Source organism: Triticum aestivum, chromosome 3A, assembly GCF_018294505.1.
Source record: "Triticum aestivum cultivar Chinese Spring chromosome 3A, IWGSC CS RefSeq v2.1, whole genome shotgun sequence".
NCBI classification, from domain to species: domain Eukaryota; kingdom Viridiplantae; phylum Streptophyta; class Magnoliopsida; order Poales; family Poaceae; genus Triticum; species Triticum aestivum.
This window is the reverse complement of record NC_057800.1, coordinates 182452534-182524622: the sequence shown is the minus strand read 5'-3', so window position 1 is coordinate 182524622 and position 72089 is coordinate 182452534. Positions and strand designations below refer to the sequence as shown.

At 44.8% G+C, this 72089-nt stretch overlaps 1 protein-coding gene and 1 long non-coding RNA gene across 24 annotated transcripts; both read right to left on the bottom strand.

Annotated features, from left to right (window-relative positions):
- Positions 1-35220: 35220 nt before the first annotated feature.
- On the bottom strand, positions 35221-36507 carry LOC123058210 (expansin-A8). The gene is made up of 2 exons (XM_044481009.1): positions 36261-36507; positions 35221-36156 (listed from the first exon to the last, which is right to left on the bottom strand). Exons 1-2 carry the CDS (start codon positions 36385-36387, stop codon positions 35525-35527), a joined length of 759 nt encoding a protein of 252 aa, XP_044336944.1. The 5' UTR covers positions 36388-36507; the 3' UTR covers positions 35221-35524.
- A 20182-nt stretch (positions 36508-56689) lies between these two features.
- LOC123060890 (uncharacterized) lies at positions 56690-65363 on the bottom strand. Of its 23 annotated transcripts, none has more exons than XR_006428231.1 (6): positions 61514-65363; positions 60582-61140; positions 60123-60304; positions 59769-60020; positions 59359-59559; positions 56690-56990 (listed from the first exon to the last, which is right to left on the bottom strand). It is a non-coding gene; the product is annotated as an uncharacterized lncRNA (long non-coding RNA). The 23 variants fall into 23 exon arrangements; XR_006428229.1 differs by having other exon boundaries at positions 56690-59559; positions 59769-59795; positions 59927-60020; positions 61514-65356; XR_006428226.1 differs by lacking the exon at positions 59359-59559 and having other exon boundaries at positions 59769-59795; positions 59927-60020; positions 61514-65356.
- Positions 65364-72089: the final 6726 nt, after the last annotated feature.

Sequence of the window (72089 nt, the reverse complement as noted above, 5' to 3'; positions counted from 1 at the left end):
CTCTTCCACTCGGTCTGGGCGGACCCTGTCGAGTGGAATCCAAACCAGTGGGGGCACGCTAAGTGCACCCACTGGGTGTAGTCCCCGAGACCACGATCGACTACGGGCAGTCGGTTGGGGTCTGAGAATGTATTTTTTTTACTCTTCCACTCGGTCTGGGCGGACCCTGTCGAGTGGAATCCGAACCAGTGGGGGCACGCTAAGTGCACCCATTGGGTGTAGTCCCCGAGACTACTGTAGAAATTTTGATTCTGCAGTAGTCTTAGAGCTCTATTCACTCGGAAGCGACTGATCCTTGATCTTGTCTACTGATGTATCTTTTTGCCGATTATAGAAATCATGTGAGCTTATCTCCAAGTTTGCCAATTTCGAGGAAAAGCAGAGACAACTCAACCTTGACTTGGAGCTGGCCAATCAGAACTTGAAAAAGGCTAAAGACGAAGTAGCTGGTACAGAAGGTAACGACCTATCGATTGTTTATCTTGACCATCTCTCAAGTTATCTCTTCGTTCGTCTCTTTGACTCGAGTGCACATTCTTCAGAGAAAATGAAGCAAGCCCTAGTACAGAAGGATCTCGACCTTGCAGCTGCGTAGAAGGAGGCTAAGGAGAAGACCGCACTTGCTGACAAGAAGCTGGCTTCAGTCGGAGCACTGTAGGAAGACAATGCCAAGCTAAAGGCAGCCCTCACCGAGGCCAACAAAGAAGTGACTCGTCTGAAGAAATACAAAGTTGCTTTGAATGAGAAGATTGAAGGTATTTCTTGTAAGTGAAATGACCTGGAGGCTTATCTGAGGGCACTCGCCAAGAAGTTGTTCCTTCTGCTCGAAGGTATTTTTCCTTTGTCCGACTGATCTGTTATTTGCAAGTCATCATGAACAGGTCGACTCATTAACTCCTTGAATCTACAGAATTCTGCCAAAACTTTGAAGAAGAAACTAGACGAATCGAGACAGGCTTGGACCCCGTCCTTTCTCCTGTTGGTGATGAAGCTGCCATGAACGTGCTCCGACTGGAGTCCCACGTCGCCAACGTCACGGACTACCCTGCACGCCTGAAGGTTGCGGTGTCGCGGATTGAGTCAGCACTTTGGCCACGAGAGACGCTCCAGAATGACCTCGAGTCCTTGATGACTCGACTCAGTGAGGTCCCTGGCCGAGTGTAGGAGTGGAAGAAGTCATCTGCTCGCTGCAGTGCTGACGTAGCTCTATCACTAGTCCGAATCCACTACAAGGAAGCCAAGGCGGAGAAGCTAGCAGCGGTCATGGTTGCCAATACCAGAAAACACGACTTCCAGTCCTTCATGGAGACTTTTATCGCTGCCGCCACTCGAATTGCAGATGGGATCAACCTGGATGAATTCCTCGAGCCTTCCAGTCCTCCTCCCGCGGACTGAACAAACTTCTTATGATCCAATTAAATTTTCCTCGGTATGTCGAGTGGTTTTTGTAACCGTTTAAACTTCTTCGAGCCCGATGCCCGAGTGCCTTGAACTACGATCTGGAACCTTGACGGATTTATCTGAACTTGGCTGCTTTTGGATCTTTTGACTCTTTGTGTAGAACTTGTTTCTTCAGTTTGAGTTGCTACTGACTTTGTGATGCAGCTCAGTCGAGTGAATCATGGGCAAAGGTACTTGGTGTTGCCCAGGGCCCGCACCTCGTCGTCCTTGCAAATTGGGATGGAGAGGACATTGTATTTGTGTCGAAGCTCCGAGGACAGATCATGGTCGACATGCGCCTCACCGCCCTTGCGGATAAGGATGGAGCAGGCGTTGTATTTGTGTTGAAGCTCTGAGGACAGATCGTGGTCGACCTGCACCTCGCCGCCCTTGTAGATAAGAATGGAGCGAGTTTTAAAACTTAGGCGAGTACTAGACTGCAGCTAAGCCTCCGAGTGGGAGGATTGCTCACCACTCGGTAGGATTTTTTAAACTTAGGCGAGTATTGGACTGCAGCTAAGCCACTGAGTGAAAGACTTGCTCACCACTTGGTAGGAATTTTTTAAAACTTAGGCGAGTACTGGACTGCAGCTAAGCCCCTGAGTGGGAGGGTTGCACACCACTCGGTAGGATTTTTTTAAACTTAGGCGAGTACTGGACTGAAGCTAAGCCCCCGAGTGGGAGGGTTGCTCACCACTCGGTAGGATTTTTTTAAACTTAGGCGAGTACTGGATTGTAGCTAAGCCCCCGAGTGGGAGGGTTGCTCACCACTCGGTAGGATTTTTTTAAACTTAGGCAAGTACTGGACTGCAGCTAAGCCCCCAAGTGGGAGGGTTGCTCACCACTCGGTAGGATTTTTAAAAACTTAGGCGAGTACTGGACTGCAGCTAAGCCCCCGAGTGGGAGGGTTGCTCACCACTATGTAGGATTTGATTTTTTGGAACTTAGGCGAAGCGGATTCACAGCTAAGGCACCCACTGGGGGATTTAGAACATTTAAAAAGGACCAACAATCATCTAGGAGACTTGTGAAACCGTGTCTTTGGTAATCGAACTAGAATGTATTTCTTATTACATCTCAACAATCTGAATGCTTAAGTATAAAAGGGGCGGGGCAGCTCCGCATTCCAAGCGCGTGGCTCGTCATTATTGTGCTCCACATTGTAGAGGCAATAAGCCCCATTGTGAAGCACTTTGGTGATGATGAAGGGGCCTTCCCAAGCAGGAGCGAGCTTGTGTGGTTTCTGCTGGTCCACTCGAAGAACCAAGTCTCCCTCTTGAAATGCTCGACCTCTCACGTTTCTGGCGTGGAATCGACGCAGGTCTTGTTGATAGATAGTTGACCGGATCAGGGCCATCTCCCTTTCCTCTTCCAGAAGATCAACAGCGTCCTGACGGGCTTGCTCTGCCTCGGCTTCAGAGAAGAGTTCTACTCGCGGGGCATTATGAAGCAAGTCACTCGAAAGCACAGCTTCAGCCCCATAGACTAAGAAGAATGGAGTTTGGCCAGTCGACCGATTAGGAGTTGTCCTCAATCCCCAACGCACTGATGGAAGTTCATCGACCCAGGCGCCCGCTGCATGCTTGAGGTCACGCATTAATCGGGGTTTCAGTCCTTTGAGAATCAATCTGTTTGCTCTTTCAGCTTTTCCATTCGATTGCGGATGGGCGACTGAAGCATAGTCGACCCGAGTGCCTTGGGAAGCGCAAAAGGTTCTAAACTCATCAGAGTCGAAGTTCGACCCATTATCTGTGATGATGTTGTGCGGGGCATCATATCTGAATGTTAACTCACTGATGAAGCTGACAGGACTACTTGCTTCGAGGTTTTTGATAGGCTTGGCTTCAATCCATTTGGTGAACTTGTCGACTGCTACGAGCACATGGGTGAAGCCACTTCTACCAATCCTTAGAGGTCCAACCATATCTAATCCCCAAACAACAAAGGGCCGGACGAGTGGAATAGTCTTCAGGGCTGATGCAGGCTTGTGAGACATGTTGGAGTAGAACTGACAACCTTCACATCTGTCGACTATGTCTTTTGCCATTTCATTTGCTCGTGGCCAATGAAATCCCACTCGGTATGATTTGGCACAATGGTCCGAGAGGACGCATGGTGACCATAGGTCCCCGAGTGGATGTCGTTGAGGATCACTCGACCTTCTTCCGGTGTTATGCACTTCTGAGCAACTCTGGTAACACTTTCTCTGTAAAGCTGTCCACCCATTACTGTGAAAGCTTTAGATCGACGGACCATCTAATGGGCCTCTTCTTCATTCTCTGGGAGCTCTTTCCAGAGAATATACACGATGTACGACACTGTCCAATCGGGTACGACGACCAAAACTTCCATGACCAAGTCGACCATGACTGGGATTTCAACTTCAGTCGGATCAGTAGGGCTCTTAGGTTGTGGGGGCTCCTTTGTGAAGGGATCCTCTTGGACGGATGGCATGTGAAGATGCTCCAAGAACACATTACTAGGAATAGGCTCATGCTTGGACCCTATCTTTGCCAAATCATCAGCTGCTTGATTTTCAGTCGGGGTATATGATGGAGCTCTAACCCCTCAAACTTCTTCTCTAAATTTCTCACTGCAATACAATAGACAGTCATAGCCGGGCTTCTGACGTCCCACTCCTTCATTACTTGATTAACCACCAAATCTGAGTTGCCGTAGACCATTAGGCGACGGACGCCGAGTGAAAGGGCCATACGCAACCCGTACAAAAGTGCTTCATATTCAGCTTCGTTGTTGGAGGAATCAAAATGGATCTGAAGAACATAGCTGAGTCTGTCTCCTCGAGGGGATACCAATACCACCCCAGCACCAGAACCATTCAGCATCTTGGATCCATCAAAGAACATGGTCCAATGCTCCGAGTGAATCTGCTATTGCCTGGGACTTGATAGCTTTCTCTGCCTCAAACTTGATATCCAAGGGAAGGAGTTCAATCGCCCACTTTGCCACTCGACCAGTTGCATCTCTGTTGTTCAGAATTTCCGACAATGGTGCGTCCCTAACGACTGTAATGGAGTGATCAGAGAAATAATTGTTGGGGAACGTAGTAATTTCAAAAAAATTCCTATGCACACGCAAGATCATGGTGATGCATAACAGCGAGAGGGGAGAGTGTTGTCTACGTACCCTCGTAGACCGAAAGCGTAAGCATTAGCACAACGCGGTTGATGTAGTCGTACGTCTTCACGATCCGACCGATCAAGTACCGAACGCACGGCACCTCCGAGTTCAGCACACGTTCAGCCCGATGACGTCCCTCGATCTCTGATCCAGCCAAGTGTTGAGGGAGAGTTTCGTCAGCACGACGGCGTGGTGACGATGTTGATGTTCTACCAACGCAGGGCTTCGCCTAAGCACTGCTATAGTATTGTCGAGGTGGACTATGGTGGAGGGGGGCACCGCACACAGCTAAAAGATCAACTTGATCAATTTTTGTGTCTATGGGGTTCCCCCCTCCTCCGTATATAAAGGGGGGAGGAGGAGGGGGCCGGCCAAGAGGAGGAGGGGCGCCCAAGGGGGGGGGGGCAATCCTACTCCAAGTAGGTTTTGCCCCCCTTTCCTATTCCAACTAGGAGAAGGGGAAGGAGGAGGTGGAGAGAAGGAAGGAGAAGGGGGGCCGCGCTCCCTCCCCTTTCCCAATTCAGATTGGGGCAAGGGGGGGCGCGCGCCACCTCATGCTGCCTCCCCTCTTCCACCACTTTGGGCCCATGAGGCCCAATAACCCCCGGGGGGTTCCGGTAACCCCCCGGTACTCCGGTATATATACGATAACCCCCGGAACCATTCCGGTGTCCGAATATAGTCGTCCAGTATATCAATCTTCATGTCTCGACCATTTCGAGACTCCTCGTCATGTCCGTGATCACATCCGGGACTCCGAACAACCTTCGGTACATCAAAACTCATAAACTCATAATATAACCGTCATCGAAACGTTAAGCGTGCGGACCCTACGGGTTCGAGAACTATGTAGACATGACTGACACACGTCTCCGGTCAATAACCAATAGAGGAACCTGGATGATCATATTGGCTCCTACATATTCTACGAAGATCTTTATCGATCAAACCGCATAACAACATACGTTGTTCCCTTTGTCATCGGTATGTTACTTGCCCGAGATTGGATCGTCGGTATCTCAATACCTAGTTCAACCTCGTTATCGGCAAGTCTCTTTACTCGTTCCGTAATACATCATCCCGCAACTAACTCATTAGTTGCAATGCTTGCAAGGCTTAAGTGATGTGCATTACCGAGAGGGCCCAGAGATACCTCTCCGACAATCGGAGTGACAAATCCTAATCTCGAAATACGCCAACCCAACAAGTACCTTTGGAGACACCTGTAGAGCACCTTTATAATCACCCAGTTACGTTGTGATGTTTGGTAGCACACAAAGTGTTCCTCCGGTAAACGGGAATTGCATAATCTCATAGTCATAGGAACATGTATAAGTCATGAAGAAAGCAATAGCAATAAACTAAACGATCAAGTGCTAAGCTAACGGAATGGGTCAAGTCAATCACATCATTCTCCTAATGATGTGACCCCGTTAATCAAATGACAACCCATGTCAATGGTTAGGAAACTTAATCATCTTTGATCAACGAGCTAGTCAAGTAGAGGCATACTAGTGACACTCTGTTTGTCTATGTATTCACACATGTATTATGTTTCCGGTTAATACAATTCTAGCATGAATAATAAACATTTCTCATGATATAAGGAAATAAATAATAACTTTATTATTGCCTCTAGGGCATATTTCCTTCAGTCTCCCACTTGCACTAGAGTCAATAATCTGGATTACACAGTAATGATTCTAACACCCATGGAGCCTTGGTGCTGATCATGTTTTGCTCGTGGAAGAGGCTTAGTCAACGGGTCTGCAACATTCAGATCCGTATGTATCTTGCAAATTTCTATGTCTCCCACCTGGACTAAATCCCGGATGGAATTGAAGCGTCTCTTGATGTGCTTGGTTCTCTTGTGAAATCTGGATTCCTTCACGAAGGCAATTGCACCAATATTGTCACAAAAGATTTTCATTGGACCCGATGCACTAGGTATGACACCTGGATCGGATATGAACTCCTTCATCCAGACTCCTTCATTTGCTGCTTCCGAAGCAGCTATGTACTCCACTTCACACGTAGATCCCGCCACGACGCTTTGTTTAGAACTTCACAAACTGACAGCTCCACCGTTTAATATAAACACGTATCTGGTTTGTGATTTAGAATCGTCCGGATCAGTGTCAAAGCTTGCGTCAACGTAACCATTTACGATGAGCTCTTTGTCACCTCCATAAACGAGAAACATATCCTTAGTCCTTTTCAGGTATTTCAGGATGTTCTTGACCGCTGTCCAGTGATCCACTCCTGGATTACTTTGGTACTTCCCTGCTAGACTTATAGCAAGGCACACATCAGGTCTAGTACACAACATTGCATACATGATAGATCCTATGGCTGAAGCATAGGGAACATCTTTCATATTCTCTCTATCTTCTGAAGTGGTCGGGCATTGAGTCTTACTCAACTTCACACCTTGTAACACAGGCAAGAACCATTTCTTTGCTTGATCCATTTTGAACTTTTTCAAAACTTTGTCAAGCTATGTGCTTTGTGAAAGTCCAATTAAGCGTCTTGATCTATCTCTATAGATCTTGATGCCCAATATGTAAGCAGCTTCACTAAGGTCTTTCATAGAAAAACACTTATTCAAGTATCCCTTTATGCTATCCAGAAATTCTATATCATTTCCAATAAGCAATATGTCATCCACATATAATATAAGAAATGCTACCGAGCTCCCACTCACTTTCTTGTAAATACAGGCTTCTCCAAAAGTCTGTATAAAACCAAATGCTTTGATCACACTATCAAAGCGTTTATTCCAACTCCGAGAGGCTTGCACCAGTCCATAAATGGATCGCTGGAGCTTGCACACTTTGTTACCTCCCTTTGGATCGACAAAACCTTCTGGTTGCATCATATACAACTCTTCTTCCAGAAATCCATTCAGGAATGCAGTTTTGACATTCAGTTGCCAAATTTCATAATCATAAAATGCGGCAATTGCTAACATGATTTGGACAGACTTAAGCATCGCTATGGGTGAGAAGGTCTCATCGTAGTCAATCCCTTAAAATTGTCAAAAAACCTTTTGGAACAAGTCGAGCTTTATAGACAGTAACATTACCGCCAGCGTCAGTCTTCTTCTTGAAGATCCATTTATTCTCAATTGCTTGCCGATCAACGGGCAAGTCAACCAAAGTCCACACTTTGTTCTCATACATGGATCCCATTTCCGATTTCATGGCCTCAAGTCATTTTGCGGAATCTGGGCTCACCATCGCTTCTTCATAGTTCGTAGGTTCATAATGGTCTAGTAACATAACTTCCAGAACAGGATTACCATACCACTCTGGTGCAGATCTTACTCTGGTTGACCTACGAGGTTCAATAACAATTGGATCAAAAGTTTCATGATCATCATCATTAACTTGCTCACTAATTGGTGTAGGTGTCGCAGAAACCGTTTTCTGTGACGAACTACTTTCCAATACGGGAGCGAGTACAGTTACCTCATCAAGTTCTACTTTCCTCCCACTCACTTCTTTCGAGAGAAACTCCTTCTCTAAAAAAACTCCGAATTTAGCAACAAAAGTCTTGCCTTCGGATCTGTGATAGAAGGTGTACCCAACAGTCTCCTTTGGGTATCCTATGAAGACACATTTCTCTGATTTGGTTCAAGCTTATCAGGTTGAATCTTTTTCACATAAGCATCGCAGCCCCAAACTTTCAGAAATGACAACTTTGGTTTCTTACCAAACCATAGTTCATAAGGCGTCGTCTCAACGGATTTCGATGGTGCCCTATTTAAGGTGAATGCGGCTGTCTCTAAAGCATAACTCCAAAACGATAGCGGTAAATCAGTAAGAGACATCATAGATCGCACCATATCTAGTAAAGTACGATTAAGACGTTCGGACACACCATTACGTTGTGGTGTTCCGGGTGGCATGAGTTGCGAAACCATTCCGCATTGTTTCAAATGAAGACCAAACTCATAACTCAAATATTCTCCTCCACGATCAGATCGTAGATACTTTATTTTCTTGTTACAATGATTTTCAACTTCACTCTGAAATTCTTTGAACTTTTCAAATGTTTCATACTTATGTTTCATTAAGTAGATATACCCATATCTGCTTAAATCATCTGTGAAGGTGAGAAAATAACGATATCCGCCACGATCCTCAACATTCATTGGACCACATACATCTGTATGTATGATCTCCAACAAATCCATTGCTCTCTCCATAGTTTCAGAGAACGGCGTTTTAGTCATCTTTCCCATGAGGCACGGTTCGCAAGTACCAAGTGGTTCCAAAAGTCCATCAGTATGGAGTTTCTTCATGCGCTTTACTCCGATATGACCTAAACGGCAGTGCCACAAATAAGTTGCACTATCATTATCAACTCTGCATCTTTTGGCTTCAATATTATGAATATGTGTATCACCAATATCAACATTTAGTAAAAATAGACCACTCTTCAAGGGTGCATGACCATAAAAGATATTACTCATATAAATAGAACAACCATTATTATCTGATTTAAATGAATAACCGTCTAGCATCAAAAAAGATCCAGATATAATGTTGATGCTCAACGCTGGCACCAAATAACAATTATTTAGGTCTAATACTAATCCCGAAGGTAGATGTAGAGGTAGCGTGCCGACCGCGATCACATCGACTTTGGAACCATTTCCCACGCGCATCGTCACCTCGTCCTTAGCCAATCTTCGCTTAATCCATAGCCCCTGTTTCGAGTTGCAAATGTTAGCAACAGAACCAGTATCAAACACCCAGGTGCTACTGCGAGCATTAGTAAGGTACACATCAATAACATGTATATCACATATACCTTTGTTCACATTGCCATCCTTCTTATCCGCCAAATACTTGGGGCAGTTCCGCTTCTAGTGACCAGTCTGTTTGCAGTAGAAGCACTCAGTCTCAGGCTTAGGTCCAGACTTGGGTTTCTTCTCCTGAGCAGCAACTTGTTTGTTGTTCTTCTTGAAGTTCCCCTTCTTCTTCCCTTTGCCTTTTTTCTTGAAACTGGTGGTCTTATTGACCATCAACACTTGATGCTCCTTCTTGATTTCTACCTCCGCGACCTTTAGCATCGCGAAGAGCTCGGGAATAGTCTTATTCATCCCTTGCATATTATAGTTCATCATGAAGCTTTTGTAGCTTGGTGGCAGTGATTGAAGAACTCTGTCAATGACACTATAAATAGGAAGATTAACTCCCAGTTGAGTCAAGTGATTATGATACCCAGACATTTTGAGTATATGTTCACTGACAGAACTATTCTCCTCCATCTTGCAGCTATAGAACTTATTGGAGACTTCATATCTCTCAATTCGGGCATTTGCTTGAAATATTAACTTCAACTCCTGGAACATCTCATATGCTCCATCACGTTCAAAACATCGTTGAAGACCCGGTTCTAAGCCGTAAAGCATGGCACACTGAACTATCGAGTAGTCATCAGCTTTGCTCTGCCAGATGTTCATAACATCTGGTGTTGCTCCTGTAGCAGGCTTGGCACTTAGCGGTGCTTCCAGGACGTAATTCTTCTGTGCAACAATGAGGATAATCCTCAAGTTACGGACCCAGTCCGTGTAATTGCTGCCATCATCTTTCAACTTTGCTTTCTCAAGGAACGCATTAAAATTCAACGGAACAACATCACGGGCCATCTATCTACAATCAACATAGACAAGAAAGATACTACCAGGTACTAAGTTCATGATAAATTTAAGTTCAATTAATCATATTATTTAAGAACTCCCACTTAGATAGACTTCCCTCTAATCCTCTAAGTGATCACGTGATCCATATCAACTAAACCATGTCCGATCATCACATGAGATGGAGTAGTATCAACGGTGAACATCACTATGTTGATCATATCTACTATATGATTCATGCTCGACCTTTCGGTCTCCGTGTTCCGAGGCCATATCTGTTATATGCTAGGCTCATCAAGTTTAACCTGAGTATTCCGTGTGTGCAACTGTTTTGCACCCGTTGTATTTGAACGTAGAGCCTATCACACTCGATCATCACGTGGTGTCTCAGCACGAAGAACTTTCACAACGGTGCATACTCAGGGAGAACACTTATACTTTGATAATTTAGTGAGGGATCATCTTATAATGCTACCGTCAATCAAAGCAAGATAAGATGCATAAAAGATAAACATCACATGCAATCAATATAAGTGATATGATATGGCCATCATCATCTTGTGCTTGTGATCTCCATATCCGAAGCACCTTCATGATCACCATCGTCACCGGTGCGACACCTTGATCTCCATCGTAGCATCGTTGTCATCTCGCCAATCTTATGCTTCCACGACTATCGCTACCGCTTAGTGATAAAGTAAAGCATTACTGGGCGATTGCATTGCATACAATAAAGCGACAACCATATGGCTCCTGCCAGTTGTCGATAACTCGGTTACAAAACATGATCATCTCATACAATAAAATTTAACATCATGTTTTGACCATATCACATCACAACATGCCCTGCAAAAACAAGTTAGACGTCCTCTACTTTGTTGTTGCAAATTTTACGTGGCTGCTACGGGCTTAGCAAGAACCGTTCTTACCTACGCATCAAAACCACAACGATAGTTTGTCAAGTTGGTGTTGTTTTAACCTTCGCAAGGACCGGGCGTAGCCACACTCGGTTCAACTAAAGTTGGAGAAACTGACACCCGCCAGCCACCTATGTGCAAAGCACGTCGGTAGAACCAGTCTCGCGTAAGCGTACGCGTAATGTCGGTCTGGGCCACTTCATCCAACAATACCGTTGAACCAAAGTATGACATGCTGGTAAGCAGTATGACTTATATCGCCCACAACTCACTTGTGTTCTACTCGTGCATATGACATCTGCGCATAAAACCTGGCTCGGATGCCACTGTTGGGGAACATAGTAATTTCAAAAAAATTCCTACGCACACGCAAGATCATGGTGATGCATAACAACAAGAAGGGAGAGTGTTGTCTACATACCCTCGTAGACCAAAAGCGAAAGCGTTAGCACAACGCGGTTGATGTAGTCGTACGTCTTCACGATCCGGCCGATCAAGTACCGAACGCACGACACCTCCGAGTTCAGCACATGTTCAGCCCGATGACGTCCCTTGAACTCCGACTCAGCCAAGTGTTGAGGGAGAGTTTCTTCAGCACGATGGTGTGGTGATGATGTTGATGTTCTACCAACGCAGGGCTTCGCCTAAGCACTGCTATAGTATTGTCGAGGTGGACTATGGTGGAGGGGGGCACCGCACACGGCTAAAAGATCAACTTGATCAATTATTGTGTCTATGGGGTGCCCCCCCTCCTCCGTATATAAAGGGGGGAGGAGGAGGGGGCCGGCCAAGAGGAGGAGGCACGCCCAATGGGGCAATCCTACTCCAAGTAGGTTTTGCCCCCCTTTCCTATTCCAACTAGGAGAAGGGGGAAGGAGGAGGTGGAGAGAAGGAAGGAGAAGGGGGGCCATGCCCCTCCCCTTTCCCAATTCGGATTGGGGCAAGCGGGGCCGCGCGCCACCTCTTGCTGCCTCTCCTCTTCCACCACTTTGGGCCCATGAGGCCCTATAACCCCCCAGGGGTTCCGGTAACCCCCCAGTACTTCGGTATATATCTGATAACCCCCGGAACCATTCCGGTGTCCGAATATAGTCGTCCAATATATCAATATTCATGTCTCGACCATTTCGAGACTCCCCGTCATGTCCGTGATCACATCCGGGACTCCGAACAACCTTCGGTACATCAAAACTCATAAACTCATAATATAACCGTCATCGAAACGTTAAGTGTGCGGACCCTACTGGTTCGAGAACTATGTAGACATGACCGAGACACGTCTCCGGTCAATAACCAATAGCGGAACTTGGATGCTCATATTGGCTCCTACATATTCTACGAAGGTCTTTATCGGTCAAACCGCATAACAACATATGTTGGTCCCTTTGTCATCGGTATGTTACTTGCCCGAGATTCGATTGTCGGTATCTCAATACCTAGTTCAATCTTGTTACCGGCAAGTCTCTTTACTCGTTCCGTAATACATCATCCCACAACTAACTCATTAGTTGCAATGCTTGCAAGGCTTAAGTGATGTGCATTACCGAGAGGGCCCATAGATACCTCTCCGACAATCAGAGTGACAAATCCTAATCTCGAAATACGCCAACCCAACAAGTACCTTTGGAGACACCTGTAGAGCACCTTTATAATCACCCAGTTACGTTGTGACGTTTGGTAGCACACAAAGTGTTCCTCCGGTAAACGGGAGTTGCATAATCTCATAGTCATAGAAACATGTATAAGTCATGAAGAAAGCAATAGCAACAAACTAAACGATCAAGTGCTAAGCTAACGGAATGGATCAAGTCAATCACATCATTCTCCTAATGATGTGATCCCATTAATCAAATGACAACCAATGTCAATGGTTAGGAAACTTAACCATCTTTGATCAACGAGCTAGTCAAGTAGAGGCATACTAGTGACACTCTGTTTGTCTATGTATTCACACATGTATTATGTTTCCGGTTAATACAATTCTAGAATTAATAATAAACATTTATCATGATATAAGGAAATAAATAATAACTTTATTATTGCCTCTAGGGCATATTTCCTTCAATAATGTGCAACCTTCTTCGTGGTCATGTAAATTCCATATACAAGCTTCTGGTAATGTGGATATCTTTGCTTGGATGGAGTCAAGACTTCAGAAATATAGTATAATGGGCGCTGAACTTTATAGATTTTTCCTTCTTCTTCCCGCTCATTCGTAAGTACTATACTGACAACTTGTCCAGTGGCTGCAATATAATGCCGTAAAGGCTCTTTGCTGATTGGGGTAGCAAGCACCGGCTGGGTGGAAAGCAGGGTTTTGAGTTCTGGAAATGCTGCATCGGCTTCAAGAGTCCACTCGAACTTGTCAGCTTTCTTCATCAGTCGGTAAAGAGGCAATGCCTTTTCACTGAGGCAAGAGATGAATTGACTCAAGGCGGCCAAACAACCAGTAAGCTTTTGAACATCATGCACACGCATAGGGCGTTTCATTCGGAGTATAGCCCCAACTTTCTCTGGGTTTGCATTGATCCCTCGTTCGGAAACGAGGAAACCGAGTAACTTCCCTCCTGGAACTCCGAAGGTGCATTTCGATGGATTAAGCTTGATATCATACCTTCTTAGGTTGGCAAAGGTTTCAGCAAGGTCAGTCAGCAGGTTGGAACCTTTACACGACTTGACTACGATGTCATCCATATATGCTTCCACATTTCGACTGATTTGAGTGAGCAGGCACTTCTGAATCGTCCTCATAAATGTGGCCCCGGCATTCATGAGACCGAATGGCATGGTGACATAACAAAAACACCCGAATGGAGCGATGAAAGTTGTTTTTATCTCATCAGGTCCATACACTCGGATCTGATGATACCCGGAATAGGCGTCTAGAAAAGACAAACGCTCACACCCCGCAGTCGAGACGACGATTTGGTCGATACGAGGGAAAGGGAAATGATATTTCGGGCAGGCCCGATTGATATGCTTGAAGTCAATGCACATACGAAGTGAATCGTCCTTCTTGGGGACCATGAAAACATAGGCGAGCCACTCGGAGTGATAAATCTCTCGGATGAACTCAGCTGCTAGGAGCCGAGCCACTTCCTTGCTAATAGCTTTTCTCTTCTGTACGGCATACCGTCTAAGATGTTCCTTGACTGGCTTCATTTTCGGGTTGACTCGCAAATGGTGCTCAGCCAGTCCCCCGGGTACACCCGGCATGTCAGAAGGTTTCCATGCAAAGATGTCCCAGTTCTCACGGAGGAACTGGATGAGCGCTTCTTCCTATTTGTTGTCGAGTGATGTTGAGATATGAGTAGGAGCAGCATTATGATCGGTCGGGTGAATATGAATCGGTTTTGTTTCTCCAGACGACTGAAATGCAGAATCTGTGGCAGGCTTCTTGGCTCGCAACAAATCACTCGGATCTTCATTTTTCTGATACTTTTGCATTTCAACTGCTGCCATTTGTGCATCGGCAATTTTAGAACCCTTCTGGAAGCATTCCTCTGCCTTCTGTTGATTTCCAGTGACCGTGATCACTCCTCTGGGACCAGGCATTTTCAACTTGAGATACACGTAACATGGTCGAGCCATAAAACGTGTGTATGCAGGCCTCCCCAGAATAGCATGATAAGCACTCTGGAAATCCACTACTTCAAATGTCAACTTTTCCTTACGGTAATTCTTTGAATCACTGAAAACCACGTCCAAGGTTATCTGGCCGAGTGATTCAGCCTTCTTGCCAGGGATGACACCGTGAAAGCTCATGTTGCTCTCACTAAGTTTGGACATTGGAATGCCCAACTGATACGTCTCCAACGTATCTATAATTTGTGATTGCTCCATGCTATATTATCTACTGTTTTAGGCAATATTGGGCTTTATTATCCACTTTTATATTACTTTTGGGACTAACCTATTAACCGGAGGCCCAGCCCAGATTTGCTGTTTTATGCCTATATCAGTGTTTCGAGGAAAAGGAATATTGAACGGAGTCGAAACGAAACGAAATCAACTGGAGAAGTTATTTTTGGAAGGAAACTCACCTGATGGACTTGGACCCCACATCAGAAGATACGGGAGGTGCTCACGAGGGTGGGGGCGCGCCCACCCCCCTAGGGCGCCCCCCCTGCCTCATGGGGCCCTTGTGGCTCTCCTGACGTACTTCTTCTGCCTATATAACTCCACGTACCCTAAAACTTCCAGAGCGGAGATTAGATCGGGAGTTCCGCCGCCAGAAGCCTCCGTACCCATCGAAAACCAATCTAGACCCGTTCCGGCACCCTGCCGGAGGGGGCAATCCTTCTCCGGTGGCCATCTTCATCATCCCGGTGGTCTCCATGATGAGGAGGGAGTAGTTCTCCCTCGGGGCTGAGGGTATGTACCAGTAGCTATGTGTTTGATCTCTCTCTCTCTCGTGTTCTTGAGATGATACGATCTTGATGTATCGCGAGCTTTGATATTATAGTTGGATCCTATGTTTCTCCTCCCCCTCTTCTCTCTTGTAATGAATTGAGTTTTCCCCTTGAAGTTATCTTATCGGATTGAGTCTTTAAAGATTTGAGAACACTTGATGCATGTCTTGGTGACCAACTTGTGGGTTTCGTGACATTGGGAACCTATGCATAGGGGTTGGCACACGTTCTCGTCGTGATTCTCTGGTAGAAACTTTGGGGCACTCTTTGAGGTCCTTTGTGTTGGTTGAATAGATGAATCTGAGATTGTCTGATGCATATCGTATAATCATACCCACGGATACTTGAGGTGACATTGGAGTATCTAGGTGACATTAGGGTTTTGGTTGATTTGTATCTTAAGGTGTTATTCTAGTATGAACTCTAGGGTTGTTTGTGACACCTATGGGAATAGCCCAACAGATTGATTGGAAAGAATAACTTTGAGGTGGTTTCGTACCCTACCATAATCTCTTTGTTTGTTCTCCGCTATTAGTGACTTTGGAGTGACTCTTTGTTGCATGTCGAGGGATAGTTATGTGATCCAATTATGATATTATTGTTGAGGGAACTTACACTAGTGAAAGTATGAACCCTAGGCCTTGTTTCCTAGCATTGCAATACCGTTTACGCTCACTTTTATCATTCGTTATCTTGCTGTTTTAGATTACAAATACCTTTATCTACTATCCATATTGCACTTGTATCACCATCTCTTTGCCGAACTAGTGCACCTATATAATTTACCATTGTATTGGGTGTGTTGGGGACACGAGAGACTTTTTGTTATTTGGTTGCAGGGTTGCTTGAGAGAGACCATATTCATCCTACGCCTCCTAAGGATTGATAAACCTTAGGTCATCCACTTGAGGGAAATTTGCTACTGTCCTACAAACCTCTACACTTGGAGGCCCAACAACGTCTACAAGAAGAAGGTTGTGCAGTAGATATCAAGCTCTTTTCTGGCGCCGTTGCCGGGGAGGTTAGCGCTTGAAGGTATACCTTTAGATCTTGCAATTGAGTCTTTTAGTTTCTTGTTTTATCACTAGTTTAGTTTATAAAAGAAAACTATAAAAAATGGAATTGAGTTTGTCTCATACGCTTCACCTTTTTAATATCTTTTGTGAGTATGATGGAAAGGATAATTGTGCTCAACTGCTAGAATAAGAAATCTATAAAATGTTTGGCACTAAATATTTGAATGATGAGCATGATTGCAATGTTGTTAGTATGGATTCCTTGAATATCCATGATGCTAATGATATGCAAAGCCACAAGCTTGGGGAAGCTATGTTTGATGAAGATGATATTTTTTGTCCCCCAAGTTTTGATGAGCAAATTTATTATGATGAAAGCATGCCTCCTATTTATGATGATTATATTGATGAAAGTGGATTTGAAGAGGTCATGACTTTATTTCGTGATGAATCCACTATTCCGGAGGAGGTTCCAATTGATTATGAGAACAAAATTGCTATCTATGATGATTATTGTGATGACTTGTATGCTATAAAGAATAATGATATCTATGAAACTTGTCATCATGGTTTTAGTTTTCAATTGGATTATGCCTCACATGATAATTATTTTGTTGAGTTTGCTCCCACTATTATTCATGAGAAGAAATTTGCTTATGTGGAGAGTAATAAAATTTCTATGCTTGTAGATCATGAAAATAATGCTTTAGGTGCTGGTTATATTGTTGAATTCATTCATGATGCTACTGAAAATTATTATGAGGGAGGAACATATGCTTGTAGGAGTTGCAATAATATCAAGTTTCCTCTCTATGTGCTTAAATTTTTGAAGTTATGCTTGTTTTACCTTCCTATGCAAGTTGATCCTTGTTCCCACAAGTTGTTTGCTCATAAAATCTCTATGCATAGGAAGTATGTTAGACTTAAATGTGCTAGTAATATTCTTCATGATGCTCTCCTTATGTTACAATTCTTATCTTCTTTATGAGCATCATTGAAATCATCATGCCTAGCTAGGGGCATTAAACGATAGCGCTTGTTGGGAGGCAAACCAATTTTATTTTTATTCCTTGCTTTTTCTTCCTTTTTAGTAATAAATAATTCATCTAGCCTCTGTTTATATGTGGTTTTATGCTTTTAATTAGTGTTTTGTGCCAAGTAGAACCTTTGGGAAGACTTGGGGAAAGTCTTGTTGATCATGCTGTAAAAAACAGAAACTTTAGCGCTCACGAGGATTGCTGCCATTTTTATTTGGAGAGTGATATTTAGTTAATTCTTTCTTAAGATGATTAATAGATAAATTACTTAGGTCCAGCAATTTATTTGAGAATTTTATGAGTTCCATAAGTATAGGTTTGATCCAGATTACTACAGACTGTTCAGTTCTTGACAGATTCTGTTTTTCATGTGTTGTTTACTTATTTTGATGAATCTATGGCTAGTAAAATAGTTTATAAACCATAGAGAAGTTGGAATACAGTAGGTTTAAAACCAATACAAATAAATAATGAGTTCATTACAGTACCTTGAAGTGGTGATTTATTTTCTTATACTAACGGAGCTTACGAGTTTTCTGTTAAGTTTTGTGTTGTGAAGTTTTCAAGTTTTGGGTAAAGATTCGATGGACTATGGAATAAGGAGTGGCAAGAGCCTAATCTTGGGGTTTCCCAAGGCACCCCAATGTAATATTCAAGGATAACCAAGCGTCTAAGCTTGGGGATTCCCCGGAAGGCATCCCCTCTTTCGTCTTCGTTCATCGGTAACTTTACTTGGAGCTATATTTTTATTCACCGCGTGATATGTGTTTTGCTTGGAGCGTCATTTTATTTTATTTAGTTTTGCTTGCTGTTTGAATAGAGTACCAAGATCTGAAATTATTAAATGTTAGAGAGTCTTCACATAGTTGCATAATTATTCGACTACTCATTGATCTTCAAATATATCTTTCGGAGTAGTTTGTCATTTGCTCTAGTGCTTCACTTATATCTTTTAGAGCATGGTGGTAGTTTTATTTTATAGAAATAGATGAACTCTCATGCTTCACTTATATTATTTTGAGAGTCTTAAATAGCATGGTAATTTGCTTAAAATCCTTATATGCTAGGTATTCAAATAATAAGATTCTCTTATGAGTGTGCTGAATACTATGAGAAGTTTGATACTTGATAATTGTTTTGAGATATGAAGATGGTGATATTAGAGTCATGCTAGTTGAGTGGTTATGAATTTGAGAAATACTTGTGTTGAAGTTTGCGATTCCCGTAGCATGCACGTATGGTGAACCGTTATGTGATGAAGTCGGAGCATGGTTTATTTATTGATTGTCTTCCTTATGAGTGGCGGTGGGGGACGAGCGATGGTCTTTTCCTACCAATCTATCCCCCTAGGAGCATGCGCGTAATACTTTGCTTTGATAACTTGTAGATTCTTTCAATAAGTATATGAGTTCTTTATGACTAATGTTGAGTCCATGGATTATACGCACTCTCACCATTCCACCTTTGCTAGCCTCCCTAATACCGCGCACCTTTCGCCGGTATCATACACCCACCATATACCTTCCTCAAAACATCCACCATACCTACCTATCATGGCATTTCCATAGCCATTCTGAGATATATTGCCATGCAACTTTCCACCGTTCCGTTTATTATGACACGCTTCATCATTGTCATATTGCTTAGCATGATCATGTAGTTGACATTGTATTTGTGGCAAAGCCACCGTTCATAATTCTTTCATACATGTCACTCATGCATCATTGCACATCCCGGTACACCGTCGGAGGCATTCATATAGAGTCATATCTTGTTCTAGTATCGAGTTGTAATCATTGAGTTGTAAATAAATAGAAGTGTGATGATCATCATTAATAGAGCATTGTCCCAAATAAAAAAAAGAAATGGCAAATAAAAAAAGAAAGGCCAAAAAAGAAGGCCAAATTAAAAAAAAGGCCAAATAAAAAAGGGACAATGCTACTATCCTTTTTCCACACTTGTGCTTCAAAGTAGCACCATGTTCTTCATATAGAGAGTCTCTTGAGTTATCACTTTCATATACTAGTGGGAATCTTTCATTATAGAACTTGGCTTGTATATTCCAATGATGGGCTTCCTCAAAATGCCCTAGGTCTTTGTGAGCAAGCGAGTTGGATGCACACCCACTAGTTTCTTTTGTTGAGCTTTCATATACTTATAGCTATAGTGCATCCGTTGCATGGCAATCCCTACTCACTCACATTGATATCTATTGATGGGCATCTCCATAGCCCGTTGATACGCCTAGTCAATGTGAGACTATCTTCTCCTTTTTTTGTCTTCTCCACAACCACCATTCTATTCCACCTATAGTGCTATATCCATGGCTCACGCTCATGTATTGCGTGAAGATTGAAAAAGTTTGAGAACATCAAAAGTATGAAACAATTGCTTGGCTTGTCATCGGGGTTGTGCATGATTTAAATATTTTGTGTGGTGAAGATAAAGCATAGCCAAACTATATGATTTTGTAGGGATAACTTTCTTTGGCCATGTTATTTTGAGAAGACATGATTGCTTTGTTAGTATGCTTGAAGTATTATTATTTTTATGTCAATATGAACTTCTGTCTTGAATCTTATGCATCTAAATATTCATGCCACAATTAAGAAGAATTACATTGAAATTATGCCAACTACCATTCCACATCAAAAATTGTCTTTTTTATCATTTACCTACTCGAGGACAAGCAGGAATTAAGCTTGGGGATGCTTGATACGTCTCCAACATATCTATAATTTTTGATTGCTCCATGCTATATTATCTACTATTTTAGGCAATATTGGGCTTTATTATCCACTTTTATATTATTTTTGGGACTAACCTATTAACCGGAGGCCCAGCCCAGATTTGTTGTTTTATGCCTATTTCAGTGTTTCGAGGAAAAGGAATATTAAACGGAGTCGAAACAGAACGAAATGAACTGGAGAAGTTATTTTTGTAAGGAAACTCACCTGATGGACTTGGACCCCACGTCAGAAGTTACGGGAGGTGCTCACGAGGGTGGGGGGCGCGCCCACCCCCCTAGGGCGTGCCCCCCTGCCTCATGGGGCCCTCGTGGCTCTCCCGACGTACTTCTTCCGCCTATATAACTCCACGTACCCTAAAACTTTCAGAATGGAGATTAGATCGGGAGTTCCGCCGCCAGAAGCCTCCGTACCCACCGAAAACCAATCTAGACCCGTTCCGGCACCCTGCCGGAGGGGGCAATCCTTCTCCGGTGGCCATCTTCATCATCCCGGTGGTCTCCATGATGAGGAGGGAGTAGTTCTCCCTCGGGGCTGAGGGTATGTACCAGTAGCTATGTGTTTGATCTCTCTCTCTCTCGTGTTCTTGAGATGATACGATCTTGATGTATCGCGAGCTTTGCTATTATAGTTGGATCCTATGTTTCTCCTCCCCCTCTTCTCTCTTGTAATGAATTGAGTTTTCCCCTTGAAGTTATCTTATCGGATTGAGTCTTTAAAGATTTGAGAACACTTGATGCATGTCTTGGTGATCAACTTGCGGGTTTCGTGACATTGGGAACCTATACATGGGGGTTGGCACACGTTCTCGTCGTGATTCTCTGGTAGAAACTTTGGGGCACTCTTTGAGGTCCTTTGTGTTGGTTGAATAGATGAATCTGAGATTGTGTGATGCATATCGTATAATCATACCCACGGATACTTGAGGTGACATTGGAGTATCTAGGTGACATTAGGGTTTTGGTTGATTTCTATCTTAAGGTGTTATTCTAGTACGAACTCTAGGGCTGTTTGTGACACCTATAGGAATAGCCCAACGGATTGATTGGAAAGAATAACTTTGAGGTGGTTTCGTACCCTACCATAATCTCTTCGTTTGTTCTCCGCTATTAGTGACTTTGGAGTGACTCTTTGTTGCATGTTGAGGGATAGTTATGTGATCCAATTATGATATTATTGTTGAGGGAACTTCCACTAGCGAAAGTATGAACCCTAGGACTCTTTTCCTAGCATTGCAATACCGTTTACGCTCACTTTTATCATTCGTTACCTTGCTGTTTCAGATTACAAATACCTTTATCTACTATCCATATTGCACCTGCATCACCATCTCTTCGCCGGACTAGTGCACCTATACAATTTACCATTGTATTGGGTGTGTTGGGGACACAAGAGACTTTTTGTTATTTGGTTGCAGGGTTGCTTGAGAGAGACCATCTTCATCCTACGCCTCCTACGGATTGATACCTTTGGTCATCCACTTAAGGGAAATTTGCTACTGTCCTACAAACCTCTGCACTTGGAGGCCCAACAACGTCTACAAGAAGAAGGTTGTGTAGTAGATATCACCATCCCTTTCAAGGTTTCAGCGTAAAGAATATTCAAACCACTACCACCATCCATCAACACTTTGGTCAATCGAGTACCTCCAACAACTGGGTCGACCACCAATGCTTGCCTCCCTGGAGTGGCTATGCGAGCAGGGTGGTCAGACTGGTCGAATGTGATAGTTGTTTGTGACCACTTCAGGTATGTTGTCTTTGCCGGAGCAACCATATTCACTTCTCTATTGATCACTTTTAGTCTACTTTTGCTCTCAACATCAGCAAAAATCACTAAGGTGGAATTGACATTGGGAAAACCATCATCTTCCTCTTTGTCCTCATCCTTGTCTGATTCTTTTTCCTTCTCATTAGGTTGTTTCTCTCGGAATTTCTCGATCAAAACCCGACACTGTTGAGTGGTATGCTTAGGATAAATCAGATTTCCTTCTTCATCCTTCTTAGTGTGAATGTGACATGGCAAATCCATCACATCATTTTCGGCTGCATACTTCACCTTCTTAGGAGTCCAGGGCCCCTTAGGTTTCCCTTTAAACTTTCCTTGAATCACTATCGCAGTTTCACCAGGTCTTGCAGGCTCAGCTTTAAGCTTCTGTTTCCGATTGGAATTACCTCCACCGGTGTCTTGACCGACTGGTTTGCTCTTCCCACTGCGGAGTCGATCCTCCTATTCTCCGTTAGCATACCGAGTGGCAATTTCCATCATCTGAGTCAGAGACATATCTCCTGTCCGGCCGAATTTCAGGACCAGTTCTCGATATTTAACGCCTTCCTTGAAGGCACAAACTGCTTGATGATGTGATACATTTTCCACTGTGTGATGCAAAGTGGTCCGCCTCTGAATGTAATCTCTCAGAGTCTCATTCGATTTTTGCACGCAATGCTGCAATTCTGTTAACCCTGCTGGCCGCTTGCAAGTACCCTCAAAAGTTCTAACAAACACTCGGGCAAGTTCTTCCCAACTGAATATATTGCCGGGTGCTAACTGAGTCAACCATGCTCTGGCTGAACCTTCCAACATCAGAGGAAGATGTTTCATGGCCACTTCATCATTGCCGCCACCAATCTGTACAGCCACTCGATAATCCTCAAGCCGAGTGTCAGGCTTGGACTCACCAGTGAACTTGCTGACTCCAATCGCCAACCTGAAGTTGGGAGGAATCATCGCGGCCCTGATGGCTCTGCTGAAACACTTTGGACCTGAAACATGAACTCTGCCGCCAGTCGGGTGATCTCTGTCAAGACCCTCCCTGCGTATTTTGTTCCTGTCAACTAGACCATGAACGAGAATTGATCTCGCATCAAAGCCTGGCTCCCTTGGGTCGATTAGTATTCTTCGCTCGCCACTGTGAGGGCGTATATCATCATATTGCCAAGGCACATATGATCCACTCGAAGGAGGAGGAGTGGGCACTCGACGACGGTCATCACGGCCGAGTCGGTGATCATACTGCTCGTGGTTTCTGTACTGCTCCGGCCGGTGCCCACGCCCCTCACGCCGCGGGGCGATCTTGGGTTGTGGGCCGATTGAACTGTATCTGCCATCACAGATCTGCTATGAATCCTATTCTGCGACTGAGACACTGTTGTGTTCTGCTCTCCTTCTGCCCGGAGTAAGGCCCGGATCTGCATCAAACCTCTGCCAGCCTCTGACTGGGAAGGCTGAACTGACTCTGCTATATGCATTGCAGTTGTGAGATTTTGAATTGGAGTGCGGTATACCTAAGGTTGAGGCGGAAAAGCTATCGTCGACTAGACTCAGGAACCCGCTGGCGAGCACGCTCGTCGAGTGCATGCTGAAGGTTCTCCAGTCGAGTGCGCTCAGCCAAGTTGGCCAAACGCGCCTCCTCTAAGGCCCGGTCCTCGGAGGTTTCCCCAATGATGGGCGTGTGGAGCGCATCCATGTTGCGGCGGCAAAGCTCTTCCCTCTGCTGCGAAGAAAGAGGCTCGGGGTGGTATTCCTCGTGAGCGCGTGACGGATCGCCGCCACCATCACCGCCGTCATCGCGGCGGAAGCCAGGAGGACTATGTGGTCCGTCGACCATCAAGACTTCAGCCGCAGGATCGCTGCTGCCGCATTCGGATGAGGCCTCGACGGAGCCAATCGAACAGACCGTAGAGAGTTTCGTCGGGATCGATTGCCACAACTTGTGGGGTGGCCGATTGGCGAGCCACCGCGTGTTTCACCCACCGCTGAAGCCGCGACCGACTAGATCGCTTGCGTCGGCAAACAGCAGGGAGCGAGGACACCATGGGAGCCGACCGATACTGGGTCGACGGCTACCGGAGAAGGACGCCGCGAGCGCACGCGCGGAAGTGCGTCGCCCCGTGGACGGGGAGCGCCTCGATGTCGAGGGGAGCTTCCTGAAGCCAGGCGAAGTCGTCGGCAACGAAGACGAGCACGCTGAGACGGATCTCATGGCCCTCAGCCAATCCACCGCCGGAAACCATGATGATGGGAATCAGAAAAATCGCAACTTCACCAAAAAGTCGTTAAGACACCTGCCCGACGGTGGGCGCCAACTGTCATGGTTCTAAGACTGACAGTAGAATGGGGGTAGGTATGAGGAGGCAGGATCCCAGCTATGGCAAAGTTGTACACACAAGATTTACGAGTTCAGGCCCTTCACGGTGGAAGTAGTAGCCCTGCGTCTCGGTGCCCGGAGGCGGTCAACTGGATTATATGTGTGTGGTGTTACAGGGGGTGCGAAGCCATGTCCCTGAGGAGGGGGTGGCTTATATAGAGTTCGCCAGGCCCCTCCCGCCCTCAGTTACACAGGGTTTAAGGTACATAAAGATGGGGCGTTTCTGGTAACGCTAGCTATAAAGTGACATAAATAACTATTAAGTCTACAGAGTAAACCTCCGACCGTTGCTGTTCAGAGTGGCCTTTGATCTTCTGTCTGTCGAGTGATCATTGCTATGGTCGAGTGACATTGAGTCTTTCGAGTGGAATGCTTCTGTCAAGTGGATGATGGTATCCCTTGAACTCTTATGACTTTATGGTGATGTCCTAGGGGAGGGTGTCTAGGTCAGGCCTAGACCCTACCCTAGGTACATAGCTTCATCAGGAATTGTTGGGAACGTAGTAATTTCAAAAAAAATCATACGCACACGCAAGATCATGGTGATGCATAGCAACAAGAGGGGAGAGTGTTGTCTACATACCCTCGTAGACCGAAAGCGGAAGCGTTTAGCACAACGCGGTTGATGTAGTCGTATGTCTTCACGATCCGTCCGATCCAAGTACCGAACGCACGGCACCTCTGAGTTCAGCACACGTTCAGCTCGATGACATCCCGCGAACTCCAATCCAGTAGAGCTTCACAGGAGAGTTCCGTCAGCACGACGGCATGGTGACGATGATGATGTTCTACCGTCGCAGGGCTTCGCCTAAGCACCGCTACGATATGATCGAGGTGGATTATGGTGGAAGGGGGCACCGCACACGGCTAAGAGATCAAGAGATCAATTGTTGTGTCTATGGGGTGCCCCCTGGCCACGTATATAAAGGAGTGGAGGAGGAGGGGCCGGCCAAGAGGAGGAGGCGCGCCCAAGGGGGGGCAATCCTGCTCCAAGTAGGTTTTGCCCCCCTTTCCTATTCCAACTAGGAGAAGGGGGAAGGAGGAGGTGGAGAGAAGGAAGGAGAAGGGGGGCCGCGCCCCCTTCCCTTTTCCAATTCGGATTGGGGCAAGGGGGGCTGCGCGCCACCTCCTGCTGCCTCTCCTCTTCCACTACTTTGGGCCCATGAGGCCCAATAACCCCCCGGGGGGGGGGGTTCCGGTAACCCCCGGTACTCCGGTATATATCCGATAACCCCCAGAACCATTTCGGTGTCCGAATATAGTCGTCCAATATATCAATCTTCATGTCTCGACCATTTTGAGACTCCTCGTCATGTCCGTGATCACATCCGGGACTCCGAACAACCTTCGGTACATCAAAACTCATAAACTCATAATATAATCGGCATCGAAACGTTAAGCATGCGGACCCTACGGGTTCGGGAACTATGTAGACATGACCGAGACATGTCTCCGGTCGATAACCAATAGCGGAACATGGATGCTCATATTGGATCCCACATATTCTACGAAGATCTTTATTGGTCAGACCGCATAACAACATACGTTGTTCCCTTTGTCATCGGTATGTTACTTGCCCGAGATTCGATCGTTGGTATCTCAATACCTAGTTCAATCTCGTTATCGGCAAGTCCCTTTACTCGTTTCGTAATACATCATTCCGCAACTAACTCATTTAGTTGCAATGCTTGCAAGGCTTACGTGATGTGCATTATCGAGAGGGCCCAGAGATACCTCTCCGACAATCGGAGTGACAAATCCTAATCTCGAAATACGCCAACCCAACAAGTACCTTTGGAGACACCTGTAGAGCACCTTTATAATCACCCAGTTACGTTGTGACGTTTGGTAGCACACAAAGTGTTCCTCCGGTAAACGGGAGTTGCATAATCTCATAGTCATAGGAACATGTATAAGTTATGAAGAAAGCAATAGCAACAAACTAAACGATCAAGTGCTAAGCTAATTGAATGGGTCAAGTCAATCACATCATTCTCCTAATGATGTGATCCCGTTAATCAAATGACAACTCATGTCTATGGTTAGGAAACATAACCATCTTCGATCAACGAGCTAGTCAAGTAGAGGCATACTAGTGACACTCTGTTTGTCTATGTATTCACACATGTATTATGTTTCCGGTTAATACAATTCTAGCATGAATAATAAACATTTATCATGATATAGGGAAATAAATAATAACTTTATTATTGCCTCTAGGGCATATTTCCTTCAGTCTCCCACTTGCACTAGAGTCAATAATCTAGATTACAATGTGATGATCCTAACACCCATGGAGCCTTGGTGCTGATCATGTTTTGCTCGTGGAAGAGGCTTAGTCAACGGGTCTGCAACATTTAGATTCGTATGTATCTTGCAAATTTCTATGTCTCCCACCTGGACTAAATCCCGGATGGAATTGAAGCGTCTCTTGATGTGCTTGGTTCTCTTGTGAAATCTAGATTCCTTTGCTAAGGCAATTGCTCCAGTATTGTCACAAAAGATTTTCATTGGACCCGATGCACTAGGTATGACACCTAGATCGGATATGAACTCTTTCATCCAGACTCCTTCATTTGTTGCTTCTGAAGCAGCTATGTACTCCTCTTCACATGTAGATCCCGCCATGACGCTTTGTTTAGAACTGCACCAACTGACAGCTCCACCGTTCAATGTAAACACGTATCCGATTTGCGATTTAGAATCGTATGAATCAGTGTCAAAGCTTGCATCAATGTAACCATTTACGATGAGCTCTTTGTCACCTCCATAAATAAGAAACATATCCTTAGTCCCTCTTAGGTACTTCAGGATGTTCTTGACAGCTGTCCAGTGATCCACTCCCGGATTACTTTGGTACCTCCCTGCTAGACTTATAGCAAGGCACACATCAGGTCTGGTACACATCATTGCATACATGATAGAGCCTATGGCTGAAGCATAGGGAACATCTTTCATTTTCTCTCTATCTTATGCAGTGGTCGGACATTGAGTCTTACTCAACTTCACACCTTGTAACACAGGCAACAACCCTTTCTTTGCTTGATCCATTTTGAACTTCTTCAAAACTTTGTCAAGGTATGTACCTTGTGAAAGTCCAATTAAGCGTCTTGTTCTATCTCTATAGATCTTAATGCCCAATATGTAAGCAGCTTCACCGAGGTCTTTCATTGAAAAACTCTTATTCAAGTATCCCTTTATGCTATCCAGAAATTCTATATCATTTCCAATCAGTAATATGTCATCCACATATAATATCAGAAATGCTACCGAGCTCCCACTCACTTTCTTGTAAATACAGGCTTCTCCAAAAGTTTGTATAAAACCAAATGCTTTGATCACATTATCAAAGCGTTTATTCCAACTCCGAGAGGCTTGCACCAGTCCATAAATGGATCGCTGGAGCTTGCACAGTTTGTTAGTTCCCTTTGGATCGACAAAACCTTCCGGTTGCATCATATACAACTCTTCTTCCAGAAATCCATTCAGGAATGCAGTTTTGACATCCATATGCCAAATTTCATAATCATAAAATGCGGCAATCGCTAACATGATTCGGACAGACTTAAGCATCGCTACGGGTGAGAAGGTCTCATCGTAGTCAATCCCTTGAACTTGTCGAAACCCTTTCGCAACAAGTCGAGCTTTGTAGACAGTAACATTACCGTCAGCGTCAGTCTTCTTCTTGAAGATCCATTTATTCTCAATTGCTTGCCGATCAATGGGCAAGTCAACCAAAGTCCACACTTTGTTCTCATACATGATCCCATCTCAGATTTCATGGCTTCAAGCCATTTTGCGGAATCTGGGCTCACCATCGCTTCTTCATAGTTCATAGGTTCATCATGATCCAGTAGCATGACTTCCAGAACAGGATTACTGTACCACTCTGGCGCGGTTCTTACTCTGGTTGATCTACGAGGTTCAGTAATAACTTGATCTGAAGTTTCATGATCATCATCATTAACTTCCTCACTAATTGGTATAGTTGTCACAGGAACCGGTTTCTGTGATGAGCTACTTTCCAATAAGGGAGCAGGTACGGTTACCTCATCAAGTTCCACTTTCCTCCCACTCACTTCTTTCGAGAGAAACTCCTTCTCTAGAAAGGATCCATTCTTAGCAACGAATGTCTTGCCTTCGGATATGTGATAGAAGGTATACCCAACAGTCACCTTTGGGTATCCTATGAAGACACATTTCTCCGATTTGGGTTCAAGCTTATCAGGTTGAAGCTTTTTCACATAAGCATCGCAGCCCAAACTTTAAGAAATGACAACTTTGGTTTCTTGCCAAACCACAGTTCATAAGGCGTCGTCTCAACGGATTTCGATGGTGCCCTATTTAACGTGAATGCGGCCATCTCTAAAGCATAACCCCAAAACGATAGCCGTAAATCAGTAAGAGACATCATAGATCGCACCATATCTAGTAAAGTACGATTACGATGTTCGGACACACCACTACGCTCTGGTGTTCCGGGCGGCGTGAGTTGCGAAACTATTCCGCTTTGTTTCAAATGTAGACCAAACTTGTAACTCAAATATTCTCCTCCACGATCAGATCGTAGAAATTTTATTTTCTTGTTACGATGATTTTCAACTTCACTATGAAATTCTTTGAATTTTTCAAATATTTTAGACTTATGTTTCATCAAGTAGATATACCCATATCTGCTTAAATCATCTGTGAAGGTGAGAAAATAACGATATTCGCCACGAGCCTCAACATTCATCGGACCACATACATCTGTATGTATGATTTCCAACAAATATGTTGCTCTCTCCATAGTACCGGAGAACAGCGTTTTAGTCATCTTGCCCATGAGGCACGGTTCGCAAGTACCATGTGATTCATAATCAAGTGGTTCCAAAAGTCCATCAGTATGGAGTTTCTTCATGCGCTTTACACCGATATGACCTAAACGGCAGTGCCACAAATAAGTTGCACTATCATTATCAACTCTGCATCTTTTGGCTTCAACATTATGAATATGTGTATCACTACTATCGAGATTCATCAAAAATAGACCACTCTTCAAGGGTGCATGACCATAAAAGATATTACTCATATAAATAGAACAACCATTATTCTCCAATTTAAATGAATAACCGTCTCGCATCAAACAAGATCCAGATATAATGTTCATGCTCAACGCTGGCACCAAATAACAATTATTTAGGTCTAAAACTAATCCCGGAGATAGATGTAGAGGTAGCGTGCCGACCGCGATCACATCGACTTTGGAACCATTTCCCACGTGCATCGTCACCTCGTCCTTGGCCAGTGTTCGCTTAATCCATAGTCCCTGTTTCGAGTTGCAAATATTAGCAACGGAACCAGTATCAAATACCCAGGTGCTACTGCGAGCTCTAGTAAGGTACACATCAATAACATGTATATCACATATACCTTTGTTCACATTGCCATCCTTCTTATCCGCCAAATACTTGGGGCAGTTCCGCTTCCAGTGACCAGTCTATTTGCAGTAGAAGCACTCAATCTCAGGCTTAGGTCCATACTTGGGTTTCTTCTCCTGAGCAGCAACTTGTTTATTGTTCTTCTTGAAGTTCCCCTTCTTCTTCCCTTTGCCCTTTTTCTTGAAACTAGCGGTCTTATTGACCATCAACACTTGATGCTCCTTCTTGATTTCTACCTCCGCAGCCTTAACATTGCGAAGAGCTCGGGAATCGTCTTATCCATCCCTTGCATGTTATAGTTCATCACGAAGCTCTTGTAGCTTGGTGGCAGTGATTGAAGAACTCTGTCAATGACACTATCAACAGGAAGATTAACTCCCAGTTGAGTCAAGTGATTATGATACCTCAGACATTTTGAGTATATGTTCACTGACAGAACTATTCTCCTCCATCTTGCAGCTATAGAACTTATTGGAGACTTCATATCTCTCAATTCGGGCATTTGCTTGAAATATTAACTTCAACTCCTGGAACATCTCATATGCTCCATGACGTTCAAAACGTCGTTGAAGTCCCGATTCTAAGTCGTAAAGCATGGCACACTGAACTGTTGAGTAGTCATCAGCTTTGCTTTGCCAGATATTCATAACATCTGGTGTTGCTCCTGCAGCAGGCCTGTCACCCAGCGGTGCTTGCAGGACGTAATTCTTCTGTGCAGTAATGAGGATAATCCTCAAGTTACGGACCCAGTCCGTGTAATCGCTACCATCATCTTTCAACTTTGCTTTCTCAAGGAACACATTAAAATTCAACGGAACAACAACACAGGCCATCTATCTACAATCAAACATAGACAAGCAAAATACTATCAAGTACTAAGTTCATGATAAATTTAAGTTCAATTAATCATATTACTTAAGAACTCCCACTTAGAAAGACATCCCTCTAATCTTCTAAGTGATCACGTGATCCAAATCAACTAAACCATAACCGATCATCACGTGAAATGGAGTAGCTTTCAATGCTGAACATCAATATGTTGATCATATCTACTATATGATTCACGCTCGACCTTTCGGTCTCAGTGTTCTGAGGCCATATCTGCATATGCTAGGCTCGTCATGTTTACCCTGAGTATTCTGCGTGTGCAAAAACTGGCTTGCACCCGTTGTAGATGGACGTAGAGCTTATCACACCCGATCATCACGTGGTGTCTGGGCACGATGAACTTTGGCAAGGTGCATACTCAGGGAGAACACTTTTATCTTCAAATTTAGTGAGAGATCATCTTATAATGCTACCGTCAATCAAAGCAAGATAAGATGCATAAAAGATAAGCATCACATGCAATCAATATAAGTGATATGATATGGCCATCATCATTTTGTTCTTGTGATCTCCATCTCCGAAGCATCTTCATGATCACCATCGTCACCGGTGCGACACATTGATCTCCATCGTAGCATCGTTGTCGTCTCGCCAATCTTATGCTTCCACGACTATCGCTACCTCTTAGTGATAAAGTAAAGCATTACACGGCGATTGCATTGCATACAACAAAGCGACAACCATATGGCTCCTGCCAGTTGTCGATAACTCGGTTACAAAACATGATCATCTCATACAATAAAATTTAGCATCATGTCTTGACCATATCACATCACAACATGCCCTGCAAAAACAAGTTAGATGTCCTCTACTTTGTTTGTTGCAAGTTTTACGTGGCTGCTACGGGCTGAGCAAGAACCGTTCTTACCTACGCATCAAAACCATAACGATAGTTTGTCAAGTTGATGTTGTTTTAACCTTCGCAAGGACCGGGCGTAGCCACACTTGGTTCAACTAAAGTTGGAGAAACTGACACCCGCCAGCCACCTGTGTGCAAAGCACGTTGGTAGAACCAGTCTCGCGGAAGCGTACGCGTAATGTCGGTTCAGGCCGCTTCATCCAACAATACCGTCGAATCAAAGTATGACATGCTGGTAAGCAGTATGACTTATATCGCCCACAACTCACTTGTGTTCTACTCATGCATATAACATCAACACATAAAACCTGGCTCGGATGCCACTATTGGGAAACGTAGTAATTTCAAAAAAATCCTACGCACACGCAAGATCATGGTGATGCATAGCAACGAGAGGGGAGAGTGTTGTCTAAGTACCCTCGTAGACCAAAAGCAGAAGCGTTTAGCACAACGCGGTTGATGTATTCGTACGTCTTCACGATCCGACCGATCCAAGTACCGAACGCACGGGACCTCCGAGTTCAACACACGTTCAGCTCGATGACGTCCCGCAAACTCCAATCTAGTAGAGCTTCATGGGAGAGTTCCGTCAGCACGATGGCGTGGTAACAATGATGATGTTCTACCGTCGTAGGGCATCGCCTAAGCACCGCTGCGATATGATCGAGGTGGATTATGGTGGAAGGGGGCACCGCACACGGCTAAGAGATCAAGAGATCAATTGTTGTGTCTATGGGGTGCCCCCTGGCCACGTATATAAAGGAGTAGAGGAGGAGGGGGCCGGCCAAGAGGAGGAGGCGCGCCCAAGGGGGGGCAATCCTACTCCAAGTAGGTTTTGCCCCCTTTCCTATTCCAACTAGGAGAAGGGGGAAGGAGGAGGTGGAGAGAAGGAAGGAGAAGGGGGGCCGCGCCCCCATCCCTTTTCCAATTCGGATTGGGGCAAGGGGGGCTGCGCGCCACCTCCTGCTGCCTCTCCTCTTCCACTACTTTGGGCCCATGAGGCCCAATAACCCCCGGGGGGTTCCGGTACCCCCCCCCCCCCAGTACTCCGGTATATATCCGATAACCCCCGGAACCATTCCGGTGTCCGAATATAGTCATCCAATATATCAATCTTCATGTCTCGACCATTTTGAGACTCCTCGTCATGTCCGTGATCATATCCGGGACTCCGAACAACCTTCGGTACATCAAAACTCATAAACTCATAATATAACCGGCATCGAAACGTTAAGCGTGCGGACCCTACGGGTTCGAGAACTATGTAGACATGACCGAGACATGTCTCCGGTCAATAACCAATAGCGGAACCTGGATGCTCATATTGGCTCCCATATATTCTATGAAGATCTTTATCGGTCAGACCGCATAACAACATACGTTGTTCCCTTTGTCATCGGTATGTTACTTGCCCGAGATTCGATCGTCGGTATCTAATACCTAGTTCAATCTCGTTACCGGCAAGTCTCTTTACTCGTTCCGTAATACATCATTCCGCAACTAACTCATTTAGTTGCAATGCTTGCAAGGCTTAAGTGATATGCATTACCGAGAGGGCCCAAAGATACCTCTCCGACAATCGAAGTGACAAATCCTAATATCAAAATACGCCAACCCAACAAGTACCTTTGGAGACACCTGTAGAGCACCTTTATAATCACACAGTTACGTTATGACGTTTGGTAGCACACAAAGTGTTCCTCCGGTAAACAGGAGTTGCATAATCTCATAGTCATAGGAACATGTATAAGTTATGAAGAAAGCAATATCAACAAACTAAACGATCAATTGCTAAGCTAATTGAATGGGTTAAGTCAATCACATCATTCTCCTAATGATGTGACCCCGTTAATCAAATGACAACTCATGTCTATGGTTAGGAAACATAACCATCTTCGATCAACGAGCTAGTCAAGTAGAGGCATACTAGTGACACTCTGTTTATCTATGTATTCACACATGTATTATGTTTCCGGTTAATACAATTCTAGCATGAATAATAAATATTTATCATGATATAAGGAAATAAATAATAATTTTATTATTGCCTCTAGGGCATATTTCCTTCAGGAATCGCCCGACTAGGCCGCAGACAGCAGGTCTAGCGGTGCAAGAGCCACAACCTATTTTTTTTCTTTCTATTTTTTGTTCTCATTTTTTGTAATTTTCATACTTTTTTTATACTTTAATATATTCTCTCTCTCTCCATATATATATTACAAAAAAACACTCTTCAAAAACACATTTGAAAAAATGTTGAATAAGTATTTAAAAAATTGAAAAATAATTCGAAAACGGTTGAACAAGTATTTGAAAACTATTGAATAAATATTAAAAATGTCAAACAAGTATTTGAAAAATGTTGAATAGGTATTAAAAATTATTGAACGAGTATATGAAAAATGTTGAACAAGTATTACAAAAATGTTGAACAAGAATTTGAAAAATGTTCAACAACTATTTGAAAATGTTGAATAAGTATTAAAAATATTGAACAATTATTTAAAAAATGTTGAATAGGTATTAAAAATGTTGAATGAGTATTTAAAAATGTTGAATAAGTATTAAAAATGTTGAACAAGTATTTAAAAAAATGATGAATAAGTATTAAAATGTTGAACACGTATTTGAAAGATGTTGAAAAAGCGTTCGGACAATGTTAAATGTGTATACAAAAAATGGTGATAGCTTGTTACAGTTTTTTTTTTGACATGTATGAAAATGTAGAGTGAAAAAACATAAGAAAACACACATGAAAAACAAAAAATGAAGAAGAAAAAAATAAAACCAAACAAAAAATGGAGAAAAAAGGAAATGAACAAGAAATAAACAATTTTGATCTGAGAAGAAAGAAGAAAGAGTGCAAAAAAAAGAGAAGAAAACCAAATGAAACAAGAGAAAAACAAAAAACAAAAAATGTTGAACGAGTATTTGAAAAGTGTTGAACAAGTGTTAAAATGTAAAACAAGTATTTGAAAAGTGTCGAATAAGCGTTCGGATAATGAAAAGATGAAGAAAAACGAAGAACAAGAAAATGAAGAAACAAAAGCAAAGAAATGAAAAAAAAAAACAAAGAAGAAAAAAACGAAAAAAGACAGGAGAAAACCGGCGCGTTGTGCTTCAAGTGGGTCGTGTCCTAGCCACTATCACGAACCTTTGGCGTGGCGCAGTGGCTAGTGCGCTGCGTTTGTTTGTGCGCGATCGAAAGCTGGAGCGTCGCTTAATGCCACAAATAGTCGCTACGATTTATCGTAGGGTCGTGGGTTTTAGCTCGCCTGAATTGTGGGCCGGGATTTTAATCTTAATGGGCATTCACCTTCCCGTGTTAGTAAAGAAACCAGGCTCTTTCCGCAAAAAAAAAAGAAGAAGAAGAAGAAGAAGAAACCAGGTTTGTGGACGATGCTCGCCAATAGAGGGCTGACACGTGGGCCAATGTCAACTTTCACACTGGAAAATATCTAGACAAGTTTGATTCAGCAAAACCATTTCTTATTTATTTTTTGCATGATTCTAGAGAGCCAGAGAGAGAAAACAGTATGCTTTTGATACTCACAATGCAGTAAGCTTATATATAGACAGAAACATATATACTTTGTAAAAAAAAGCACATTCCTGCGGCTGAACATGCGTGAATATCCAGCCGGTAGCCAAATACACTGATCAATGGAACAACACACAACCCAGAAACATACTGTTCAGTATACGTACAGAAACATCATTCGTGCAGTGCAGGCGGCGTGGTCTTCTCGATCGATCGTCTGGTTAATTTGGCCACCGATAAGCTGCAGGTGATTACACGAATACCGTTTAAATTTGGTTTCATGCAGCATGGATATGCACACGGATCGGGTCAGTACAACTGAGCCCCGGACGTGTACGTGCCGCCGAACCACCACCCGGGCGGCGCGACGTCGTTGGCCGTGACGACGCGGCCGTCGTCGGATTTGACGCGGAACGAGAGGCTCTGGCCGTCGAGGTTGGCGTTGCTCTGCCAGTTTGCGCCCCAGTTCCGGCTCATCTCCATCCAGTTGGTGCGGGAGCCCTTGATCCACATCTGCGCCACGCCGCCGCTGCCGCCCACGTTGGTCACCAGCACCAGCTCGAAGTAGCTGTGGCCGTTGATGGTGAACCTGATCCCGCCGCTCCGCTGGCAGCGCACCCTCCTGTAGTTGACGGGGACGATGCCGGCCTTGTAGACGGCGATGGTCTCCCACGCCGGCTGGGCCATGTCGAAGTGCTGCCGCGGCGGGTTGCACCAGCCGCCGTTGTCGCCGCCGGCGAGCGCGTAGTTGGGCGGGCAGAAGTTGGTGGCCGTGACGGTGATGGAGGCCCCCGGCTTGCACATCCGCGACTTGCGCGTGTCGCACGCGATCGTGAAGCACGCCCCGCACGACGCGCCGTTGTTGAACAGGGCGGTGCTCAGCGCCGTCGTCCGCGTGCCGTACCCCGCGCCGTACAGGTTGCCGTACCCGCAGGCGCCGCCTGATGAGATGAGATCCGTGCATGGGCGCATGTCAGCATAAGCCATGGAGCTAACTAGAAAATTTGGCGGAAAAGATGCCGAGCGACGAGCCGAATCGACTCACCCATGGTGCCGGACGCGTCGCCGCCGCCGTAGAACGTCGCGTGGGCGGGCGTCCATTGAGCCGCCGACGCTGCTCTGAGCAGCAATGCGCACAGCGCCGGGAGCACGAGCATCTTGATGACCGCCATGTCGTCGGCGTTCGATCCGGCCGAGCAAGATGGTACTGATGCAAGATCGTACCCTGCTTGCAATGTCTCTGGCTTAACTGTTGTGCAGAAGCATGTGTCGGCACGCCTATATATATACTGCCCTTGGTGCAAGCAACTGGAGTTGCAACTACGCTACAGTATTCATCATTCGGTCGCTACCGACCGGCTGACGGGGCCACGAGAGGCGTATTGACATTTCATGTTGCAAGGGGATATTTGCAGTGTGAAAGCGAGCGTGCTTCGCGCGTCGGTGTTTTCTTTGAGAAGCGAGTATCTCGGCTGCGTGCATGGTAGGCTGCTCTTGACTTTTGGCGCAGCTGCACGTTGAGTTCATGATTGGATTGGATCGAACGCTAATGTATCGCAGAGCAAAATTTTGTGCTGCCTATTATATATAAGATTCCGGATAACCGGTGTTCATGTGGCATGTGCCTTCTCCCGGCTGCTTATGAGCGGACGAAGTCACCTGTGAGGTGATGAGCATGTCATATATAGCTTGCCCGCCCTGTCCTGTGAGTTTTCAGCGCCAACGGTGGAGTTACTCCAGTAGTTTGATCACCGCAAAATGACGTGCTGTTCTGCCAAGCCGAACCAAGTTCACTTTTCGAATATTTGATCGTTGAAAATCACGAATACTCTGATACTCTGATACTCTGAGGATTATTGTTTTCCGTCAAAATGAGAATATTTTCATATATGGATGTTGATAGTAAGAAAAACGCTGCATCGTAATAGTACAACAAAACCAGCAACAAAAGTTACGGCTGATTACTACGTCTACTGCTACAGAAGACTGGTATTTTACTCTAGCTAACTTTCTAAATATCGATCAATCCACTCCGTTTTTTCGATTACACGGTTCAATGCAATTTGCGCCTAAAGTCAAAGCGTGCTACACGGTGAGCTTCCATGCCAAAGTGTGTCACATTCTTGCGTAGTGTAGCAATAGTAGCAGTACAATGCAAGTGTGATTGGGAAAAAAAAGTGCAGTGCAAGCAGGCTGACACTCGACGGTTGACATTTTATGTGCCGACGATCGAGCACAGAACATGCTCCGTGCTGTAGAATAAGTTGCCATGCATGATTTCAGGGCCGTACCTGGTAGTACCATCCGGAACCGTCGCGGTTCACGCAATTCTTTATGCACGACACGCTATGCCTATGTTTCTCAGTTAGGTGCGTACAGGTATAGCACATGCTCAAGCGCAAAAACCGGCCGGGCTAACGATTACCAAGTCCTGACTCACCGAATAATTCCGTAGGTATACCGTATACGTACGACTTGGATCAAGCAACTCGTAACTACATAAATCAAGGTCAATCATGAGAGATTTCATATGCACGTTATATCGTATCCGATGCTATTTGACAACCACCTTTGGTTGGTTGGGAACTTGGGATGATTGCCCTGCCGTGAAATAGACATATACTTGAACAGCCCCGCTTCGGTACAACCCCACCCCACCCCACACCAACCAGCTATAGCGACTAGCGGGGCGACTCGCGGGGCACCTCCGAGGGCGACCTCTGCCGACGGGAACGGCGGGTTGAGGGCCGGTTCTGGGCGCTGTTGGACGGCGCCGGGGACGCGGAAGACGACAACGGTGACTCGGACGGCGAGGAGCCGCCGGCGGGATCTCCAACGCCGTCAGACGCGATCTGCGAGGCGTTCAGAGTTGGGTACCACGAAGACGAGGTGGCGTTGCTCGTGGACTTGTCGATCCCTTGAGATGATCCGGCGAGGTTGGGCCTGCAGGAGGAGGATAAGGTCGAGATCGTCCGGCGAGTCGTCCATCGGCGTACGGCGGCAACGGCGATTCGTCCTTGGCGCGGTCCGTTACCTAAGGTGAGTCTCCTGAAACCTACACTTTCAGATTATTTCGAGGCGGGAGCTTGGACACTGGTTCAGAGAAAGAAGAAGAGGCGGCCTGCGGCGAAGGTGGTGCCGGCGCCGGCGGCCGGACGGTCGGCTGAGATCCGCGAGGCGTGGATCCAGCGTTTGAATTTTTTGATCGGCCACGATGGGCTGGATGTGGTTACGGCGCCAGTGGGCCGGACTGCTGATGGGCATTGGGCCCAAAACTTGCTGTAACCGAGTGGGCCGGGGTTAGTTGGGTATGAGGCCAAGGCTAAACCGGAATCCATCTCTAATGTTTACGATGACCCATGCATCCAGCTGCTCGATCATCGTTCTCGTTGCTCATCGCCGCCACCCCCTAGGGTTTCACGTCGTTGCGCGGTGCCGGGCTTCCCTGCGTGTGGACAGGGTCGCGTCGCTCGGATTCCTCCCATAGTGGCCATGGCTGGGCGTGGAGGTAGTGGTCCGCCGGGATCGCGGCCTCCAGTGCCCGTGCCGACCGCTGCGGGTCGCGGCGGTGGTTCACGGGGGCTTCGGTCGCCGGCGCCTGGGTTGGTTGTTCTGCTGCCTGTGTTAGCCTCCGCGGGTCGAGGCGTGGGAGCGCAGGGGACTAGGCCGCCGATGCCCGGGACCGCTGTGGCGGAGCCTCGGCAGCAGCCGCAAGCAAGCGTGCACCAGCCTCGGGCAGTGCCGCTGCTGCACGTCGTTGCGCAGCCACCGCAGAAAAGGGTGGGGTCTGCGCAAACGACGAACGCACCACCGACTCAGAGTGCGGGGACGCTTCCCGCGTCTCGGACTAGACCGCCGGCGCATGTGGGTTCTGGTGGCGCGGGACAACCTCGCTTCCCGGCAAACCGTGGTGGCCGTGGACCGCCGCAAGGACAATGGGGTGATGATGGTTATGACGCGTATGGTGATGGGCAGCATCGGGGCTCGTCGGCGGCGGGCGGCAGGCATGGATATGCATGGCAGAGTGATGGAACGACTGACCGGCCTTTTTACGGCCCTCCTGGTGGTTTTGTTGAGGGGGCATCTGGCCTAGATTACCGGCAGAGAGGTGGTTACCGAGGTTTTCGTGGTGGTCGTGGTGGCAGAAACCACTACCGTCAGCCTCCACCGCCCGCTGTTGTTGAGCCGTCGGGCTCCTCGGAGGTGGTTGTTTCCGGGCAGACGTCAGAGTTGTCCGGTCAGGTAATGGACGCGGTGACAGCTTTGGCTCATGCTGAGGTGCCTCCGACTGAACCCATGGCGATGGGCTCTGTCATTACAACTGACAAGTCAGAGAGTGATAGAGCTTCCAAATGGGCTCGCAAAAAGGAGAAGTTGATTTGCTATCGTTGTGGTGACAAGGGTCATTTTATTGCCGAGTGTGTTACTGAGTTATGTGACACTTGCCTCAAACCAGCACATGCTATGGGGGAGTGCCCGATATTGAGTGCACCAATGCCGAGTTTTACCATCTACGGAGTTTGCTGTGCCGAGTTGATGTTCTTTGAGTCTCCTAGTGAGATGGAGATCCTAGAGGCGCCTCAGAGCATGACCACGGGGGTTGTCAAAGTCACTAAGGGTGATTTGTCTGAGGCTCAGATTCTGCAGTGGCTTAATGAGTTAGCTCCAGGTAACTTTCAGTGGGAGCTTATCAGACTTGAGGCCAACATATATAAGGTTGACTTCCCTACATCTGAGGACTTGCAGCGACTTCTGAGCTTTGGGTTGTGCAGAGTGCCTGGCACCGAGTGCATCCTGGAGTTCCATGAGTGGAAGAAGGTTGAGCCAACGGGCAAGCCTCTTACTCAGGTTTGGTTACAATTCTCGGGGGCTCCTTCGAAGCTGCTGAATGATGTTCGAGTCGCTGCTAGTTTGGGGACACTGGTTGGAAAAACTGAGAGGGTGGATATGGCCTTTACCCAAGCTAACGGGGTGGCCAGACTGCTGGTGAGTATTCTGGACATTGAGTTTGTGCCAGACTTGGTTAAGTGGACACATAAGGGCCTGATTGTTGGAAATATGCCCTAGAGGCAATAATAAAAGTATTATTATATTTCAATGTTCATGATAAATGTCTTTTATTCATGCTATAACTGTATTATCCGGAAATCGTAATACACGTGTGAATACTTAGACCACAATATGTCCCTCGTGAGCCTCTAGTTGACCAGCTCGTTGTGATCAACAGATAGTCATGGTTTCCTGACTATGGACATTGGATGTCATTGATAACGGGATCACATCATTAGGAGAATGATGTGATGGACAAGACCCAATCCTAAGCATAGCATAAAAGATCGTGTAGTTCGTTTTGCTAGAGCTTTGCCAGTGTCAAGTATCTCTTCCTTCGACCATGAGATCGTGTAACTCCCGGATACCGTAAGAGTGCCTTGGGTGTATCAAACGTCACAACGTAACTGGGTGACTATAAAGGTGCATTACAGGTATCTCCGAAAGTAGCTGTTGGGTTGACACGGATCGAGACTGGGATTTGTCACTCCGTATGACGGAGAGGTATCTCTGGGCCCACTCAGTAATGCATCATCATAATGAGCTCAATGTGACCAAGGTGTTGGAAAGGGATCATGCATTACGGTACGAGTAAAGTGACTTGCCGGTAACGAGACTGAACAAGGTATTGGGATACCGACGATCGAGTCTCGGGCAAGTAACGTACCGATTGACAAAGGGGATTGCATACAGGGTTTGATTGAATCCTCGACATCGTGGTTCATCCGATGACAACATCGAGGAGCATGTGGGAGCCATCATGGGTATCCAGATCCCGCTGTTGGTTATTGACTGAGAGCGTCTCGGTCATGTCTGCATGTCTCCCGAACCCGTAGGGTCTACACACTTAAGGTTCGGTGACACTAGGGTTATTAGGAAGACTAGTATGTGACTATCGAATGTTGTTCGGAGTCCCGGATGGGATCCTGGACGTCACGAGGAGATCCGGAAGGATCCGGAGGTAAAGATTTATATATGGGAAGTTGTCAAACAGACACCGGGAAGTTTCGGGGTCATACCGGTATTGTACCGGGGCCACGGGAAGGGTTCCAGGGGTCCACCGGGAGGGGCCACCCCTCCCCGGGGGCCACATGGGCTGCGTGGGGCAGGGAGCCAGCCCCTGGTGGGCTGGCCGCACCCCCTCCCTTGGGCCCATGCGCCTAGGGTTGAGGGGGGGAACCCTAGAGGGGGCGCCCCCTTGGCTTGGGGGGCAAGCCACCCTCTCCCCTCTCCCCTAGGCCGCCGCACCCCCCCTAGATGGGTTCTAGGGGGCCGGCCCTCTTATCCCTTCCCCCTATAAATAGAGGGGTGAGGGGAGGGCAGCCGTACCACCCTCCAAGGCGCAGCCCTCCCCTCCCCAACACCTCTCCTCCTCCGTTGTGTGCTTGGCGAAGCCCTGTCGGAGTACTGCCTCTCCACCATCACCACGCCGTCGTGCTGTCGGTGGAGCTGTCTTCCTCAACCTCTCCTTCCCCCTTGCTGGATCAAGAAGGAGGAGACGTCTCCCGTCCCGTACGTGTGTTGAACGCGGAGGTGCTGTCCGTTCAGCACTTGGTCATCGGTGATTCGAATCACGTCGAGTACGACTACATCATCACCTTGCAAGCTTCCGCACGCGATCTACAAGTGGTATGTAGATGCAAACTCTCTCCCTTGACTCGTTGCTTAGATGAACTCATAGATGGATCTTGGTGAAACCGTAGGAAAAATTTTAATTTTCTGCAACGCTCCCCAACAGTGGCATCATGAGCTAGGTCTATGCGTAGTTCTCTTTGCACGAGTAGAACACAATTTTGTTGTGGGCGTGGATTTTGTCATCTTACTTGCCTCTACTAGTCTTTTCTTGCTCAACGGTATTGTGGGATGAAGCGGCCCGGACCAACCTTACACGTACGCTTACGTGAGACCGGTTCCATCGACTAACATGCACTAGTTGCATAAGGTGGCTGGCGGGTGTCTGTCTCTCCCACTTTAGTTGGAGCGGAATCGATGAACAGGACCCTTATGAAGGGTAAATAGAAGTTGACAAAATCACGTTGTGGTGATTCGTAGGTAAGAAAACGTTCTTGCTAGAACCCAATTGCAGCCACGTAAAAGATGCAACAACAATTAGAGGACGTCTAACTTGTTTTTGCAGCGATTGATCATGTGATGTGATATGGCCAGAAGTTGTGATGAATGATGAATTGTGATGTATGAGATCATGTTCTTTGTAATAGGATTCACGACTTGCATGTCGATGAGTATGACAACCGGCAGGAGCCATAGGAGTTGTCTTTATTTTTTGTATGACCTGCGTGTCATTGAATAACGCCATGTAAACTACTTTACTTTATGGTAAACGTTAGTCATAGAAGTAGAAGTAGTCGTTGGCGTGACAACTTCATGAAGACACGCTGATGGAGATCATGATGATGGAGATCATGGTGTCAAGCCGGTGACAAGATGATCATGGAGCCCCGAAGATGAAGATCAATGGAGCTATATGATATTGGCCATATCATGTCACAACTATATAATTGCATGTGATGTTTATTATGTTTATGCATCTTGTTTACTTAGGACGACGGTAGTAAATAAGATGATCCCTTACAAAAATTTCAAGAAGTGTTCTCCCCTAACTGTGCACCGTTGCTACAGTTCGTCGCTTCTAAGCACCACGTGATGATCGGGTGTGATGGATTCTTACGTTCACATACAACGGGTGTAAGACAGTTTTACACAGCGAAAACACTTAGGGTTAACTTGACGAGCCTAGCATGTGCAGACATGGCCTCGGAACACGGAGACCGAAAGGTCGAACACGAGTCGTATGGAAGATACGATCAACATGAAAATGTTCACCGACGATGACTAGTCCGTCTCACGTGATGATCGGACACGGGCTAGTCGACTCGGATCGTGTAACACTTGGATGACTAAAGGGATGTCTAATCTAAGTGGGAGTTCATAATTTGATTAGAACTTTATTATCATGAACTTAGTCTAAAACCTTTGCAAATATGTCTTGTAGATCAATGGCCAACGCTAATGTCAACATGAACTTCAACGCGTTCCTAGAGAAAACCAAGCTGAAAGATGATGGCAGCAACTATACGGACTGGGTCCGGAACCTGAGGATCATCCTCATAGCTGCCAGGAAACAATATGTCCTAGAAGGACCGCTAGGTGACGCTCCCGTCCAAGAGAACCAAGACATTATGAATGCTTGGCAGTCTCGCGCTGATGATTACTCCCTCGTTCAGTGCGGCATGCTTTACAGCTTAGAACCGGGGCTCCAAAAGCGTTTTGAGCATCACGGAGCATATGAGATGTTCGAAGAGCTGAAACTAGTTTTCCAAGCTCATGCCCGGGTCGAGAGATATGACGTCTCCGACAAGTTCTACAGTTGTAAGATGGAGGAAAACAGTTCTGTCAGTGAGCACATCCTGAAGATGTCTGGGTTGCACAACCGTATGACCCAGCTGAACATTAACCTCCCAGATGAGGCGGTCATTGACAGAATCCTCCAGTCGCTCCCACCAAGCTACAAGAGCTTTGTGATGAACTACAACATGCAGGGAATGGAAAAGACCATTCCTGAAGTGTTCTCGATGCTGAAGTCAGCAGAGGCTGAAATCAAGAAAGAACATCGAGTGTTGATGGTCAATAAGACCACTAAGTTCAAGAAGGGCAAGGGTAAGAAGAACTTCAAGAAGGACGGCAAAGATGTTGCCGCGCCTGGTAAGCCAGTTACCGGGAAGAAGTCAAAGAATGGACCCAAGCCTGAGACTGAGTGCTTTTATTGCAAGGGGAAGGGTCACTGGAAGCGGAACTGCCCCAAATACTTAGCGGATAAGAAGGCCGGCAACACCAAAGGTATATTTGATATACATGTGATTGATGTGTACCTTACCAGTACTCGTAGTAACTCCTGGGTATTTGATACCGGTGTCGTTGCTCATATTTGTAACTCACAGCAGGAGCTGCGGAATAAACGGAGACTGGCGAAGGACGAGGTGCCGATGCGCGTCGGGAATGGTTCCAGAGTCGATGTGATCGTCGTCGGCACGCTGCCTCTACATTTACCTACGGGATTAGTTTTGAACCTTAATAATTGTTATTTAGTGCCAAGTTTGAGCATGAACATTGTATCTGGATCTCGTTTAATACGAGATGGCTACTCATTTAAGTCTGAGAATAATGGTTGTTCGATTTATATGAGAGATATGTTTTATGGTCATGCTCCGATGGTCAATGGTTTATTCTTAATGAATCTCGAGCGTAATATTACACATGTTCATAGTGTAGATGCCAAAAGATTTAAAGTTGATAACGATAGTCCCACATACTTGTGGCACTGCCGCCTTGGTCACATTGGTGTCAAGCGCATGAAGAAGCTCCATGCCGATGGACTTTTAGAGTCTCTTGATTATGAATCGTTTGACACGTGCGAACCATGCCTTTTGGGCAAAATGACCAAGACTCCGTTCTCCGGAACAATGGAGCGAGCAACCAACTTGTTGGAAATTATACATACCGATGTGTGCGGTCCAATGAGCGTTGAGGCTCACGGAGGATATCGTTATGTTCTCACTCTCACAGATGACTTGAGTAGATATGGGTATGTCTACTTAATGAAACACAAGTCTGAGACATTTGAAAAGTTCAAGGAATTTCAGAATGAGGTAGAGAATCAACGTGACCGAAAGATAAAATTCTTACGATCAGATCGTGGAGGAGAATACTTAAGTCACGAATTTGGTACACACTTAAGGAAATGTGGAATCGTTTCACAGCTCACGCCGCCTGGAACACCTCAGCGAAACGGTGTGTCCGAACGTCGTAATCGCACCCTATTGGATATGGTGCGGTCTATGATGTCTCTTACCGATTTACCGCTATCATTTTGGGGATACGCTCTAGAGACAGCTACATTCACTTTAAATAGGGCACCGTCTAAATCCGTTGAGATGACACCGTATGAATTATGGTTTGGAAAGAAACCTAAGCTGTCGTTTCTAAAATTTTGGGGATGCGATGCTTATGTCAAGAAACTTCAACCTGAAAAGCTCGAACCCAAGTCGGAAAAATGCGTATTCATAGGATACCCTAAGGAAACTGTCGGGTATACCTTCTACTTAAGATCCGAAGGCAAGATCTTTGTTGCCAAGAACGGATGCTTTCTGGAAAAAGAGTTTCTCTCGAAAGAAGTAAGTGGGAGGAAAGTAGAACTCGATGAAGTACTACCTCTTGAGCGGGAAAGTGGCGCAGCGCAGGAAACCGTTCCTGTGATGCCCACACCGACTGAAGAGGAAAACAATGATGATGATCAAGGTACTTCGGATCAAGTTACTGCTGAACTTCGTAGGTCCACAAGGACACGTTCCGCACCAGAGTGGTACGGCAACCCTGTCCTGGAAATCATGTTGTTAGACAACAATGAACCTTCGAACTATGAAGAAGCGATGGCGGGCCCGGATTCCAACAAATGGCTTGAAGCCATGAAATCCGAGATAGAATCCATGTATGAAAACAAAGTATGGACTTTGACAAACTTGCCCGATGATCGGCGAGCGATAGAAAACAAATGGATCTTTAAGAAGAAGACGGACGCGGATGGTAATGTTACAATCTATAAGGCTCGACTTGTCGCTAAGGGTTATCGACAAGTTCAAGGGATTAACTACGACGAGACTTTCTCTCCCGTAGCGAAGCTGAAGTCCGTCCGAATCATGTTAGCAATTGCCGCATACTATGATTATGAGATATGGCAAATGGACGTCAAAACGGCATTCCTTAACGGGCATATTAAGGAAGAACTGTATATGATGCAGCCGGAAGGTTTTGTCGATCCTCGGAACGCTAACAAAGTATGCAAGCTCCAGCGATCCATTTATGGACTGGTGCAAGCATCTCGGAGTTGGAACATTCGCTTTGATGAGATGATCAAAGCGTTTGGGTTTATGCAGACTTATGGAGAAGCCTGCGTTTACAAGAAAGTGAGTGGGAGCTCTGTAGCATTTCTCATATTATATGTAGATGACATACTCTTGATGGGAAATAATATAGAATTTCTGGACAGCATTAAGGCCTACTTGAATAAGTGTTTTTCAATGAAGGACCTTGGAAAAGCTGCTTATATATTAGGCATCAAGATCTATAGAGATAGATCGAGACGCCTCATAGGTCTTTCACAAAGCACATACCTTGATAAGATTTTGAAGAGGTTCAAAATGGATCAGTCCAAGAAGGGGTTCTTGCCTATGTTACAAGGTGTGAGATTGAGCTCGGCTCAGTCACCGACCACGGCAAAAGATAAAGAAGAGATGAGTGTCATCCCCTATGCTTCAGCCATAGGATCTATTATGTATGCCATGCTGTGTACCAGACCCGATGTAAACCTTGCCGTAAGTTTGGTAGCAAGAGACCAAAGTAATCCCGGCAAGGAACACTGGACAGCGGTCAAGAATATCCTGAAGTACCTGAAAAGGACGAAGGACATGTTTCTCGTTTACGGAAGAGACGAAGAGCTCGTCGTAAAGGGTTACGTCGACGCTAGCTTCGACTCAGATCTGGATGACTCTAAGTCACAAACCGGATACGTGTATATGTTGAATGGTGGAGCAGTAAGCTGGTGCAGCTGCAAGCAGAGCGTCGTGGCGGGATCTACGTGTGAAGCAGAGTACATGGCAGCCTCGGAGGCAGCGCATGAAGCGATCTGGGTGAAGGAGTTCATCACCGACCTAGGAGTCATACCCAATGCGTCGGGGCCGATCAAACTCTTCTGTGACAACACTGGAGCTATTGCCCTCGCCAAGGAGCCCAGGTTTCACAAGAAGACCAGGCACATCAAGCGTCGTTTCAACTCCATCCGTGAAAATGTTCAAGATGGAGATATAGAGATTTGCAAAGTGCACATGGATCTGAATGTCGCAGATCCGCTGACTAAACCTCTCTCGCGTGCAAAACATGATCAACACCAGAACTCTATGGGTGTTCGATTCATCACAATGTAACTAGATTGGTGACTCTAGTGCAAGTGGGAGACTGTTGGAAATATGCCCTAGAGGCAATAATAAAAGTATTATTATATTTCAATGTTCATGATAAATGTCTTTTATTCATGCTATAACTGTATTATCCGGAAATCGTAATGCACGTGTGAATACTTAGACCACAATATGTCCCTGGTGAGCCTCTAGTTGACCAGCTCGTTGTGATCAACAGATAGTCATGGTTTCCTGACTATGGACATTGGATGTCATTGATAACGGGATCACATCATTAGGAGAATGATGTGATGGACAAGACCCAATCCTAAGAATAGCATAAAAGATCGTGTAGTTCGTTTTGCTAGAGCTTTGCCAGTGTCAAGTATCTCTTCCTTCGACCATGAGATCGTGTAACTCCCGGATACCGTAAGAGTGCCTTGGGTGTATCAAACGTCACAACGTAACTGGGTGACTATAAAGGTGCATTACAGGTATCTCCGAAAGTAGCTGTTGGGTTGACACGGATCGAGACTGGGATTTGTCACTCCGTATGACGGAGAGGTATCTCTGGGCCCACTCGGTAATGCATCATCATAATGAGCTCAATGTGACCAAGGTGTTGGACACGGGATCATGCATTACGGTACGAGTAAAGTGACTTGCCGGTAACGAGACTGAACAAGGTATTGGGATACCGACGATCGAGTCTCGGGCAAGTAACGTACCGATTGACAAAGGGGATTGCATACAGGGTTTGATCGAATCCTCGACATCGTGGTTCATCCGATGACAACATCGAGGAGCATGTGGGAGCCATCATGGGTATCCAGATCCCGCTGTTGGTTATTGACTGAGAGCGTCTCGGTCATGTCTGCATGTCTCCCGAACCCGTAGGGTCTACACACTTAAGGTTCGGTGATGCTAGGGTTATTAGGAAGACTAGTATGTGACTACCGAATGTTGTTCGGAGTCCCGGATGGGATCCTGGACGTCACGAGGAGATCCGGAAGGATCCGGAGGTAAATATTTATATATGGGAAGTTGTCAAACAGACACCGGGAAGTTTCGGGGTCATACCGGTATTGTACCGGGGCCACCGGAAGGGTTCCGGGGGTCCACCTGGAGGGGCCACCCCTCCCGGGGGGCCACATGGGCTGCGTGGGGCAGGGAGCCAGCCCCTGGTGGGCTGGCCGCACCCCCTCCCTTGGGCCCATGCGCCTAGGGTTGAGGGGGGGAACCCTAGAGGGGGCGCCCCCTTGGCTTGGGGGGCAAGCCACCCTCTCCCCTCTCCCCTAGGCCGCCGCACCCCCTAGATGGGTTCTAGGGGGCCGGCCCTCTTCTCCCTTCCCCCTATAAATAGAGGGGTGAGGGGAGGGCAGCCGTACCACCCTCCAAGGCGCAGCCCTCCCCTCCCCAACACCTCTCCTCCTCCGTTTTGTGCTTGGCGAAGCCCTGTCGGAGTACTGCCTCTCCACCATCACCACGCCGTCATGCTGCCGGTGGAGCTGTCTTCCTCAACCTCTCCTTCCCCCTTGCTGGATCAAGAAGGAGGAGACGTCTCCCGTCCCGTACGTGTGTTGAACGCGGAGGTGCTGTCCGTTCAGCACTTGGTCATCGGTGATTCGAATCACGTCGAGTACGACTACATCATCACCTTGCAAGCTTCCGCACGCGATCTACAAGTGGTATGCAGATGCAAACTCTCTCCCTTGACTCGTTGCTTAGATGAACTCATAGATGGATCTTGGTGAAACCGTAGAAAATTTTTTAATTTTCTGCAACGTTCCCCAACACTGATTTATAACCTTGAGATTGAATTTGAGGACACTGATCTGTTCGCCGAGGCTTTGGCAGGGCCTGATGTTGATATGCTTGATAAGGATGATGGTTTGGGTAACAAGAAAGTGCGAGAGGAGGATCGTGGGTGAGAGTTGTCCAACGTTCTGGGCTCCGCTTCGCAGACGCTCGGGAATGGGGCTGTATCATCTACTACTGTGCCTATGAACACTTTGAAATTTGGTTCGTCTGAGCCTGCTTCTGCTCCTCCTAGACTTTGGAGTGATCAGGTGGAGCGTGATGATGTGTTAGAACACACGCTCCCTCCCCTGGACTTTGCAGTGGCAAATGGTTCTGTGGATGGTTGTTTGGACGCGACTATCACTGAGACGACTTCGGTCGAGGGTGGGGACGATCATGGGCATGCAGCCCTCCGTTCCCCTACTCCTTCTGTTGTGTCACCGCGGGTGAAGAGCCCGATGATGCAGGGTGTGGTTTTGACAGTGCCGCGGACCTGTGATGGGTCCGGTTTGGGAGGGGACCCGGGCAGGCGGCCTCGTCCCTTACTTCTCCGGCAGCGGTCAGGGTGGCCGTTCTCGCGGCGTCCACTGGTTCCGAGAACCGGCCGACTGCTACCTCTTGAGCACTGCGTTGGATTTCCCCGAAGAGGAGAGGGTGATGCAGCAAAGTAGCGTAAGTATTTCCCTCAGTTTTTGAGAACCAAGGTATCAATCCAGTAGGAGGGCACGCACAAGTCCTTCGTACCTACACAAAAACAACAGCTCAACGCAACCAACGCGCTTAGGGGTTGTCAATCCCTTCACGACCACTTACGAAAGTGAGATCTGATAGAGATGATAAATAATATTTTTGGTATTGTTGGTATAGAGATGCAAAGTAAAAAGTAAAAGCAAAGTAAAAGCAAAGCAGTAATATAGTAATGGAGATTAATATGATGAGAAAGAGACCCGGGGGCCATAGGTTTCACTAGTGGCTTCTCTTAAGAGCATAAGTATTCTGCGGTGGGTGAAAAAATTACTGTTGAGCAATTGACAGAATTGAGCATAGTTATGAGAATATCTAGGTATGATCATGTATATAGGCATCACGTCCGAGACAAGTAGACCGACTCCTGCCTGCATCTACTACTATTACTCCACTCATCGACCGCTATCCAGCATGCATCTAGAGTATTAAGTAAAAAACAGAGTGACGCCTTAAGCTAGATGACATGATGTAGAGGGATAGTTTCATGCAATATGATAAAAACCCCATCTTGTTATCCTCGATGGTAACGATACAATACGTGCCTTGCTGCCCCTTCTGTCACTGGGAAAGGACACCGCAAGATCGAACCCAAAGCTAAGCACTTCTCCCATGGCAAGAACAACCAATCTAGTAGGCCATACCAAACTGATAATTCGAAGAGACTTGCAAAGATAACCAATCATACATAAAAGAATTCAGAGAAGATTCAAATATTATTCATAGATAGACTTGATCATAAACCCACAATTCATCGGTCTCAACAAACACACCGCAAAAAGAAGATTACATTGAATAGATCTCCACGAGAGAGGGGGAGAACATTGCATTGATATCCAAAAAGAGAGAAGAACCCATCTAGCTATTAACTATGGACCCGTAGGTCTGAAGTAAACTACTCACAATTCATCGGAGGGGCTTGGATGATGATGTAGAAGCCCTCCGTGATCGATGCCCCCTCCGACGGAGCTCCGGAACAGGCTCCAAGATGGGATCTCGTGGATACAGAAAGTTGCAGCGGTGGAATTAGGTTTTTGGCTCCGTCTCTGATCATTTGGGGGTACGTGGATATATATAGGAGGAAGAAGTGCGTCGGTGGAGCAACAGGAGGCCCACGAGGGTGGGGGCGCACCTGGGGGGTAGGGCGCGCCCCCTACCTCATGGCCTCCTGTTACGTGCCTTGATGTAGGGTCCAAGTCTCCTGAGTTGTATTCGGTGAGAAAATCACGTTCTCGAAGGTTTCATTCCGTTTGGACTCCGTTTGATATTCCTTTCCTTCGAAACCCTAAAACAGGCAAAAAAGAGCAATTCTGGGCTGGGCCTCCGGTTAATAGGTTAGTTCCAAAAATAATATAAAAGTGGATAATAAAGCCCAATATAGTCCAAAACAGTAGATAATATAGCATGGAGCAATCAAAAATTATAGATATGTTGGAGACGTATCAAGCATCCCCAAGCTTAATTCCTGCTCGTCCTCGAGTAGGTAAATGATAAAAACAGAATTTTTGATGCGGAGTGCTACTTGGCATAATTTCAATGTAAATCTTCTTAATTGTGGTATGAATATTCAGATTCAAAAGATTCAAGACAAAAGTTCATATTGACATAAAAATAATAATACTTCAAGCATACTGACAAAGCAATTATGTCTTCTCAAAATAACATGGCCAAAGAAAGCTATCCCTACAAAATCATATAGTCTGGCTATGCTCTATCTTCACCACACAAAGTATTTAAATCATGCACAACCCCGATGACAAGCCAAGCAATTGTTTCATACTTTTGACATTTTCAAAACTTTTTCGATCTTCACGCAATACATGAGCGTAAGCCATGGATATAGCACTATATGTGGAATAGAATGGTGGTTGTGGAGAAGACAAAAAGAGGGGAAGATAGTCTCATATCAACTAGGCATATCAACGGGCTATGGAGATGCCCATCAATAGATATCAATGTGAGTGAGTAGGGATTGCCATGCAACGGATGCACTAGAGCTATAAGTATATGAAAGCTCAACAAAAGAAACTAAGTGGATGTGCATTCAACTCGCTTGCTCACGAAGACCTAGGGTATTTTGAGGAAGCCCATCATTGGAATATAGAAGCCAAGTTCTATAATGAAAAATTCCCACTAGTATATGAAAGTGACAGAATGAGAGACTCTCTACAATGAAGATCATGGTGCTACTTTGAAGGACAAGTGTGGTAAAAGGATAGTAACATTGTCCCTTCTCTCTTTTTCTCTCATTTTTTTATTTGGGCCTTCTCTTTTATTTATGGCCTCTTTTTTTTCGTCCGGAGTCTCATCCCGACTTATGGGGGAATCATAGTCTCCATCATCCTTTCCTCACTTGGGACAATGCTATAAAATGATGATCATCACACTTTTTATTTTTCTTACAACTTAACAATTACAACTCGATACTTAGAACAAAATATGACTCTATATGAATGCCTCCGATGGTGTACCGGGATATGCAATGAATCAAGAGTGACATGTATGAAAGAATTATGAACGATGGCTTTGTCACAAATACGATGTCAACTACATGATCATGCTAGCAATATGACAATGATGGAGCGTGTCATAATGAATGGAACGGTGGAAAGTTGCATGGCAATATATCTCGGAATGGCTATGAAAATGCCATGATAGGTAGGTATGGTGGCTGTTTTGAGGAAGGTATTTGGTGGGTGTATGATACCGGCGAAAAGTGCGCGGTATTAGAGAGGCTAGCAATGGTGGAAGGAAGAAAAGTGTGTATAATCCATGGACTCAACATTAGTCATAAAGAACTCATATACTTATTGCAAAAATCTAGAAGTTATCAAAGCAAAGTATTACGCGCATGCTCCTAGGGGGATAGATTGGTAGGAAAAGACCATCGCTCATCCCCGACCGCCACTCATAAGGAAGACAATCAATAAATAAATCATGCTCCGACTTCATCACATAACGGTTCACCATACGTGCATGCTACGGGAATCAAAAACTTTAACACAAGCATTTTTCAAATTCACAACTACTCAACTAGCATGACTCTAATATCACCATCCTCATATCTCAAAACAATTATCAAGCATCAATTTTTTCTTAGTATTCAACGCATTCAAAAGAAAGTTTTACAAATCTTGAATACCAAGAATATTATTATTAAGCAAATTACCATGCTATTAAGACTCTCAAAAATAATCTTAGTGAAGCATGAGAGATCAATAGTTTCTATAAAACAAATCCACCACAGTGCTCTAAAAGATATAAGTGAAGCACTAGAGCAAAACTATAGAGCTCAAAAGATATAAGTGAAGCACATAGAGTATTCTATCAAATTCTAAATTATGTATGGCGCTCTCAAAAGGTGTGTACAACAAGGATGATTGTGGTAAACTAACAAGCAAATACTCAAATCATAAAAGACGCTCCAAGCAAAACACATATCATGTGGTGAATAAAAATATAGCGCCAAGTAAAGTTACCGATAGAAGTAGATGAAAGAGGGGATGCCTTCCGGGGCATCCCCAAGCTTTGGCTTTTAGGTGTCCTTAGATTATCTTAGGGGTGCCATGGGCATCCCCAAGCTTAAGCTCTTGCCACTCTTTGTTCCATAATCCATCGAATCCTTACCCAAAACTTGAAAACTTCACAACACAAAACTTAAAGTAGAAAACTCGTGAGCTCCATTAGCGAAAGAAAACAAAAGACCACTTCAAGGTACGGTAATTAACTCATTCTTTATTTATATTGGTGTTAAACCTACTGTATTCCAACTTATCTATGGATTATATACTATTTTACTAGCCATAGATTCATCAAAATAAGCAAACAACACACGAAAAACAGAATCTGTCAAAAACAGAACAGTCTGTAGTAATCTGTAGCTAGCGCAAGATCTGGAACCCCAAAAATTCTAAAATAAATTTCTGGACGTGAGGAATTTATCTGTTAATCATCTGCAAAAAGAATTAACTAAATAGCACTCTCCAAATAAAAATTACAGCAGTTCTCGTGAGCGCTAAAGTTTCTGTTTTTTTTACAGCAAGTTCAACAAGACTTTCCCCAAGTCTTCCCAACGGTTATACTTGGCACAAACACTAATTAAACACAAAAAACACAACCAAAACAGAGGCTAAATAATTTATTTATTGAATAACAGAAAAGAAAAATATTGGGTTGTCTCCCAACAAGCGCTTTTCTTTAAAGCCTTATAGCTAGGTATAATATTTCAATGATGCTCACATGAAAGACAAGAATTGAAACACAAAGAGAGCATCATAAAACACGTGACAAACACATCTAAGTCTAACATACTTCCTATGCATAGGAATCTTATAGGCAAACAAATTATCAAGGCAAGTAAAAACTGGCATATGCAAAGAAGAGGAAAGAAACAATAGCAATCTCAACATAACGAGAGGTAACTTAGTAACATGAAAATTTCTACCACCATATTTCCATCTATCATAATAATTACATGTAGGATCATAAGCAAATTCAACAAAATAGCTATCACATAAAATATTTTCAACATGATCCACATGCATGCAAAGTTGACACTCTTCCAAAATAGTGGGATTAACATTAACTAAAGCAAAGTTTTCATAAGATTGAACATTTTCCAAATATGTGGGATTTAAAGTTGACACTCTTCCAAACCCACTTTCAAGAATATTGCAAACACTATTATCAATCTCATATTCATCATGGGGCTTAAATAAATTTTCAAGATCATAAGAAGAATCACCCCAATCATGATCATTGCAACAAGTAGAGGACATAGCAAAACTAGCATCCCCAAGCTTAGGGTTTTGCATATTATTAGCACACTTTATATAAATAGAATTCATAATAAAATCATTGCAATCATGCTTTTTATTCAAAGATCTATCGTGAATCGCTTCATAAAGTAATTCATCACACTTTTCAAATTCACGAATTTCAAGCAAAAGCTCATAAAGATAATCTAGTGCAGAAAACTCACTAGCAATTGGTTCATCATAATTGGATCTCTTAAAAAGATTAGCAAGTGGATGAGGATCCATAGATCTTAGGTTCTCTGTTTAGTAATAAATAAACAACTATTCCAACCATACGAGCAAACAAGAAACGGGCAAAAGAGGCAAACGAGAAAGAAAGGGAGGATAGAGAGAGAGGGCGAATAAAACGGCAAGGGTGAAGTGGGGGAGTGGAAAACGAGAGGCAAATGGCAAATAATGTAATGCGGGAGATAGGGATTGTGATGGGTACTTGGTATGTTGACTTTTGCGCAGACTCCCCGGCAACGGCGCCAGAAATTCTTCTTGCTACCTCTTGAGCACTGCGCTGGATTTCCCCGGAGAGGAGAGGATGATGCAGCAAAGTAGCGTAAGTATTTCCCTCAGTTTTTGAGAACCAAGGTATAAATCCAGTAGGAGGCCACGCACAAGTCCCACGTACCTACACAAAAACAATAGCTCAACGCAACCAACGCGCTTAGGGGTTGTCAATCCCTTCACGGTCACTTACGAAAGTGAGATCTGGTAGAGATGATAAATAATATTTTTGGTATTTTTGGTATAGAGATGAAAAGTAAAAAGTAAAAGCAAAGCAGTAATATAGTAATGGAGATTAATATGATGAGAAATAGACCCGGGAGCCATAGGTTTCACTAGTGGCTTCTCTTAAGAGCATAAGTATTCTACGGTGGGTGAACAAATTACTATTGAGCAGTTGACAGAATTGAGCATAGTTATGAGAATATCTAGGTATGATCATGTATATAGGCATCACGTCCGAGACAAGTAGACCGACTCCTGCCTGCATCTACTACTATTACTCCACTCATCGACCGCTATCCAGCATGCATCTAGAGTATTAAGTAAAAAACAGAGTAACGCCTTAAGGTAGATGACATGATGTAGAGGGATAGTTTCATGCAATATGATAAAAAACCCATCTTGTTATCCTCGATGGCAACGATACAATACGTGCCTTGCTGCCCCTTCTGTCATTGGGAAAGGACACCGAAAGATCGAACCCAAAGCTAAGCACTTCTCCCATGGCAAGAACAACCAATCTAGTAGGCCAAACCAAACTGATAATTCGAAGAGACTCGCAAAGATAACCAATCATACATAAAAGAATTCAGAGAAGATTCAAATATTATTCATAGATAGACTTAATCATAAACCCACAATTCATCGATCTCAATAAACACACCGCAAAAAGAAGATTACATCGAATAGATCTCCACGAGAGAGGGGGAGAACAATGTATTGAGATCCAAAAAGAGAGAAGAAGCCATCTAGCTACTAACTATGGACCCGTAGGTCTGAAGTAAACTACTCACAATTCATCGGAGGGGCTTGGATGATGATGTAGAAGCCCTCCGTGATCGATGCCCCCTCCGGCAGAGCTCCGGAACAGGCCCCAAGATGGGATCTCGTGGATACAGAAAGTTGTGGCGGTGGAATTAGGTTTTTGGCTCCGTCTCTGATCGTTTGGGGCACTACACCACAACACTGATGTAAGGACAGAATAACTGCCGGGAGAAGGCTCTTTAGAGGGCAGACAAACTGTCGGGAGTTTGGTTCTCCCAGCAGATAGAACCGCCACAAGAACGGCTGCCGGGGATTACTTCTCCCGACAGATAAACTTCTCCCGGCAGTTTTTCTGCCCTGACACATGTATTTGCCAGTAGTTTGTGTTCGCTCGGCAGATTGTTCGGAGCACGTGAAACTGCAATTACCGGCAGTTAAGCCGCCTGTACAAGTATGTTCACCCGGCAAAAATTATGCCAGCTTGTTAACTTCACTAGCAAAATGTTCTAGGCAAACCTATTATGTAATATCCATCCATATATATACGCACTCAGGACATAGCACACAATTTATACATGCACTTCAATCAAAGTAGCATATAGGCCTCATCGAAAACCTTAAACTTAACGACCATATATAAAGAGGTAGTACCACAAAAGGATTACATATATACATTTGCCACACACCCAAAATAAAGTAGTGCCACTAGGGATGTACATATGTTTCTAGATGTGTGCCACACAACCTAAATAAGCTAATTCAACAACCACCAAAATGAGCAGAGCAAGTCTTTACGTTCAACAAACAAGACACAGGTCATTATCACTCCACCAACTTAATTTTAGGTCTTCCAAATCTTCAGCAACTTGAAGATCTTCCAAACCTTAGTGAACTTGTGCACCTTTGGGAAACCTGCAATAGATCAGAAGATGTTACATATAACAGTTGCAGTCATAACTTAAGGAAGATGTTACAACAATCGCATATAACAGACGGATATATGTTCTAAAATATAGAGCAACCAGTAACATCTCTTGAGTAATCTCTTCTATAGTAGAGAACATGTCCTGGACATCAAGATGTCCATTTTTTATCATCTTAACAATAGCAAGTTTATCTTCTCATCAAAATGTAGCGTGCAAAGTCTGTACAAATATTAACAAGAAGATGTTAAAACAATCACATACAACAGCCGCATGCCCGACATACAACAGCTGCATATGTTCTGAAACATAGAGCAACTAGTAACACTAGTTGAATGCCCGTGCGTTGCCACGAAACAAAAATAAATTTTTCAGAGAGAAATTGACTTTAATGTTGTTATAATTTACACTATGTATGTTGGAGGTAGCATATGATTGTTGTGAAAAATATCGCATTGTACCTGCACTTTAAATAAAACCCACATGACCCACACTCAAATTTTCTAGTGCATATATTTGTCATTGTGATTCAGTATACAAAAAGGTTTGTCACTCCCTTGACCAAATCTGTAGGAAAAAGGTAGCCGTGCATTTGGAGTTGTGATTCAGTTGCATCGTTGCTTCGTCCTTGTGTATGTATCTTTCCCTACTCTGGTTAGTCATACTATAGTTACTGTTACATTGATGGTCTCTCCACTGTCGCCTTCGGGTCTGCCTTTAGATCAACAATGATTGTTTGGCCCCATCATCATCCTACTCGCCATCGCTTCGCCATGATTTATGTACCTTCCCCTACCTTGATTAGACAATATTTGATAAGGTTTGTGTCACTTCTTATACCCACTTAACCTGCCTCTCAACTCACATTTGGCTCTTATTGCTGCGATTGGACTCGTCTAGCATCATCTAAGTACTCGCCCATGCACACCTAATATGGCAAAAATGTAATGTAGTTGCGGCCATTTATTCCATCCTCTTCACTCACTCTTCTTGGTTATCAATATACATAACACTGTTGCGCAATAAACACTCTTACAAAGCAATCATATTTCAAAAAATCTAGAAGCATTTAAATCCTTAGAAAAAATATCAAACTCATAATGTCACTCATTCAACACGCAACCCTCTTGAGTTATATTTCACGCATGTGTCAAACCTTATACATCCTGCCTAGAAATAAGAGAATGGAGTTATTTACTTCCTCGCTTTGTGTGAGGAGAAAAAAGTCACACCTCCTCGAAACTAATGAAGAGAATACATTTTTCACCATTGCCTTTAGAAACAATGGATCAAAGAGTGTTGAAGAAAAACACAGATCTTGATGTACAACAATCCATTCATTACTTGTAACAATATTTTCTTTAGATGCATTCAGTGTAAGAATAACAAAATCTTGATGGCTATATCATCCATTTCATGAGTTATTCAGCGATCAAAATAGGAGGGGACAACCTCCCTTGTCCAGGATCTTAAAAAACCCTCTCTTGTCCAGTTCAAAAATTTTGATTAAAGGAAATAAACAGAAAGAAAATAGAAGCGATACCGCCTGAATTAACAAACAGCCCCGCTAAGTATTTGAAACATAATAAAACAAAAAAGGAAAATAATATATTTTTGGGTTTAGATTCAGATACCCACATTGAAGGTATAGACACAAAAAATACATTATGTGTTCACTTGTTCTTACATACAAAGGGACATCATTGCGTACAATTTGATGTGTTATGCACTACAATTGATACATGCTAATAATATACTTTTGCAATCTTATTTTTTTCTACAGGAACCAGGTTGAAGCCTACCCAAGAGGCAACATAACAAGATTTAAAAAGTAAGGAAATTTCGAGGATGTCAATAAGTTAGCTCGGCTGTACAGCAGCAAAGGCTAAGTGCCAAATGCCTCCAACAGGAGGTTAACATTCTAAATAACTTTAGAAACTAACTCTTCCAAACCCATCCCTCTTTGGCCTAAAAGAAATCTCCACACTTTCTTTCTAAATCTGCCACACTTCATAAGAGGCAAGAGAGATCTCCTTGTTGGACATATCTCGATCTAATGAGTTCTTGCTCAATACGTATAAATCTTGCAACTATGTCAGCAATATAGGTAGATGTTTTTCCCTGACTATAGGAACCACATCCAGTGAATAAAAGACAAAACTTTGTTATTCGATAAGTTACACTAAAGGGACCAGGTGTGAACTATAGAACAAATAAAAACTGAAGTGAACAAAAAGGAAACTAATCTCAGGGAAATTGTCTTGAGCAAAGAATTCAAGAAAGACATAGGGAATGATATCGAGGCAATGAAAATGACTTTAGGTAGTAGATTAATTGCTTGGTATGTGATAACACACCTCAAGGTCAGTGGAACATCACTAATCACATCGGCGCTAAATGACTTAATTAGGCCTTATATGAGATAGGATACAGAACCATGGATGTTGCCATATATACTCGGCATTTCCTAATGTTGCATCTTCCAACATTCACTCATTGGCGAGGCCAACATGGCTGCACATTTCAGACCCAGCCTAATTTGTTATATTACGTCAGCTCTGCAGGCACCAGTGATTATGTAGTGTATTAACGTAATACTTTAAGCAGGAAAAATGCAAGTTCTAACATGTTGAAGGAATGGATTAACAAATCAATAATTCTCCCATTGTAATTCTACAAGCAAGTTGGCCCAACAGGGGGGAATAGAATATGGTTTCTACGCCACAAGAGAAATGTTCAAATGTAGAAACAAACACAAGCGTTATACCTCGAAATGTATAATTACATGTCCAATCTGCAGTCAAATCAAACATGTGACAATCGCCATATAGAGCCAATGAGCAAAGGATAGACAGTCAAAACTTACCAAGTTAAATAAAGTCAAGTTAATTTATAAAAATGATGAAGAGTAGATGAATTACTAACCAAAGGAGTCCTTTAGGATCAAATGAAGCCTGACACGATGATGGAGCATCAGAAGTAAGCAGTATCTTTTATAGATAATCTATGCTATACATTCCTGTAGTAATAAAGTATGAACAGGGATCAGAGACTCACAAAAAGGGAGAGAAAGAAATAATTGTGAAAATGGAAGTTCGTTTTCAGTATGGTCTAGGCGTACCTCTAGTGGATCATGCGGCGATGGTGTGCAAGTAATTGGTGAGATGATCTAGGGGAGGAGAAGGCACACACCATGGCTCAGGGAACACCGTCGGGTGTGGTCGGATGGGTGTGCACAACAGAGATCTGGTGCGGAGCGTTGCCTTATGTGATGGGTGCTGCCACCGTCAGGGCCGCCGCTCGCTGAAAAGCCACGTTGTTGTCAGTGTCAGTGGTCGCCGCCACAATGGGTGTTTACGCGGTGCCGCGTACTAAGACTGTCATGTCGGCGGAGTGGCTGCAAGCCTAATGCCTTTTTGGATTTTTGGCCCCCTTCTTCTCTAGTTGTTACTTGTAGCCCTACCTCAAGCAATCCAAAAACACTTACCCTTCAAATATATATCCTGGCTATCAGGTAAGTTACCTCTGTGATACCAGAAACTTTAACTGTGTAGATCAGTTTTTAGAAGTCAATAATTACCTGTTTTATGAAGAAATTACTTGAATTGGACTTTTTAGCATCTTATGATGTCCTTGAAAATGAATGCTTTTGCTCTGGAGGACTGTCCCTAGCACCTAGTTAATTTGAACGAGGATAAAATTGTGTCAGACCATTAGAGGAAAAATGCATGAGTAATGTACCTGAAAGAAATATATATGATTTAGCACTGTCAGAGGTACAACTTGTAACCATATGAATCCTTCAGCGGGCAAAACCAAAAGTACTTAGCACAAGTACACAATATTACTTCACCGTTTGATCTCAAAACATCTTGGCCCGCTGATCCTTTATTAATCCCTCAATATCAACCTAATTATTCAGCCTCTCAAAGTCAGCACCATATACATCTCGTAGGGGATGGGGAGGATAGCAGCAGGAGGAGGGCTAGCATCTGAGGGCCCCTGCTCTTTATCATTGACCATCAATCCTTGACACGTCGCTGTGCTCTGCTCCATGGTCGAAGTTCGTCCTTCCACGTCGGGTTAGAGGTCTTATATAGTGTGCCATCATGTGGTTGAGATATGGCTACATCAAAATACTGAAAAAAGAAGATCATTCAAGCTTCAGCAGAGAGCAAATGGACATGTATTCCGGTTGGTTTTTAAACTCTGCAGCAATTTAGAATATGATTGGCTTTTGGACCATCCATTGCTACACTTTTATACAAGAGCAATTCCTCGACCAATGGCACAATATAAACTAAACATATACTCATCTGTCCATAAACTAACTGAACATGATAGTACAGATTATAGAATGAGTCGCCAATGGTTGGCACTCCCATATTCTTCATACAACGACATGATCTATTCAGTTCATCGTCGAACCAACAAGACATCTCATGACATTCACGGTGAAGTGACAAATACCATAAGAAACATAAAGAAAAAAGAATCAACGATGAAGCTTACCTTCAGACTGCAGTGATCCGATTTGGAGGCAAGGCACGACAAGCGGTCAGGGGAGATGTTGTCATTGGCGGAACAGGAATGGTGGGGTGACATCTCGGATTATAGAGGGATGGGGGGTGGGGGCAGCAGGCTCACAAGGACCCACACCAATGTAGCATATTGTAGGTGAGGCGAGGCCTGGACGACCCACATCCACAGGTGGTGGAGCAGCGTGCCGAAGAAAAGCACAAATTGCCATTACGATTCTGCAAAGGACACAAAGGACCCACACCAATGAATTAAAGCCAGACTAAAAGAGGGGTGAAACGGTGTTTTGACAATCTAAAGACCAGTACAACCTAGTAAAAAACAAACATCAAACCATAAGCCCTGTTTGCCGCCGCCGCTTGCCAGATTTCCACCGGCGATCTCCTCCGACTACCTGCTCCTCCCACGGTCCCACCGCCTCCCGCCATCCGTTCCCACCAGCCGGTCTCCCGCCGCGCGTTGCCACTCGTCGGCCCCTGCCATGGGAGAGGAGAACGTGGGTGTACCCCAGTACAGGCTACGGGGAGAAGATGGGTTGGAGTGAGGGTAGGAAGATACGTTACCTATGCCCTGTTCATCGTTGCCATGGACGCGGCGCTCTTGCTCGTCTACCTCCCTACATCGAGCTCCTCCTGGACTCGGTGAAGAATGGATGAGATGGAAAGGGCTTGGATCCACTGCTCCAGTCTAATTTGGTTGCAGTGTGCAACCGCTCGAGGTCACCGTGAGGACTGAGGAGGTCAGCGGCGGCAATTCCTCTCTCGAGAGCAAGGGATTTGGGGGAAGGGAAGTGGGGGTGGGACGTGCGTACGTGCGTTGTTTTATTTTGTTGTCATTTTTTTCGTGCGACGGGTGGGGAGGAGCCGAGGGGGTCCGTTTTTTTCGCGTGTGGGGAGAAGTTTTCACGTACGGGATCGAACGAGGTGGGGGCGAGCGAAGGAGGTCGAACCATCACGACGTTCGATTCTCCTTTAATAGTAGAGATCTCTAGAGTAATCTCTACTTTAGTAGACAACATATCCTGGACATCAACATGTCCATTTTTTATCATCTTGACAGTAGCAAGCTTATCTAACTTCTCATCCAAATATAGTGTGCAAAGTCTGTACGAATATTACACAAGCACAAGGCCACGATCACACACTTAACATTACACAAGCAAATTTTGAAGCTAGTGTACTGAACAAGCACATATGCAAAATTATAGCATCTTATTTTCACCTGGTACTTTTTCTCTACCAGAACGCAACAGGTGTTTAGTTGTGCTTCTTAAAATTTCGTATGTCGTATACCTTGGCTTCTTCAAAGTAATACAATTACACATTAGTATCGGAACCTGTGGATTCAGTGTGCTAGTCCAGTCTCTAGTGGGCCTTGATATTGAGCCTGACCTTGGATATAAGCTGATTTATTTTGAGTTCCTATATGAAGTTGGCACAACATAATAGGATAATGAATCTGGAAATCTATAAATGACGATACCATTTTGTGGTTTTGCGTGGTATTTCCTTAGAGCAATGATGACAACTGTGCTTACAGACTTCCTGCATCCAGAACACGAAGTTGAACTACATTTCTCCTGTTGCGGAATCTGGTGAAGGGGTGTATTGGGAGTACTGTGATTTTCACTGAAGCATTGCCTCTTATTGTAAAGATGACTCAATGTTGGTCCCATTGCATAAACAAGCCTTTTAATTTTTGCTCCCTCTTTGCAGGAGCTATTAAAGTTCAGTTACATAAATGATTTGCTGGCTACACAGAATAAGAGGGGAACTAGCTGGACATATATTTCAGGATCTTTTAATGGGAGTTGTTTAGTTTCCTGGTTCCATGCTTTTGTTGGACAAGTTACAAATGAAGGTCCCCTAAAATGGTACTCGCTCCGTCCCAAAATAAGTGTATCAACTTTGTAACTTTAGTACAAAGTTGTACAAAAGTTATGAGACTTATTTTGGGACGGAGGGAGTATCTGAGTAGTGGACAAGCCCACAGATTTACAAATCCAGTGAAACACTATGAACATTTGGTTCACTTTCCTACATCTTGGACAACAAGTTGAATTAGCCAAGAAAAATAAACCAAGGCTTTTGACAAACAAACAAACAAACAAACAAGCAAGCTAAAATACTTCATGTACATGAAAGAAAGAGGATCCAGTTATGAGAAATGAATCAAATGAAAGTTGTGAGCATGGAATCCAATGAAAGTCATTTCTCTACATGGTAGAGTCTATCGTGTACATGAAAGAAAGATGATCCAATTAAAGTTTATATTTGTAACCATATTTATTCAACTGACCTCTCTCCAAATTCATGGCTGATGGACACAAAAGCACACTTCTAAAGAACTATAATGATCTGTTTGAATTACTAATTAATACTATATACTGGAATCAGGAGCTCAAGTTTTCTGGACACAAGTTAACCATGTAGCAACCAAATGAGCGAACCATTACTATCTGCCCTTGATAGTACACACTAATGTAAATATTCAGCCAAGAAACATGTATATTACCTCCTCAGCTTGCTTGTGGTCGCAACGCATTGCCGCATTTGCCATTAACTCACTTCCAACTGCATACATAGAAGCAAGAGTTTTAAGCAATCAACCATGATAGTCATTGTATATTTAATCATAGGACCTAAGCTTACATGCTTGTAAGGCCATGCAATACATTGCGTAACATACAAAAGAAAGTTTACTTCTATTAATAGGGAAAAAAATCTAAATACCATATATTACATTGAAAATGAACAAAGTAAGCTTGCACAAGAAGCAGTTATGACTCATCATTTTGGTTCACTCTAGGGGGTGGTCATGGTGTACTCACATCAATATGAACGATGACCAAACTTCAAATCTACGACCAGACTGCAGTTGACACGGCCATATATAATCTACTACGATGGTCACTATTGTTTCGGTGGATACTGATGATATAAGGGCGCTCCTTGGTCAGTGGGTTGTCTCCTGGTGTTGTTCCTTCACTAATACTACAAGCTGCTTATTACATGTGAATCAGTATAAAGTACATAAAGACTCCCAACAGATGAATACAAGAAAAAATTGTAGCAAGATAAACTGCATCTGTATAAAGTACATAAAGGCTCCCAACAGATCAATACAAGCAAAAATTAGCAGCAGAAACTTCCTGTGTTTGCTTCAAGAAGTCACAATCTAGTGAAGGCATAAACTGTGGAGAAGGTGCAGCTTGCCGGAGGAGCTCCTTGGGGCTCGGGTGAGCATGTGCGGAGGGCTAGCTTGGGGGAGGAAGCTCGCGAGGAGGGTGGTAACTGAGGAACGACGGTGTACAGCGGAGGAGGAAGGTCGTCGGTGGATTGGCTCGGCGATGGGATGCTCCGTGTCAATTGGTGCTCGGCGGCGCCGCTCTGGAGTGGTTGGGGGGCGACGGCGGCAGTGGTCTGGGTGGAGGAAGCGACAGTGGATGCTAGGGGCGGCAGAGGAGCTGCGATGGTGGGCGACGACGGCGTCAGTGGTCTGGGTGGAGGACGCAGCAGTGCATTGGTTGGGGCGGCGGACGGGCTGCGGTGGTGGGGGGCGACGGCGGCACTGGGGCCGATTGGGGCGGCGGAGGGGCTGCGGTGCTGGGGGAGTGGGGGTGACGGCGGAGGGATCAAACGGTTGGGGGCAGCGGCGATCTGGTGTCGGGAACCAGTAGATTGAGTGATTTGGGGATGGCGATGGCGATGGCTAGAGGGCGGCCGCCGGTGGAAGGTTAGATTGTTGGGGGCGGCGGCGCAATGGTGTAGGGCACGGGTGGATTGGGATTTGGGGGGCCAGCGATGCGGTCTGGTGCGGTGGGCCGGCGCGTCTAAGTTTGTTTTGGGCGAAATTCCTTGTCACCCTCGCGCGTTTTTTCCTCACTAGCGCACGCTTAGGGCTGAAACTTTTCATTGCCGCGCCGAAGACGGTCCCCGGCAGAATATGGGCCGTTCTCTAGTTGTCCCGGCAGATAATGGGCCCTAGATTGTACCGGCAGTCAGTGTGCCATCGTTGCTCGAGTTCTCCCGGCAGTTTGCTTGCCCTAAGATGCTTGTACTGGCAGAAATTAATATCCTGGCAGTTTATTTGCCCTTGGTCGGGTATTTCTCCCGGCAGTTAATTGCCCCCAATCAAGTGTTGTGGTGTAGTGGGGGTACGTGGATATATATAGGAGGAAGAAGTACGTCGGTGGAGCAACAGGGGGCCCACGAGGGTGGGGGCACGCCTGGGGGGTAGGGCGCGCCCCCTACCTCGTGGCCTCCTGTTACGTGCCTTGACGTAGGGTCCAAGTCTCCTGAGTTGTATTCGGTGAGAAAATCACGTTCCCGAAGGTTTCATTCCGTTTGGACTCCGTTTGATATTCCTTTTCTTCGAAACCCTAAAACAGGCAAAAAACAGCAATTCTGGGCTGGGCCTCCGGTTAATAAGTTAGTCCCAAAAATAATATAAAAGTGGATAATAAAGCCCAATATAGTCCAAAATAGTAGATAATATAGCATGGAGCAATCAAAAATTATAGATACGTTGGAGATGTATCACCGACGCCCACTGAGCTGCAGGTCCAAGCGACGCCTGCCGTCGTGGAGCGCGGGCAGGTGGCCCCCGCACCCACTTCCCCTTGCGCACCTTTGGATAGGGCGCCCCGCACTGCATCACCGTGCGCTGGTTGCCGGCTGACTACGCTGGGTGCGTCGGGAGCCTCAACGGTTCCTACGACGGCTCATGGCGCTTCCCAGGTTGCTTCAGCCTGGCTCGGCCTTATTGGGAATGAGGCTGGAGGCCTTACCCCCAACGGGCCTGCTCGTGATGATATCATCGCATATGGAGGGATTCCGAATCCTGTCACCGAGGGGCGATGGATGAGCTGCCGCCTCCAGGACCAGCCGGATGTTGATGCCATGTAGCAGAGGTGCGCCATGCGGGCGGCCAAGCTTCGTGACATTGAGGTCACTACTGGTATGTCGGTTAACATTTCCAATTTCATTTTGCATTTTTCCAATGATGAGATTATTAATAATGCAAATCAGTTAGGAGTTTCACTAGATAATAATGATAGTGAAATCTCTAAATCCGTTAATGATCTTCTGGACCTTGAAGTGGAACGCGCTTTAGAACTGATTCGAAACCTAGCAGTGGTTAAAGCTATGAACGATTCCGACATAAATGCGTTGGGAGTCAGGGTTCTCGATAGTTTCTGTGCGGATCTTGCCCCGTCCCTTCCTGAGACAGAGGAGGATGATGGGTCTATTTCTCTAAGGGATTCTACCCATATCAATTCACAGGAAGTTGGGTCCACAGAGCCCGGTTGTGAGGACCGGGTGGAGGATCAAAACAAGCCTAAACGCAAGTGGAAGCGAAAGATTTATCTAGCTTCGGTTGTGCGTCGAAGTGCTAGGATCCGTACGACTAAAAAAGTTCATGATGAAATATGAGAGGAATCTTTTGGAATAGCAGAGGTCTGACAGACTTGGCTAAAAGAAGGTTTCTAGCGGATGCTTCTATCGAATATAAGTTGGATTTTATCGCCCTCTCTGAAACTGGACGGGGCAATTTTACCCACCTGTTTCTAAGTACTTTATCGGGAGGTGTCGACTTTGATTGGCATGGCCTACCTCCGAGGGGAAGATCTGGTGGGATCTTACTTAGGGTTAAATGTGAGTCGTTGGAGGTCCGAAGTGTGGTTATGGGAGATTTCGCTGTTAAGTTTCGGGTTAGATCAAAGGTCGATGGGTTTAATTGGGCACTGGTGGCGGATATGGCACCGCACAGCCAGAACTCAAACCAGAGTTTTTGGCTGATCTTGTCCGTATTTGCGGTAGTGAGCAGCTTCCAATTTTGGCTGGGGAGACTTTAACATTATTAGAAGGAGAGAGGAAAAAAACAATGATAACTTTGACGACAGATGGTCGATTATGTTTAATACCATTATTGAAAGCTCGAACCTAAGAAAGATAGAGCTTTCAGGTAGAAAATTCACTTGGGCTAATACATTACCAAACCCGACGTTTGAGAAGTTGGACCGTGTCCTGATGTCTACTACACAATCTTCTTCTTGTAGACGTTGTTGGGCCTCCAAGTGCAGAGGTTTGTAGAACAGTAGTAAATTTCCCTCAAGTGGATGACCTAAGGTTTATCAATCCGTAGGAGGCATAGGATGAAGATGGTCTCTCTCAAGCAACCCTGCAACCAAATAACAAAGAGTCTCTTGTGTCCCCAACACACCCAATACAATGATAAATTGTATAGGTGCACTAATTCAGCGAAGAGATGGTGATACAAGTGGTATATGGATGGTAGATAAGTGTTTTTGTAATCTGAAAATATAAAAACAGCAAGGTAACTAATGATAAAAGTGAGCACAAACGGTATTGCAATGCGTTGAAACAAGGCCTAGGGTTCATACTTTCACTAGTGCAAGTTCCCTCAACAATAATAACATAATCGGATCATATAACTATCCCTTAACATGCAACAAAGAGTCACTCCAAAGTCACTAATAGCGGAGAACAAACGAAGAGATTATGGTAGGGTACGAAACCATCTCAAAGTTATTCTTTCCAATCAATCCGTTGGGCTATTCCTATAAGTGTCACAAACAGCCCTAGAGTTCGTACTAGAATAACACCTTAAGACATAAATCAACCAAAACCCTAATGTCACCTAGATACTCCAATGTCACCTCAAGTATCCGTGGGTATGATTATACGATATGCATCACACAATCTCAGATTCATCTATTCAACCAACACATAGAACCTCAAAGAGTGCCCCAAAGTTTCTACCGGAGAGTCAAGACGAAAACATGTGCCAACCCCTATGCGTAGGTTCATGGGCGGAACCCGCAAGTTGATCACCAGAACATACATCAAGTAAATCAATAGAATACCCCATTGTCACTACGGGTATCCCACGCAAGACATACATCAAGTGTTCTCAAATCCTTAAAGACTCAATCCGATAAGGTAACTTCAAAGGGAAAACTCAATCCATTACAAGAGAGTAGAGGGGGGGAAACATCATAAGATCCAACTATAATAGCAAAGCTCGCGATACATCAAGATCGTACCACCTCAAGAACACGAGAGAGAGAGAGAGAGAGAGAGAGAGAGATCAAACACATAGCTACTGGTACATACCCTCAGCCCCGAGGGAGAACTACTCCCTCCTCATCATGGAGAGCACCGGGATGATGAAGATGGCCACCTGAGAGGGATTGCCCCCTCCGGCAGGGTGCCGGAACGGGTCTAGATTGGTTTTCGGTGGCTACGGAGGCTTCTGGTGGTGGAACTCCCGATCTATTCTGTTCCCCGATAGTTTTAGGGTATACGAATATATATATAGGCGGAAGAAATACATCAGGGGAGCCACGAGGGGCCCACGAGGGTGGAGGGCGCGCCCAGGGGGGTGGGCGCGCCCCCCGCCTCGTGCTCTCCTCGTTGATCCCCTGACATGCACTCCAAGTCTCCTGTATTGCTTTATTTCCAAAAATAACTTTTCCGAAGGTTTCATTCCGTTTGGACTCTGTTTGAAATTCCTTTTCTGCGAAACACTGAAATAAGGGAAAAACAGAAACTGGCACTGGGCTCTGGGTTAATAGGTTAGTCCCAAAAATAATATAAAAGTGTCTAATAAAGCCCATAAACATCCAAAACAGATAATATAATAGCATGGAACAATCAAAAATTATAGATACATTGGAGATGTATCATGTCCTCGCGAGCTTCGAATGGGAGCAGAAATTTCCCCTGGTAACAGTCCAAGCGTTATCGCGCGCGATCTCCGACCACACGCCTCTGCTGGTTGACTCTGGTGAGGCAACGCATGTGGGGAATAAGAACACCTTTTCTTTTGAATTGGCGTGGTTTGATAGAGAAGGTTTCTTGGATCTGATAGCCAGGGAATGGGCTAAAGATGCTAGAGGGAGAATGTCGGTTGAATGATGGCAGAATAAGATAAGGCATTTAAGAAGTTTCTTACGTGGGTGGGCTAAGTATTTGAGTGGGATTTATAAGGTTGAAAAGGAAAGGCTCCTTACACTTATTCAGTCCCTAGAAATAAAATCCGAGTCCACAATTCTTGAGACCAGGGAGTTGGAAACTAAAATGGACGCGGGAATGACATTGAAAGGACTCCTGTGAGAGGAGGAATTGAAGTGGGCATTGCGAGCCAAGGTTCGCAAAATTGTGCAAGGGGACGATAACACGCAATTCTTTCACATGATCACAAATGGAAAGCACCGGAAGAAAAGAATGTTTCAGCTTGAGCAAGATGAGGGGACGATTTTAGGATAGGAAAACCTAAAATTATACATTACCAATTACTACAAGCAGTTGTTTGGGCCTCTGGAGGATAATTTCGTTTCCTTGGATGAGTCGAGGGTTGAGGATGTTCCTCAACTTGCTACGGATGAGAATGATTTTTTGACCGCCCCATTTTCGGAGAAAGAGGTGTTTGATGCTATTTCACAAATGAAGAATAATAAAGCTCCAGGGCCGGTTGGTTTTTCGGCGGAGTTTTATAAAAAAAAGTGCTGGCATATTATTAAAGGGGATTTGATACCGATGTTCCATGATTTATTCTCTGGGCAGCTTTAGTTGTTTCATTTGAATTTTGGAACAATAACTTTACTTCCTAAGAAAACAGAGGCCGTGAGAATTGAGTAGTTCAGGCCGATCTGTCTTCTTAATGCAAGTTTCAAAATTTTCACCAAGGTTGGGACCAATAGACTTAAGCAGATTGCGCACTCTGTGGTATAGCCGTCCCAAACTGCTTTCATGTCGGACAGAAACATCCTAGAAGGGGTTGTGGTCCTTTATGAAACGCTCCATAAAATTCACACGAAAAAACTAGACAGGGTTGTTTTCAAAGTGGATTTCGAAAAAGCGTACGATAAAGTCAAATGGCCATTCCTTCAACCGGCCTTGCGTATGAAAGGTTTCGATAAGGCCTGGATACACCAGGTATAGAATCCTTCAGGCAAAAAGGAAGTGTTGGAATTAAGGTGAATGATGGCATAGGCCACTATTTCCAAACACATAAGGGCCTAAGACAAGGATATCCAATGTCCCCTATTCTATTCAACATAGTGGTCGATATATTGAAGGTTCTAATAGGAAGGGCTAAGGATGCTGGTTAGGTAGGTGGCCTGGTTCCCCATCTAGTTGATGGAGGTGTGTCTATCCTACAGTACGCCGATGATACTATCCTATTCATGGAGCATGACTTGGCAAAAACACGAAACTGAAGCTAGTACTATGCTTATTCGAACAATTGATCGGGTTAAAGGTTAACTTCCACAAAAGCGAATTGTTCTGTTTTGGAAGAGCCAAGGAGGAACAATACGCTTACAAACAATTATTCGGGTGCGAATTGGAGGCTTTACCTTTCACGTATTTGGGTGTACCAATTCACCATCGTAAGCTAACAAACAGAGAATGGAAGTGCGTTGAGGATTGATTTGAGAAGAAACTAAGCTGCTGGAAGGGCAAGCTAATGTCATACAGAGGCCGATTAATCCTCATTAATTCGGTTCTCATGAGTATGCCTATGTTTCTCTTGTCCTTTTTTGAGGTACCAGTTGGAGTTCAGAAAAGGCTTGACTTCTATCTATCACGGTTCTTCTAGCAAAGTGATGAACTTAAGCGAAAATACAGACTTACTAAATGGGATATTATTTGTAGACTGAAAGACCAAAGGGGTTTAGGTATTGAATATCTTGAGGTGAAGAACATATGTATTCTTAGTAAGTGGTTGTATAAGTTATCTGTTGAGACGGAGGCCACATGGACGCAGATTCTACGTAATAAGTACCTGCACCCTAAAACTTTGTCCCAGGTGACAGTGAGGCCGACGGACTTGCCTTTTTGGAAAGGACTGATGAGAGTTAAATCATCCTTTTTCAATAGGACGAAGTTTATTGTTGGAAACGGTACCACTACGAGATTCTGGGAGGATACTTGGCTAGGGGCAACACCCCCGCGCTTCAATATCCTTCATTGTATTGCATTGTTCAACGAAGAGACGCTTACATTGCAACAGTACTACAGTCCACTCCTCTCAATATTCACTTTAGAAGGACACTAGCCGGAAACCGCTGGGAATCCTGGCTCCATCTCGTGAGAAGACTGATGGATGTTCAGCTTTCTCAACGGCCCGATCAGTTGTGCTGGAAGCTAACTAGGAACAAAGAGTTTATGGTTAATTCCATGTATCTAGATATTATCAATTCTAGCTCTATCCCTAGTTCGAAAGATGTTTGGAAAGTCAAAGTATCTTTGAAAGTTAAAGTGTTTATGTGGTTTGTACATAAACAAGTCATTTTAACTAAGGACAACTTGGCAAAACGCAACTGGACATGATCTACAAGATATAGTTTTTGTGATTTGGATGAATCCATCAAACACCTCTTTCCTGACTTGTAACGCCCCGAGACCGATGTGCCAGGTGTTGTCCAGTTATTCGCTGTTGTTGCGTTGTCATTTCTTGCGTGTCATGCATTGCATATCATGTCATCATGTGCATTTCATTTGCATACATGTTCGTCTCA

Coding starts and splice junctions, on each gene's coding strand:
- LOC123058210 (XM_044481009.1), bottom strand. CDS start 36,387: ATGGCGGTCATCAAGATGCTCGTGCTCCCGGCGCTGTGCGCATTGCTG. Junction 36,157..36,260: donor CGACGCGTCCGGCACCATGG/GTGAGTCGATTC, acceptor TCATCTCATCAG/GCGGCGCCTGCGGGTACGGC.